Source organism: Bufo gargarizans, chromosome 1 (genome assembly GCF_014858855.1).
Source record: "Bufo gargarizans isolate SCDJY-AF-19 chromosome 1, ASM1485885v1, whole genome shotgun sequence".
In the NCBI taxonomy this organism is placed as follows: domain Eukaryota; kingdom Metazoa; phylum Chordata; class Amphibia; order Anura; family Bufonidae; genus Bufo; species Bufo gargarizans.
In genome coordinates, this window is record NC_058080.1 from 574718589 (window position 1) to 574790677 (window position 72089).

At 44.2% G+C, this 72089-nt stretch overlaps 1 protein-coding gene across 6 annotated transcripts; it reads right to left on the reverse strand.

Annotated features, from left to right (window-relative positions):
- Positions 1-18675: 18675 nt before the first annotated feature.
- B3GNT4 (UDP-GlcNAc:betaGal beta-1,3-N-acetylglucosaminyltransferase 4) lies at positions 18676-53436 on the reverse strand. 6 transcript variants are annotated; one of them, XM_044290437.1, is made up of 4 exons: positions 52846-53436; positions 29056-29123; positions 28519-28560; positions 18676-20631 (listed from the first exon to the last, which is right to left on the reverse strand). In XM_044290437.1, exon 4 carries the CDS (start codon positions 20599-20601, stop codon positions 19507-19509), a length of 1095 nt encoding a protein of 364 aa, XP_044146372.1. In that variant the 5' UTR covers positions 20602-20631; positions 28519-28560; positions 29056-29123; positions 52846-53436; the 3' UTR covers positions 18676-19506. The 6 variants fall into 6 exon arrangements, 5 of the variants coding, with proteins under 5 accessions (XP_044146372.1, XP_044146357.1, XP_044146363.1 ...); XM_044290422.1 differs by having other exon boundaries at positions 18676-20628; positions 28517-28560; XM_044290428.1 differs by lacking the exon at positions 29056-29123 and having other exon boundaries at positions 18676-20628; positions 28517-28560.
- Positions 53437-72089: the final 18653 nt, after the last annotated feature.

A 72089-nucleotide genomic window follows, 5' to 3' on the forward strand; every position in this document is an offset into this window, starting at 1 on the left:
AGGTGGCTACTTTGAAGAACCTAGAATATGACATATTTTCAGTTGTTTCACACTTTTTTGATAAGTATATAATTCCACATGTGTTAATTCATAGTTTTGATGCCTTCAGTATGAATCTACAATTTTCATAGTCATGAAAATAAAGAAAACTCTTTGAATGAGAAGGTGTGTCCAAACTTTTGGTCTGTACTGTGTAGATGATGATTTATATTTTATATTTTCCATTAGCTCCAAAAAGGAGTTTATTCTTTTGTTTATGATTCCTACCTTTTGTTACATATGTCCACCTATAGGTATTTTTATATACTGTGAGTTAGAGCGCAATTGTGCAGCATCGCGGCCCGGAATCCACTGGCTTCCGATATTTACATCTAGAAGCGTCCTGCCCTCCTAGCAACAACTGTCTCATGCGCCCGACCGCTCCTACACTATTGGAACGTCTTAGTGACAGCCGTCATGTGATCTGGCTTCTCCCAAAGCAGTAATCAAAGCAAAAAAGGTGGCTACTTTGAAGAACCTAGAATATGACATATGTACAGCTGTTTCACACTTTTTTGATAAGTATATAATTTAATAATATTTTCAATAATATCTATTTCTAGATCTAAAAATTAAATTTTTGGATATTATTTAAAATAGAATTGAAACTCGTACTTTCTTCAAAAAGGTTGATTGTAACAGCTACCTTGAATATTCCAGTTCACATTTCAAAAAGTGGGAAACTAATATCCCTTTTGGACAGTTCAAGAGACTGAGAAGGAACTGTTCCCTAGACAGGGACTTCACCTTACAAAGTGAAATAATCCGCAGGAAAGGCTATCCTCACAGAATTGTTGAAGCGGCCTATAATAATAACAATTATCGGTAACACCAAACAAACAGATGAAGATCAGAAAAGTAAATTGAGTGCCAACTTTATCACCACGTACAGTAATAATCATAAAGATGTTAGAGGTATTCTTTCAAAACATTTGCATATTCTCAAAAAAGATCAGTTTATAGGAAAATCCCTACCTACCATTCCGCCCTTAACCTTCAGAAGAGCGAAAACACTGAACAACTTACTAGCCACCAGTAAACTGCACAATCATGTGGAAATAGGAGAACCAGCTGCTAGTTTACCCCTTCTGTCCAGACCAATGGGCAGCTTCAAATGTAGAAAACCGAAGTGTCTATGCTGCTTCTCTATACGCAATTCCACCTCATTCCAAAGTAATAGAACTGGAGAAATTTTCAGCACATGGACTGCGGGTCAAAGAATATTATTTATTTACTTGAATGCCAATGTGTATTACAGTACGTGGGACGCACCATACAAATATTACGCAACAGGCTGAATAAGCACGGTTCAAACATCAAAAAGAAATTTATACACCAGTGTCTCAAGACATGATGCTGATCATCATCAGGGCCTTTCAGGCATTTTCATTATCCCTATAGCACAGATTCACATAGACTGCCATAATATTATGCAGATGATTAAAAGACATGAGATGTTTTGGATGTATAAACCTAACAGCTTGAACCCTCAGGGCCTAAATGAGGCTTTCAAAATTAGTTTATAACCACTCAATTACTTAAGTTTTTTCTCATGTAGGCATCTCTTCATTTTGGTTTCTAATCACGTACTTTACCATACCCACTTCCTTGTTCACAGCACAACACGAGTCTAATATACGTCTGATGTCCTATATATCCTAAATCACTTATTCGATTCGATCAATTCCCCTACTCATTATTATCAATTCACCAGCCGTTCTTCAATATTTTTAGTGTCTCTCCATCCATCTTTAGGTCTATTAATTTCTTTTGGTTCTTGGATTTATGTATGATGTGTAGATGTATGCACATCTGATACATATAGGTATATGCATATGTATACACGTCCATAAGGACATGTGTATGTAAGATTCTATTTATGCACTTTAAACCGTTTAGGTCTACCCGGGATTCTTTTCATCCATTTTATTAATCTTTACATGTGAACCAATTCTCTTATGAAATATGTTTTATATATTATGTTTTATACATTATCATGCATCTCAACCTTTTTAAATTAATCAATACTTACGTATTCTTAATATATATAATATATTTTCCATTAGCTCCCAAAAGGAGTTTATTCTTTTGTTTATGATTCCTACCTTTTGTTACATATGTCCACCTATATGTATCCTTATATGCTGTGAGTTGGAGCACAATTGTGCAGCATCGCGGCCCGGAATCCACTGGCTTCCGATATTTACATCTAGAAGCGTCCTGCCCTCCTAGCAACAGCAGTCGCATGCGCCCGACCGCTCCTACACTATTGGAGTGTCTCTGTCATATAGCGACGGCCGTCACGTGATCCGGCTTCTCCCATATGATCGGAACCTGGATCACGTGTCACCATGATGTCACCATGTGCTCCCGATCTCTCCGCTTTAGAAAACTTCTGATGATTCCAGTCTCAGTGTTTAACAGTGCTCAACAGTTTATATAGTCACTGTATTTCTTAAAGCGTGACTCATTGGCGATCAGCCCCTATAAAGCAATGTCCCTATATACAGAAATGAGTATTACGGGTGACGCAAGGGGCTCTAGGGATCACTCCCCCTGACCCCCAAATAGGTGGTTCTTACATGTATAAATGTTTGTAGCCATTTTCTTTTGTATGTATATGTGCCATTTGTACCTGATGAAGGGGAGCGATTCCCCGAAACGCGTTGTATTGCGGCACTAAAAACAGTTTATTCCTGATCCTGGTGACCTGTGGATGGTCTTTTGCGCCGTGGAACGTTATACCTCTGCAACTATATACCTTCTTGAGGCTTCCAGGCATCTCCGATAAGAAGATCCCTTCTCTTCCTATAGCTGCAGACCACCACTTTCCAGGTTTTCAGGATCCTTCTAATGAGCATTCATTAGAGTTGTGACTAACATTAGCACAAACCTACAAGGTGAGCCTTGCAATTTATTTCTCATTTTCCTGTATACGCAGAATTACCCTATGGTGCGCACATCTGTTAAAGTACAAACCAAGCCTGTCTACTGAATCCACATCAATAGAGGCCAGAAACCAGCCAGGTTCAACCATGATGTCCTCCAATTTCGTAAGTCTCCAGTGTCTCTAACGTAGGAGCTCTGCACGAATGGTCGCAGGATTTGAACGATATATATCCCGCTATTCTGAGATAAACTACCCATACCCGATATGATAGGGCATCCTCTCCTGACCTAGCGGAGGTGCTTTGCCCTCAACCATCAGTGACGTATAGGAGAGGGTCCAATTTGAGGGATCATTTAGTGCATAGCCACTATAATCTACCTGATAGACCACGCATGTGGCTGGAAAACCCCATCAAGGGTAGTTTTAGATGTGGCAATTGCAGTTTCTGTGACTTCTTAGCCCTGGGAAAATCCTTTGTTTATGACTCTACAGGGTACATCCATCACATACGCAATTTTATCAACTGCCGCACCACGGGTGTGATATCTGTTGACCTGTGAGTGCGACATGCGTTATGTGGGGAAGACCCGTAGGGAATTCTGCAAACGTATGAGGGAACATCTGAGTGACATACGCAACAGGGACTCCCCAGTTGCGACACATGTACAGACCACCCATGACAGACGAGCCTCAGTGATGATATTGAAGGCAATTGAACATGTCAGGAGGCCACAACAGAGGGAATGCTGGTGGATTTTTTTTTATTGAACACCCCCAGCCCTCATGGGCTTAATGAACAACTTCATTTTGGGTGTTTCATATAGAGAACCTATTGCATGAGCCAATTGGCTTGACCTGGCTCTTGTCATCCCTTTTTTCTTTTCTTGCTTTTCCTGCTGTCCTGGCATAACCCTTTGCCCTTTGGGTTTGTCATCTTTGGCTCAACCTTCCCTTTCCCGTAGATATCCTTAATTTCTTTATTTTGTTCGTTCTATAGCTGTGGTTTTAGGACTTTGTCTATAATGTCCTCATAATGCCTCAAAAAGAAGTACCAGTTCACCGGTCTGCTTCTACATTTACATTTGTTCCACTCTCAGTAGGTGGTTGCGGCGGATCCTTTTGTGGACATGGAACAAATTGTGGACATGGAACAAATTGGATACACCTTTCCCCCCCCCTCCCCCCATCATCTGCGAAAATTGATATTTTACTGTGCAAGCCCTCTACAAGATCATTAATAAATATATTGAAGAGAATAGGGCCCAATACCGACACCTGAGATACCCCAGTTTTATTAAATAAAAATTCCTGTACCATTAAAATCCCACCTTCAATCCAAGCAGCGCTGGACATTTGGACCCCATTAATGACTAAACTGAAACTTAAAGTCTCCCGGTGACTGCATTTGTTTCAGAACGCCTCGCCGGACTTGTGATTAAGATTCGCGAACACGGCGAATTGGCCATCACTGCTGTACACCTTGTCAAAAGGCATAATGCATGAATGTGCATTATGCCTTTTGACAAATTAAAAATAAAAAGCAATGCCATTCAATGTATCCTATGCCATTGTGATGCACAGGGACTATTGATCGCAATATTAAATTAAATGATTTAAAGCAATTCAATATACCCTATGCCATTATGATGCACAGGTACTATTGGTCAGAAATGAGTTGGGGGGGGGGGGGGTGTCACACCGCGTTAACGGCAGGAGAACCCCACAAAAATGTGAACCCAAAAAATTAAAATAAAGAAAAATCATATATTGAACCATGCATCATGTGTTCCGCCTAAGTGAAAAAAACATTTTTTATTTTAACTAGAGTATAGATAAAGTGTAAATTGGAAGATCACACATAAGCAATTGAATGAAAGAGTATGAAAAAAATAAAATCACACAACAGAAATATCATGGCCAGAAGGTACTAAATAGAGTTCCCCACAGAACATGGATCCATGCTGGCTGTAATCAGTTTCAAGTCCTCCCAATCGTCATCTAAAAACAAAAATAAAGTAAATAGAGCAACGGAGCACAAAAAATGAGGCAAAACAATAGAAATCCTATATATCCATCAAGTGACAATCCAAGGTCTAAAGTCCACATTGAGTCCTAGGGGCCTCAACGTATCAAGTGTTGTGATCCAATATAATTCCCGTTTCTTTAACATAAGATTTCTATTCCCACCCCTATGTGGAATGGGAATATTGTCAATTAGCAGGCATTTAAGATCACCTTCTCTGTGGCCCAAGTCCACAAAATGTTTGGATACTGGAAGATCCATACGTTTTTTTTTTCGAATTGTGTATCAGTGTTGGTTACACCGCGTTTTAAAATCCAGAGAAGTTTCCCCCACATATAATTTGTTACATGGACACCAAAGAACATATCACAAAAGGAAGAATCACATGTTAAAAAAATGTTTGATATAGTATTCCTTAGCCGTAATGGCATGGATAAAACTGCCACCTTTTTGTATGTATCGGCAATTGATGCAATTAAGACATGGGAAACATCCCTTTTTTTGAGTGCGTAAAAATGTTTCTCCTTTCTTTTTCTGTGGGCTAATGTCAGTATGTACAAGTCTATCCCTCAAGTTCTGTGGTCTTTTATAAGATAACAAGGGGGGGGGGGGGTGACTTTAAATTCCTCAATGTTATTATGGCTGCTTCTCAAAATAGGCCAATGTTTATTTACAATTGCTTTTAGAGAGTGACTATCTTCCGTATAAGTTGTAACTAAGGGAATCCTTTTAAAGTTTTTTTTTTTTTTGCCCGTTTTATCTTTAATAAATCAGCTCTGTTACATGTATGAACAGTGGCTAAATGTGTATTAAACAGTCTTAGGAAAAAAGCTGTCATCTTTTTTAATGTTTCGGCCAATTGACAATCACTGACAATACGTTTAGCCTGGAGAAATTGACTCAATGGGAGGGACTTTATAGTAGTACGAGGATGAGCACTGTCAAATCTCAAGAGCGTATTCCTATCGGTGGGTTTAACATACACATCAGTGATGAATTGTCCCTTCCGTAATGTTACCTTAGTGTCCAAAAAACGTATTTCATCCGCCGAATAGGTCAAAGTAAATGTAATGTCCTCATCTATAGTGTTGAGCTAGGAAAAAAAAAAAAAAAAAAAAAAAAAAAAAAAAAAGGGAAAGCAGTTGTTCAGTACCTATCCATATGAGGAAGACATCATCTATGTATCGCCACCACCTCAAAACATGCTCTAAGTGGTGCGACACAGACAAACGTCTCCTCCAAGAAGGAGACTGCCATGTTTGCATAACTGGGTGCCACATTCGACCCCATGGCAGTCCCCTTCCACTGTAAATGGTCGCCAAACAAAAAATAGTTTGAGTGTAAGAGATACCAAGTGTAAGAGAGTTAGGATAAAGTCCTGACAACCTAATGACAAATATGATGTTGTTAAGGCCCCTTTGACAATATTAAATGCCAAAGTCACGTCTGATAGAAGTATAAAGGCTGACAATGTCAAAAGAAGCCAATATTACATTATGAAATCTGGGTGTCCGAGAGTTTAAGGAAATCCGTAGTGTCCTGTATATATGACTTTGCTGAAGTAGCAAAGCCACATAACACCTTGTCAAGGAAAATAGAAATGTTACTCATTACTGACCCTTTTCCTGATACTATCGGTCTCCCTGGAGGAATTTTTAAATCCTTATGAATTTTAGGGAGCAGATATAGTATTGGCGTAACCGGATGTTGAACAGCAAGAAAACCCTTCAATTTATGGTCAATATGACCCGATTGGAAACCTTCACATAAAATACGGTCTATTTTTTTCTCAATTTCCTATTTGGGATCCCCATTAAGTTGTTGGTATACTGAACTATCACTTAGTTGACGTAGAGCTTCCCTAATGTATTGTTGTGTGTCCATGACCACAACCGCACCACCCTTTTCTGCGGGCTTGATGGTGATGCTGTGGTCATGGACCAATTCATCCAGTGCACGCCACATCAACACAGACATGTTGGGATGGCGAAACTGTGTCCTAGTAGTGGTCTTCAAAGAGTGTACATCGCGTAATGCACATTCAATAAATAAATCAATTGCTGGAAAAGAGACAGGGGTAACAAAATCACTTTTGTTAAACAAATCAAAATCAGACAAACATAGTTCAGATGACTGCAAATTATCCCCAACCATGAGGTGAGTGGCAAACCAGGCCTTGAGTTTCAGTCTCCTAAAAAACTGATGTAAATAAACATCTATCTGTAGCCAATTTGTGTGCACATTAGGACAAAAACTCAAGCCCTTAGCCAATACATTCAATTGTGCTTGCGACAAGACATGTGAAGAAATGTTTACTACCGTGTCAGTCTCTATTGGTTCTTCTTTTTTTGCCTCTGTTTTTTCTGACATCTATGTCACCTTCATCGGCCCTGTCTTTGTTGTTGTTGTTGATTGGAAGAATTCCCTAAAAAAAAAGTTCAGTAGTTACCTGAGACGGCTCCCATTGTGGAGATTTCTTAAGGGACATTTTCTTATTTTTGAACGAAAGAAATTGTTGATTATTGGTCTTCCAATTATATACTGAACCATTGTTGTAATCCAAGGCATCACGTTGACATTTACTGCATTTGGTATCCTGGATTTCTTTCTTTAATTTCTCTAGAAAAGGTTGAGATTTAGCTGACAGATCTTGGGAAATTAAAGTAGCTTCCAAGGTGTTTTTATTTTCTATAGTTGACGTCAAATCCTTCTGCAAAAACTCCATATTGAGCAAAATAAGATCAAGTGAAAACTTGTTGGCAATAAGTTCATATTTAGAATGAAAGTTATTATGCATGTACTGTACATAGTAGGTTGTGAATGGGTACGGATACGCCTCGGTATGCGTCGGAGTTTATAATATTCACTCAAGGTGGTCAGATGTAATTCCAAAGCATTGATACGTTTGGTAACGTATTAAAAAAATTTCTTGGTATCCAAAACAGTAGGGGTGCACAGAAAACCAGCATCACCCTTGACATCTCCCAAAACTCTATCAGCCTCATTTTGTGAAAACACGTCCCCGTTGGGGCAAAAATTACCTACAGTGTTCATGTTACAAATAGCGTGCTTGCTTCCCAATGATCCAATAAACAAAAAAAGCAAAAAGGCAGGCAGCACAGCAGTAAGAGGAATTCTGACAGGCTCAGTTTGCAACCCTGGATGCTACAGACACCATGCTGGTTAGTACACAGGTCCTTCCCTCTCAGTCTTGTTTTAATACACACACCTGACACTGGGTAATTCACCCATGGTTTTATTTATGCAATCATGATTCTGGTATTTGCACATATGTTTTTAATAATGTAATCATGAGGTTATATTTCAAAACTCTAGGATTCACTTTGATTTTGTGAATTTTGTATATTTATGGATGCACTTTTATCTTTTTATAATAGATGGCTATACACTATGAATTGTATTGATGTTTTTTGGATAGACACTTTGTGCACAATTATTGATTAATTGGTCTTTATTACTTATGATCATGTGGACATGTACAGGTCCTTCTCAAAAAATTTGCATATTGTGATAAAGTTCATTATTTTCTGTAATGTACTGATAAACATTAGACTTTCATATATTTTAGATTCATTACACACCAACTGAAGTAGTTCAAGCCTTTTATTGTTTTAATATTGATGATTTTGGCATACAGCTCATGAAAACCCAAAATTCCTATCTAAAAAAATTAGCATATCATGAAAAGGTTCTCTAAACGAGCTATTAACCTAATCATCTGAATCAACTAATTACTCTAAACACCTGCAAAAGATTCCTGAGGCTTTTAAAAACTCCCAGCCTGGTTCATTACTCAAAACCGCAATCATGGGTAAGACTGCCGACCTGACTGCTGTCCAGAAGGCCATCATTGACACCCTCAAGCAAGAGGGTAAGACACAGAAAGAAATTTCTGAACGAATAGGCTGTTCCCAGAGTGCTGTATCAAGGCACCTCAGTGGGAAGTCTGTGGGCAGGAAAAAGTGTAGCAGAAAACGCTGCACAACGAGAAGAGGTGACCGGACCCTGAGGAAGATTGTGGAGAAGGACCGATTCCAGACCTTGGGGGACCTGCGGAAGCAGTGGACTGAGTCTGGAGTAGAAAGATCCAGAGCCACCGTGTACAGGCGTGTGCAGGAAATGGGCTACAGGTGCCGCATTCCCCAGGTCAAGCCACTTTTGAACCAGAAACAGCGGCAGAAGCGCCTGACCTGGGCTACAGAGAAGCAGCACTGGACTGTTGCTCAGTGGTCCAAAGTACTTTTTTCGGATGAAAGCAGTGATGGTCTGGGGTGCCATGTCAGCTGCTGGTGTTGGTCCACTGTGTTTTATCAAGGGCAGGGTCAATGCAGCTAGCTATCAGGAGATTTTGGAGCACTTCATGCTTCCATCTGCTGAAAAGCATTTTTCAGCACGACCTGGCACCTGCTCACAGTGCCAAAACCACTGGTAAATGATTTACTGACCATGGTATTACTGTGCTCAATTAGCCTGCCAACTCTCCTGACCTGAACCCCATAGAGAATCTGTGGGATATTGGGAAGAGAAAGTTGAGAGACGCAAGACCCAACACTCTGGATGAGCTTAAGGCCGCTATCGAAGCATCCTGGGCCTCCATAACACCTCAGCAGTGCCACAGGCTGATTGCCTCCATGCCACGCCGCATTGAAGCAGTCATTTCTGCAAAAGGATTCCCGACCAAGTATTGAGTGCATAACTGAACATAATTATTTGAAGGTTGACTTTTTTTGTATTAAAAACACTTTTCTTTTATTGGTCGGATTAAATATGCTAATTTTTTGAGATAGGAAATTTGGGTTTTCATGAGCTGTATGCCAAAATCATCAATATTAAAACAATAAAAGGCTTGAACTACTTCAGTTGGTGTGTAATGAATCTAAAATATATGAAAGTCTAATGTTTATCAGTACATTACAGAAAATAATGAAATTTATCACAATATGCTAATTTTTTTAGAAGGACCTGTATTTATACCTGCACTGAGCAGTAGTTAATTGTCATCACTGCTTGAGAAAGGTTCCATTGAGCAGACCGAAACGTCGCTTTTACTTGGTTAATAAACACCCGTTTGATTTTGGAAGTGCCTTTGAGTTCAGTCAAATTATATTTATGGTTGGTGGATCGCCTCTACAGCTGCTGGCACTCTGTTTTTACTCTTGTTACTGCTGTGCTGCCTGCCTTTTTACTTTTTTTGTTTATTGGTCAAACAAGCTTTTAAATCCTACAGCTATCCAATATGTATGGCCACCTTTAGAATCCTGCCATACCTAGGCCTCCAGAAGTACAATCTAATAAGAAGATTAGACTGGGAGAGGATGAGCAGAACAAACAGCAAAGCTGACAAGTAAACTACAGGGAAAAACAAAAACAAAAAAAAGAACGACATCTAATCACACTCTGCTGCTGGAAAACAATGATTCTGTGTGGGGACGAGCGATGGCATTAGCAAATCGCTCCTGCCAATACTGTGGAGGAGATCTCTGCATGTAATAGCAGCGGTCTTCTCCACTGACGAGCAGGTGATTGCTGGGAAGGGAGCTCCAGTGGTCAGTGTGAAAACTGGAATTTGTATGGATTAAGAAATAAAATAAAATACCCAATTTAAATAATTTGCCATTTCTGATGATACGCTGCGATTACACCATAGAATGTTTTACATATCTTGTGTGACTGGAGTCTTTAAGAAATGCCCTAGTTGAATGTGCAGCTATACATGGACAGTTTTATCAAGGTCGTCGATGCAAGTTTCAGCGCAAAAAAATACTGGTTTAGTTTACCGGTAAATCCTTTTCCAGGAGTCCGACATGACAGCACCCATGGAGGTTGTCCTATTGGTCTCTGTAGGGACAGGAAGCGAGAGAGATTAAAAGGCCCCCTCCCCTCCCACTCTCCAGTGTTCTTTCAAATTACTACACCGGATAGGATCCAACACCTTTATTAATACAATGTTATATTCACACTGCTTACAAGGCTGGAACCAGCATAACAGGGAGGGTAGTACAGGGTGCTGTCATGTCGGACTCCTGGAAAAGGATTTACCGGTAAACTAAACCAGTATTTCCAGGACGTCCCTCCATGACAGCACCCATGGAGAACTAACAACTGAATCTCCTAGGGGGGGGGACTACTGCCTGAAGGACTTTTCGCCCAAAGGCCAAGTCCTGTCCGGCCAATACATCAAGCCTATAATGCTTGGCGAAAGTCAGGAAGTTAGACCAGGTTGCAGCCTTGCAAATCTGGTCAACTGTAGCGTCGGCCCTTTCAGCCCAGGAAGTTGCCATCGCTCTCGTGGAATGTGCCTTCAGATTTAAGGGGCAGGCCATTTCCTGCAGTCTGTATGTTTCTCTGATGGTGTCCTTAATCCACCGTGCCAGCGTCTGTTTTGATGCTTTCAAGCCTCTATTTTTCCCACCGAACTGGATGAACAGATTACTTGATCTCCTCCAGGAACTGGTTCTGTCCAGATAGGCTAGGATTGTTCTTCTAACGTCCAGCCTCTGGAATCTTTCCTCCTGTATATTTTTGGGAAAGGAACAAAATGAAGGGAGTGTTAGCTCCTGTTCTCTATGGAAAGTAGAGACTACCTTGGGAAGAAAAGCTGGATCCGGCCTCAAGATTATGCGGTCATCCAGAATCCTTAGATAAGGTTGTTTAATTGATAAGGCCTGGATTTCCCCTATCCTGCGGGCTGTGGTTATAGCCAGAAGGAACACCGCTTTTAGAGACAGAAATTTTTCGGATGTCTGCCCAATCGGCTCAAAAGGAGGATCACATAACCCTTCTAAAACTATGTTTAGACTCCAGGGGGGGACCGACTGTCTCAAGGTGGGTCTCAATCTAGAAGCTGCTTTTAGAAAGCTTTTAATCCACCTATGGTCTGCAAGGGGACTATCGAGACAACAGCTGAGAGCCGAAACCTGTACCTTGAGTGTGCTGGGTTTCAGACCTGCATCGAACCCCTCCTGAAGGAACTCTAAAATACAACCCACTGTGGGGGATGCGGAATCTGTATGGTTCTGTGACAACCAGGATGAGAACTTCTTCCAGACCTTGTTGTATATTGCTCTTGTGACAGGTTTGCGGCAGCTCTGTAAAGTTGAAATTACCTTGTCCGAGAGTCCTTTATTCCTTAAGGTCTGCCTCTCAGGATCCATGCTGTAAGGTTCAGTTTGTCCAGGTTGGGGTGCAACAGAGGACCTTGTGATAGAAGATCCTGTCTTTTTGGAAGGGATATTGGATCCCTGATGGACATAGTCTTTAGAACCGAAAACCAGGCTCTCTTGGGCCAAGCTGGGGCTATCAAAATCAGCGTGGATGAGCACCCTCAATTTTTTCAGGATCTGCGGTATGAGGAGAAGTGGGGGAAAAGCGTAGGCTAGACTCATGTCCCACGGTTGGGAAAGAGCATCCACCGCCAGTGGTCCTCCTCTTGGGTCTAGCGAGAAGAAACAGTCCAGCTGAGTATTTCTGCTGGACGCGAATAAATCCACCTGAGGTCTCCCCCACTGCTGGCAAATCAACTGGAATACCTCCTGGTTCAATTTCCATTCCCCTGGCCTGACTAACTGTCGGCTGAGAAAGTCCGCTGTGCGATTGAGAGACCCTTTCAGGTGTGTGGCTGAAATGGATAAGATCTTTTCCTCTGACCAGCTGAAGATGAGATCCGCTAGCCGCTGGAGATGAGGATTCTTCGTCCCCCCTTGTCTCTTTATGTAGCAGACAGTTGTTATGTTGTCTGATAGAACTCGGACATGATGACCTATGAGGAGATGTTCTGCCGCCCTCAGGGACTCCCAGACCGCTTTTAGCTCCCGGTAGTTTGAGGATCGTAGGGCGTCTGTATTTGACCAGCTGCCCTGAAAGAACTGATCCTCTATGTGAGCCCCCCAACCCTGGCTGCTTGCGTCCGTGGTTAACGTTCTGAGTGGTAACGTGTTCCAGGAAATCCCCCGGGACAGGTTTCTTGCTAACAACCACCAGGAGAGGGAGCTTACTGCTCTGTCCGAAAGAGATATCCTGGCGTTCAGAGATCTGTGGTCCTTGTCCCAAGAAGAGAGGACTTCCGCTTGGAGAGTTCTTGAATGGAATTGGGCCCAAGGAACGGTTGTGATGCATGAGGTCATCAGACCCAGGACTTGCATGGCTTCCCGTAGAGTCCGTTTTTTCTTTAGTTTGAAGGCTCTTATTCTTTCCCTTATACTGACCTGCTTGTCCTGGGGAAGAAGAGAATATTGGGTCACGGAGTTTAGGAGGGTTCCTAGGAACTTCTTTTGTGTTGCTGGATGTAGGTCTGATTTCTCCAGGTTTATTTTCCATCCTAGACGTGTGAGCAAAGATAGAGTCCATTCTTTGTGAAGCTCTAACTCCTCCTGTGAGTCTGCCACAAGCAGAAAATCGTCTAGGTAGGGAATTATAGTTACCTGTCTCTGTCTTAGACAGGCAACTATCTCCGCCACTACCTTTGTAAAGATCCGTGGGGCTGATGAGATCCCAAACGGGAGACATTGGAACTGGAAATGCATAATCCTGCCATCCTTCTTGATTGCGAACCTCAAGTATTGTTGGTACTGAGGGTGAATGGGGACGTGGTAATAAGCGTCCTTTAGATCCAGGGTGCATAGGAACGCCCCTGGGCTTATCAACGGAATTGCGGATTTTATTGATTCCATCTTGAAGTGGTGATGTGTTATCCATTTGTTTAGGAATTTCAGGTTGATTATGGTTCTCTTGGAGCCATCCGGTTTGGTTATGAGGAAGAGCTTTGAATAGTGACCCTTGAATTCTTCTGAAGGAGGGACTTGTACTATTGCGCCCAAACTCAGAAGTTTTTGGATGTCCGCCAGAAGTTGATTCTGCAGGGAGGTCGACTGAAATATTGTGGCCTGAAAAAGATGAGGAGGGGGAAGGCGAAACTCTATCTTGAACCCTTTCTGGATGGATTCCAGGATGTATTGGTTCTTGGTTATCCGGGTCCATTCTTCCCAAAAGAACTGAAGTCTGCCCCCTACTGGTCTGGCGTCATTGTTTCTCAGGCTTGGAGTTGGGATTAAAAAGGAAACCCCGACCTTTTCCTCCTTTGGGGTAGCTCCACCTTCCTGTCTTCCCTTTACCTCTGGGAGTGCCCTGGAAGCTGCTGGTCGTCTTACGAAAGGGCAAGGGTTTCTTGCCTTTTTCCTCCGGAAACCCTTTCTTTCTGTCCGCTGTTTTCTCCAGGATCTCGTCCAGTACCGGACCAAAGAGGTGAGAACCTTTAAGAGGTAAGGCGCATAATTTATTCTTGGAGGCTATATCCCCAGACCAGGATTTTAGCCACAGGGCTCTCCTTGCCGTATTTGTTAGGGAGTCTGTTTTTGCTGCGAACCTTATGGACTCTGCCGAGGCGTCTGCTACAAAGGATGCGGCCATCTTAAAGAGAGGCAGGGATGCCAGAATTTCTTCCTTAGGGGTGTCCCGCTTGAGATGTTCCTCCAGCTGGTTCACCCATAAACACAGAGATCTGGCCACGGAGGTAGCAGCAATGTTGGTATTTATGCTGTTGGCCGACACTTCCCATGCTCTTTTGAGCAAACCGTCGATCTTCCGATCCATTGGTTCCTTTAGCTGGGCTGAGTCTTCAAAGGGGAGAGTGGTTCTCTTTACCACCTTTGCCACTTGAATGTCAACTTTAGGAACTATATCCCACAGTTTTGTGTCCTCTGAGTTGAACAATAGTCTGTTCTTAAACTCCCGTGGGATGTACAATTTTCTATCGGCATCTGCCCACTCGTCTATGACTAGGTCCTTTAAGGTCTCGTTTACCGGGAACAACTTTTTCTTCTTAGCTTTTAAGCCGCCGAACATCTCGTCCTGTATCGAGCGAGTCTGTTCTTCCTCCTCTATATCCATTGTCTGCCTTACAGCCGACAGGAGGGGATCTAGATCTTCTTGCGAGAAGAGATATCTTCTCTGGTCGTCGGCCATATAAGACGAGCCCTGATCATCATCCCCCTTTGAGGTTTCCCCTTCTGACAGATATAAACCTTCTTCCTCAGAATCTGACTCCCTAAGAACACGGGGTCTCTTGGGGGGAGGGGAGACGGCACAGGGTCTCTGTGCTATACTAGAGCTGGCCGCTTGGATCTCCTCCTTCACAATCACCCTCAGATCAGCCAAAAGGGAGGATTGTTCGTCTCTGAGGATCTTTGCCAGGCAGTCGCTACACAGGGCTTTTACATGTGCGTCCCCCAGTCTCTTTGAGCACAGAGCACATCTTCTGGGTTTCTTTTTGGGTTCTCCCAGCGTTTTAACCGTGGTGTCTTTCTCTCCCTGGTATGGAAGAGAGAGAGACCATTAGTCCAGTGCCAAGAAGAGAGAGAGGGACCGGAATACAAGCCTCACTACTTACATGACTCGGGTTAGGGATGTCTGCGCTAGAATCCATAGCTGACATCTGGACCTCCATACCACGCTTGGACAATCAAACTGACACACAATTTATGTCCTACCTGGTCCACCCGTTGCCGCGCGGCTCCGCCTCCTTAAATCCAGGTGGGGGGGGGACTCATTCAAACGAAGAGTCGACCCCCCCTTGCGTGCATTCCGCCGGGCTCAGCGTTCCCTGGGCGCCGCCATCTTGCTTCCGCCCATGTGACCTCACTTCCGGTCACATGGGCCTGCACGTCAACGGGAGGAGCGCCGAGCGCAGGAGCCGCAGCCGATCCCAGAGCTCCCGAACCCGGAAGAAGCGGCTTCGGCTCCCCGATACCGCGGCCACCCACAGCTTGATGCGGAAAGGAAAAACAGGTATCGGGGGAAGCTAGGGGACCCCTACCCAGAGAGGTGCTAGCCCCAGGGCCCTCCAGAGCCTGAAGAGGAGAGGGAGACCCCCCCGACCAGGCTCGGCCCTGAAATAGATTCCCAGAGTCGGGAAAGATTCTCTCTGCTCCGATCCCTGTAGGGACAGGAAGAACACTGGAGAGTGGGAGGGGAGGGGGCCTTTTAATCTCTCTCGCTTCCTGTCCCTACAGAGACCAATAGGACAACCTCCATGGGTGCTGTCATGGAGGGACGTCCTGGAAAAAAGGGACTGTTAAAACTGCATGAAGCTACTCATTTTAATCATTAAAGGGAACCTGTCACCATGAAAATGTGAAGTAATCTGCAGGCAGTATGTTATAGCTGAGAGGAGCTGGGCAGATTGAGATACAGTTTTGTGGGAAAGGATTCAGTAAAACGTGTAATTTATTCATTTATATCGGTGCTCATTCTGGGCAGGTCCTGCCCTCCATGACTGTGCATCAGGAGACGGTCCTATCACTGATACACAGTCATGGAGGTAAGGCTGTCAATCACCGATAGGACCACCTCCTTGACTTCAAAGCTCAGATATAAATGAATAAATTACAGGTAAACTAAATCTTTTACTGTAAGACTCAGCTCCTTCTATTCTATAACATGCTGCCTCCTGCTTAGACACCAAATTCAACGTGACTGGTTCCCTTTAAGCATCACATTGCAACCACACACCATATTTTACGTGCATGCATTTCTTGCCCAGATCTTAAACTGCATTTTTGGTAGGTACAGGATCTCAGCACATCAGAACAAAACAGGAAAACCTTTCCTTAACAATGCCTCTGGGAACAGAGTCCACACTTTGCTTGGAAAGGAACAGATTCTATTCTCGTTACAAAGCATAAGGCTCCCTGGGCACAAAACATGCCCGTGTTACCTGAAGCTGCCTTAGACCAGTTTCAAGTGACTGAATGTTATGGTGTGTATTAGAGTGTTACCTCTTTGCAGTTCTACAGAATTAAACCTAGATCACTATAGAATCCTATACTGGACCGCAAAAAACAGCACGGTCGTGTGCATGAGCCCTTAGGGTGCATTCACATGGCTGTATATAGTTTGCAGTGTGCAAAAAAAAAAAAAAAAAAAAATACACAGATTGAGGTCCATGTTGTTGTTTTTTTGGACCCATTGTAACAATGCCCATTCGTGTCTGCAAAATGCATTTTTTACGGCTCCATTGAAATGCCCTGATGTGAAGCAAAAATATGGTTGTGTGAATAGGGCCTTAGGTTGTCAGATGTGTTAATCCAAGTCTTCATTTGTTAGCTATGAATTTATGAGATCCATAGAGATCCTCATTTTTCCACGCTGCCTAGGACTGCAGCTATCGACTATTTTTGTAATAGAGTATTCTATAGGTTAATCCAACGATGAATAGAGTACTCTAATACTAATTAAAATAACTTTTCTTCATAAAAACTCATCAGCCCTCCCTGTGCCATCAGGTCCGCCCCGCCCCCCCCAGTGCCACCATCTCCCCCCTCCTAGCCATGTCCCCAGCACCAGTGAAATTAAATACTTACCTCTCCTGTAGGGGCGCCGCTCCACAGCTCGTCCATCTTCTCTGTGCGCTGCCCTGTCGTCCTGACATCACACAGTGTCAGGTCATAGTGCACGTAAGCGTGCACTATGTCCTGACGAGGTGTCAGGAGGAAAGTGCAGCGTGGTGGCAGGTGACCACGGAGCAGTGAGTAATAGTAAGCTCTTCACTCCCGCTCCGTGGTCACATGACACAAACGAATCCTTAATGCAAAAAATTTGCAGAGGATTTTTTGGTATCGAATTACTCAATTCAATTGAGTAATCGTTTCAGCCCCAACACTGCCCATTTTATACTTCTAGTACAAGATGAAACAGATATGATGTTTGTGTAAAGGCAAACTTTATTTCCTTATTGACCCCTGAGTCGGTTGCTCATTGTTTAGTATGGTGGAGATTGTGTTCTGTTCCCTTGATCCCTGCATTTGTTCATGATTGTATGCTTACTGTTTACTTCCAGATTTTCTGGATTCTTGTAAGTTTCAAGTAAAACAAGAGAAGCGCACATCAAGAGGATTGCTGGAGGAAAGGGTTTGGCAGATGGATTGCTCACCTCAAAAGGTTGTGCAGAAGGCACATCACTCTGCCGCACGTCTCAGTTTAAACCACAACGAGCTACTGCTCACTTGATCACAGCTTGACCAGACATGGCAAGACAAGAGATCCAGAAACACAGTAAAAATGAAGAAGTGGCACTGCTCATTTTGGTGGATCCGAAAACCACAGATGAATAGGCAAGTACAGTTTTTTATTGACAGGAATAATGTGTTTCTGGGACAAACTGGCCCCTTTGTCATATTCAAACCAACATTACAGATGACAGTTTTTTTTACAATTTAAAAAGTTAAAAAACACGCCCCGGGAGAGGCTGGGACATGGTGTCAATCATGTGACATTATTGGTTCCTTGAATGGAATCCATAGACATCATGTCATAGAAAGATTTAAAGGTGACATATATACATAGATTATTAAATGAGTACATCAATAAGATTAATCAGATAATATATAACAATAAAAGGGCTTCCAGTGCCCGAGATTCTGTCCCCACACAAAGGTATGAGCGCCGGGCTCCCTCACTCCTCCCCGCTGCTGCTGATTATGTGGAATCAGAGTACAATATGTTAACTAAATTCAGCTTTATAGGAAACTGTAATCTGATTACGTTCGGCCCAGAAACGTGTTATTCCTGTCAATAAAGACACTATACTTACCTATTTATACATGTTTTTTTGATCCACAGACAAGCAGCACAACTTTTCCTGGATTTCTTGTAAGTTTCAAAAATCTATAAAAATACACAATGAAAAAAGGGGAACACTTCCACAACAGAATTTCTAAGACATTTTATTAAACTTTCCAAAACAATTTATAAAAGGCAAATTAGTTGTAACTATGGGATTTCCAAGTGTTACATATGAGAAACGATGTTCTGGCTAGCAGGTTCTAGTTTCCTCTTAGTAATTCCGCAGCTGATGCAAGGATCACCACTGAAGACTGACAGAAGCTGTGAACTCAATTCAGATTAACTACCCCTAAAAGAAACTTCTTGCTTTCACAGTACCGTCTTTCAAGTGAATTATGTTGCACATATAACTGTTTTTATATCATGGTTTAATGTGAAATTCTTAAAGTGGCTTTCTGCAAAGTAACTGACAGACATTAATATTTGTTGGTTCTAACCAGGATTTGACAGATAGTAAGGGCTTTAGACATGTGCTCCAATTCTGGGTCACTATGCCAACACAGTGATGTCCATGCCAGCACAGTGGTAATGCAGCTCAACCTTCAAGCATGTGAGGGTGACTACAGTCCCATTGACAGGAGTTCCAGATGAAGCCCTTCCTTTCTGGAGTCTGACGACCTTCTCCTTATCCCACTGGTTGGATCCTCAGCAATCATAAATTAAGGGCCTATCCTAAGAAAAGGTTTACAGTAGTCATTTTTAAAGTGCCATATCCTGAACCACAGTGAGAACTAGTTACCTTCTACTGGATAAGCTACACTTGGTGTGCCGTACAGATCTGAACCACATCTGCTATAAATGCTTTTGTCCTAGAACTGAGGATAAAAGCACTTAAGGTGGGAAGATTGGTAGAACTACACAAATAGTCTTTTGCCTTCTTTAAGAAGGGAAACATCATACTAGAAATGTTCATATTTCACAAAGACTTTTTTGACTTTGCACAGTGCATCCCTTCATCGCTCACTAAAGTCCACATAATCCACATTTCTGTAGGAGTTAATTTGTGAACAACCATTAGCCCTTTATACAAACATGGATCAAACGGATTAACCGGTTTGCGGATACCAAATGTTTTGAAGCCTGCATGAAACTGTGGAGTCACAGTCATCTTTTCAAGGCACATGCCAACAAAAACGTCATCGATTGGAAAGAGTTCTGTGCTTTCAGCTGTGCTAAGGAGACGTTGGGTAGTCCTTCTGGACATTAGGTAGCCACCTCCTCCAGCATATAAAGGATAGTGACTCTCATTGTACATTTCATGTGGAATGAAGTATTTTATTTTAGTGTTCCTAATGGGAATTGCTTTGCTGATTACATCACCAACAAGAAGGTCATGTTCTGGATCCATCTCTTGAAGAAACTCTATAATATTGTACGTATTAATGAATACATCATCATCACCTTTGAGGACAAAACTGGTGTGGGCACATTCTTCTGTGAACCACCTCAAAAAATGAAGCTCCTTGAGTGTGAGGTTAAAAAAATTGTCTATAAAATTCCACTGGATGATATCATTGAATTCTTTGTTTTCATACGACAGGAGCTGGTCCAGTGATTGGGCTGGTACCCTGGCCTCAGTCTTGCCAAGCAAAAACACAAGTTTAATTTTCTTGCCTTCAATTTCCTGCCTTTTCCCCCAGGTATTTCTTATAGCAATCCTCCTATCGATATTAATAGGAAGAGACTTTATGGCCAGTAATAAAAAGGTATCTTTGCCACATTCCTTAGGCATGAGGAGAGTCGAAAAGTTCCTGCAATGTCTGTACATCAAGAATAAGCGATGCAGTTCAGGAAAGGTTGAGGAAGCATTAAGCACAGATACGTTGGGATAACATTGGATGACCTTTTTTGATGTGGGAGCCCAGAAGACAAATTCTTGTTTTGGTGTGTCTGTTTTTCTAGGGACAACAGGGTCAACTACTGTTTTAGTGTCTTTGTAAAAGTAGATAAAAATCCCAAAAACTGACATAAACAATGTATAGAGCACAAAACATCTCAGTCGTAGAACCATCTCTGTGTAGAGATTCAGTTTTTTTTCCTATAAAATGAAAACATAAATAAGTAAAAAAAAAACCTTTATATAAACTTACAGAATGAAATGTCTATGGCTCTATTCACATCTGTGCCGTGGCTTCCGTTTATAAAATGGCATCCGATACTTTAATAAGCAATGCATGCAGTGAACAAAAACAGCAGTGCACAATATCTTTATATTTTAATAATGCAAACATTATTGGTCATGGCAATGCCAATTATATTTTTATATCTAAAAGTGGGATGGGGTGATTAGAATTTTTCATATTTTTGTATTTTTTTTCAACATTAAGATTTAAGATTTATTTTTACTGTAATAAAGTCTTTTAGGTCTTGTGCACAAGACTGCTGTAGCCAATCAATGGCCTCAACGGTCATGTATGCAAAAATGGCACATCACTGCCAGTGAATAGCCTAGCTGGGAACCACTGTGCTTGGAAGGAGGGCATTAACATATTACTGCCTGCCACCAGTGTTTTAGCTATAATGGACAACAACTTTGAGGGTGGATAAGGGCTTTGTTTTAAACTACAGCATACCATATACAGTTAAAGGGGTTCTCCGGGAATTAAGAAAATGAAAATACTTAAAGTATAACTGTCATCTTTTTTTTTGGGAGTATTGGATTGTGGTGATTAATATCTCCTTGGTGGCCCTATTTCAACTTTTCACTGTGTATTCAATTATCCCTTAATTCCACAGTTCAGTTCCCTGTACTGCCCATTTTTACCTGTGCTTAAAATAGGGTTGCTAGGCATGTTCCGTCTATCTGTTGAAGGACGGAGGACGCAGAAGCAGGCAGCGTGCAAGGTCACATTACTGACAGCCAGGGACTGTAAGTAAATGATTAAAGCCAGGTCCTCCCCAGCAGCTGATAACAGTGCCTGGGCTGTGTGCACTTCTCCCTGTCCCTGCGCTTGGCAGACGCTCCCTCACTCAGCAGAGCTGGAGAATGCAGAGTTGGAGCAGCGCAGACCAGGGAAGGGAAGGGAGATCTGCCGTCTGCTCAGTGTATAAATGAAAGCAACATGTGGTAAGAGGACCCCTTTGCGCTGCAGGAGATTAACCCTTTAGGGGGGAGGGCTCTGGTTACTGACACTTTTGGGGGGCTATTGTTACTGGCTAGTGAGGGCAGGCGGGATTAGCCTCAGCGGGAGGGCAGTGGCGGCCATCTTAACTGAATAGTGAAATTGCAGTTTTATGCAGACTGGTTGCTAAGGGCTGAATCTTATTAAATATGGGGTAAGTCAGTCTAACAGTAACTGATTCTGGAATATCATGCTATTAGTAACTACATATATGAAAATTGAAATTAGGGTCCAAGTGTGACAGTTATCCTTTAAACATTACTTTACTATGCATATATTCCCAAATACCTTTCATTAGTTATAATGGTTCATTTTGTCTAGGAAGCAATCATCAGGGGGAAAAAAATGGCGGCCGTCCTATTAGTGCACACAAAACATGTCCTAATAACCCAGCAGGACATGCTACTTCACAACACTGAGCTAAAGATCTGCCTCTCTGCTCTGCAACTTTAAAACTGGGATCTGAAGTCAGCTTCGGTACCTAGGTACTAAAGCAGACTTTGGATCCCAGTTTTAAAATTGTTTTCAACTTGAATAATTGAAGTTATTCAATAAAGTCTTGTGCGACTTCAGGGATAATGAATTTCACCTTGGCGGAGCCCATACATTTGAATACTGCACGGAGACCGATTTCCTTACAGCATTCAAAGTTTTGACCGAAGTGACTTCACGCAACACTAATCTCTGACAAGCAGAGAGGAGGATGAGGCAGCTCTTTAGCTCAGTGTTCTGAAGTAACTTGTCCTGCTGCATGATTAGGAGAGGTACTAATAGGACAGCGGCCATTTTATTTCTCCCAATGATTACTCCCTAGACAAAACATGCCACTATAACTAATGAAATGTATTTTGGAATACATTTATAATTACAGTAACATTTCAGTATTTTCACTTTCTTAATTCCTGGAGAACCCCTTTAACCACCTCAGGACCGCCGTACGCAGGATTGCGTCCTGGCGGCGGTCCTGCTCTTCTGGGTGGACGCATATACGCGTCCTCCCGCGAGAGCCGAGATTTCCTGTGAACGCGCGCGCACGCTCACAGGAACGGAAGGTAAGCGAGTGGATCTCCAGCATGCCAGCGGCGATCGTTCGCTGGCAGGCTGGAGATCCGAATTTTTTAACCCCTAACAGGTATATTAGACGCTGTTTTCATAACAGCGTCTAATATACCTCCTACCTGGTCCTCTGGTGGTCCCTTTTGTTAGGATCGACCACCAGAGGACTCAGGTAGGTCAGTACAGTCGCACCCAACACCACACTACACTACACCCCCCCCCCCCGTCACTTATTAACCCCTTATAAACCCCCGATCACCCATGATCACCCCATATAAACTCCCTGATCACCCCCCTGTCATTGATCACCGCCCTGTCATTGATCACCCCCCTGTCAGGCTCCGTTCAGACGTCCGTATGATTTTTACGGATCCACGGATACATGGATCGGATCCGCAAAAAGCATACGGACGTCTGAATGGAGCCTTACAGGGGGGTGATCAATGACAGGCGGGTGATCACCCATATACACTCCCTGATCACCCCCTGTCATTGATCACCCCCCTGTCACTGATCACCCCCCCTGTAAGGCTCCATTCAGACATCCGCATGATTTTTACGGATCCATGGATACATGGATCGGATCCGCAAAACACATGCGGACGTCTGAATGGAGGGTGATCAATGACAGGCGGGTGATCACCCATATACACTCCCTGATCACCCCCTGTCATTGATAACCCCCCTGTAAGGCTCCATTCAGACGTCCGCATGCGTTCTGTGGATCCGATCCATGGATCCGTAAAAAATCATGCGGATGTCTGAATGGAGCCTTACAGGGGGGGTGATCAGTGACAGGGGGGTGATCACCCTGATTACCCTGATCACCCCCTGTCATTGATAACCCCCCTGTAAGGCTCCATTCAGACGTCCGCATGCGTTCTGTGGATCCGATCCATGTATCCATGGATCCGTAAAAAATCATGCGGATGTCTGAATGGAGCCTTACAGGGGGGGTGATCAGTGACAGGGGGGTGATCACCCTGATTACCCTGATCACCCCCTGTCATTGATAACCCCCCTGTAAGGCTCCATTCAGACGTCCGCATGCGTTCTGTGGATCCGATCCATGTATCCATGGATCCGTAAAAAATCATGCGGATGTCTGAATGGAGCCTTACAGGGGGGGTGATCAGTGACAGGGGGGTGATCACCCCGATTACCCTGATCACCCCCTGTCATTGATAACCCCCCTGTAAGGCTCCATTCAGACGTCCGCATGCGTTTTGTGGATCCGATCCATGGATCCGTAAAAAATCATGCGGATGTCTGAATGGAGCCTTACAGGGGGGTGATCAGTGACAGGGGGGTGATCACCCCGATTACCCTGATCACCCCCTGTCATTGATAACCCCCCTGTAAGGCTCCATTCAGACGTCCGCATGCGTTCTGTGGATCCGATCCATGTATCCATGGATCCGTAAAAAATCATGCGGATGTCTGAATGGAGCCTTACAGGGGGGGTGATCAGTGACAGGGGGGTGATCACCCTGATTACCCTGATCACCCCCTGTCATTGATAACCCCCCTGTAAGGCTCCATTCAGACGTCCGCATGCGTTTTGTGGATCCGATCCATGGATCCGTAAAAAATCATGCGGATGTCTGAATGGAGCCTTACAGGGGGGTGATCAGTGACAGGGGGGTGATCACCCCGATAACCCTGATCACCCCCTGTCATTGATAACCCCCCTGTAAGGCTCCATTCAGACGTCCGCATGCGTTCTGTGGATCCGATCCATGTATCCATGGATCCGTAAAAAATCATGCGGATGTCTGAATGGAGCCTTACAGGGGGGGGTGATCAGTGACAGGGGGGTGATCACCTTGATTACCCTGATCACCCCCTGTCTTTGATAACCCCCCTGTAAGGCTCCATTCAGACGTCCGCATGCGTTCTGTGGATCCGATCCATGTATCCATGGATCCGTAAAAAATCATGCGGATGTCTGAATGGAGCCTTACAGGGGGGGTGATCAGTGACAGGGGGGTGATCACCCTGATTACCCTGATCACCCCCTGTCACTGATCACCCCCCTGTAAGGCTCCATTCAGACGTCCGCATGCGTTCTGTGGATCCGATCCATGGATCCGTAAAAAATCATGCGGATGTCTGAATGGAGCCTTACAGGGGGGGTGATCAATGACAGGGGGGTGATCCGGGAGTCTATATGGGTGATCACCCCCCTGTCATTGATCACCCCCCCCCCCCCCTGGTAAGGCTCCATTCAGACATTTTTTTTTGGCACAAGTTAGCGGAAATTTTTTGTTTGTTTTTGTTTTTTCTTACAAAGTCTCATATTCTACTAACTTGTGTCAAAAAATAAAATCTCCCATGAACTCGCCATACCCCTCACGGAATCCAAATGCGTAAACATTTTTAGACATTTATATTCCAGACTTCTTCTCACGCTTTAGGGCCCCTAAAAAGCCAGGGCAGTATAAATACCCCACATGTGACCCCATTTCGGAAAGAAGACACCCCAAGGTATTCCGTGAGGGGCATATTGAGTCCATGAAAGATTGAAATTTTTGTCCTAAGTTAGCGGAAAGTGAGACTTTGTGAGAAAAAAACAACAAAAAAAATCAATATCCGCTAACTTATGCAAAAAAAAAAAAATTCTAGGAACTCGCCATGCCCCTCATTGAATACCTTGGGGTGTCTTCTTTCCAAAGTGGGGTCACATGTGGGGTATTTATACTGCCCTGGCTTTTTAGGGGCCCGAAAGTGTGAGAAGAAGTCTGGGATCCAAATGTCTAAAAATGCCCTCCTAAAAGGAATTTGGGCCCCTTTGCCCACCTTGGCTGCAAAAAAGTGTCACACATGTGGTATCGCCGTACTCAGGAGAAGTTGGGGAATGTGTTTTGGGGTGTCATTTTACATATACCCATGCTGGGTGAGAAAAATATCTTGGTCAAATGCCAACTTTGTATAAAAAAATGGGAAAAGTTGTCTTTTGCCAAGATATTTCTCTCACCCAGCATGGGTATATGTAAAATGACCCCCCAAAACACATTACCCAACTTCTCCTGAGTACGGCGATACCACATGTGTGACACTTTTTTGCAGCCAAGGTGGGCAAAGGGGCACCTTTCGGATTTCGCAGGCCATTTTTTACACATTTTGATTGCAAAGTTCTTCTCACACATTTGGGCCCCTAAATTGCCAGGGCAGTATAACTACGCCACAAGTGACCCCATTTTGGAAAGAAGACACCCCAAGGTATTCCGTGAGGGGCACGGCGAGTTCCTAGAATTTTTTATTTTTTGTCACAAGTTAGCGGAAAATGATGATTTTTCTTTTTTTTTCTTTTTTCCTTACAAAGTCTCATATTCCACTAACTTGCGACAAAAAATAAAAAATTCTAGGAACTCGCCATGCCCCTCACGGAATACCTTGGGGTGTCTTCTTTCCAAAATGGGGTCACTTGTGGCGTAGTTATACTGCCCTGGCAATTTAGGGGCCCAAATGTGTGAGAAGAACTTTGCAATCAAAATGTGTAAAAAATGACCGGTGAAATCCAAAAGGTGCACTTTGGAATATGTGCCCCTTTGCCCACCTTGGCAGCAAAAAAGTGTGACACATCTGGTATCGCCGTACTCAGGAGAAGTTGGGCAATGTGTTTTGGGGTGTCATTTTACATATACCCATGCTGGGTGAGAAAAATATCTTGGTCAAATGCCAACTTTGTATAAAAAAATGGGAAAAGTTGTCTTTTGCCAAGATATTTCTCTCACCCAGCATGGGTATATGTAAAATGACACCCCAAAACACATTCCCCAACTTCTCCTGAGTACGGCGATACCAGATGTGTGACACTTTTATGCTGCCAAGGTGGGCAAAGGGGCACATATTCCAAAGTGCACCTTTCGGATTTCACCGGTAATTTTTTACAGATTTTGATTGCAAAGTACTTCTCACACATATGGGCCCCTAAATTGCCAGGGCAGTATAGCTACGCCACAAGTGACCCCATTTTGGAAAGAAGACACCCCAAGGTATTCCGTGAGGGGCATGGCGAGTTCCTCGAATTTTTTATTTTTTGTCGCAAGTTAGTGGAATATGAGACTTTGTAAGGAAAAAAGAGAAAAAAAGAAAAATCATCATTTTCCGCTAACTTGTGACAAAAAATAAAAAATTCTAGGAACTCGCCGTGCCCCTCACGGAATACCTTGGGGTGTCTTCTTTCCAAAATGGGGTCACTTGTGGCGTAGTTATACTGCCCTGGCAATTTAGGGGACCATATGTGTGAGAAGTACCTTGCAATCAAAATGTGTAAAAAATGGCCTGCAAAATCTGAAAGGTGCACTTTGGAATATGTGCCCCTTTGCCCACCTTGGCAGCAAAAAAGTGTGACACATCTGGTATCGCCGTACTCGGGAGAAGTTGGGGAATGTGTTTTGGGGTGTCATTTTACATATACCCATGCTGGGTGAGAGAAATATCTTGGCAAAAGACAACTTTTCCCATTTTTTTATACAAAGTTGGCATTTGACCAAGATATTTTTCTCACCCAGCATGGGTATATGTAAAATGACACCCCAAAACACATTCCCCAACTTCTCCTGAGTACGGCGATACCAGATGTGTCACACTTTTTTGCTGCCAAGGTGGGCAAAGGGGCACATATTCCAAAGTGCACCTTTTGGATTTCACCGGTCATTTTTTACACATTTTGATTGCAAAGTTCTTCTCACACATTTGGGCCCCTAAATTGCCAGGGCAGTATAACTACCCCACAAGTGACCCCATTTTGGAAAGAAGACACCCCAAGGTATTCTGTGAGGGGCATGGTGAGTTCCTAGAATTTTTTATTTTTTGTCGCAAGTTAGTGGAATATGAGACTTTGTAAGAAAAAATAAAAAAATAAAAAATCATCATTTTCCGCTAACTTGTGACAAAAAATAAAAAGTTCTATGAACTCACTATGCCCATCAGCGAATACCTTAGGGTGTCTACTTTCCGAAATGGGGTCATTTGTGGGGGTTTTCTACTGTTTGGGCATTGTAGAACCTCAGGAATCATGACAGGTGCTCAGAAAGTCAGAGCTGTTTCAAAAAGCGGAAATTCACATTTTTGTACCATAGTTTGTAAATGCTATAACTTTTACCCAAACCATTTTTTTTTTGCCCAAACATTTTTTTTTTATCAAAGACATGTAGAACAATAAATTTGGCGAAAAATTTATATATGGATGTCGTTTTTTTTGCAAAATTTTTCAGCTGAAAGTGAAAAATGTCATTTTTTTGCAAAAAAATCGTTACATTTTGATTAATAACAAAAAAAGTAAAAATGCCAGCAGCAATAAAATACCACCCAATGAAAGCTCTATTAGTGAGAAGAAAAGGAGGTAAAATTCATTTGGGTGGTAAGTTGCATGACCGAGCAATAAACGGTGAAAGTAGTGTAGTGCCGAAGTGTAAAAAGTGGCCTGGTCATGAAGGGGGTTTCACCTAGCGGGGCTGAAGTGGTTAAAGACACAATTTAATAAAGCAGGAGAACAAAAAAACCTTTTCTTAATACTTCTTTGTAGCAAACATCTTTTTTTCTGACTCCAAAGAGCTCCAAAAACCCTGAATACATATTGTTCATAGGAACAAAAATTTCAGTGTTGGTTTGGGGGGGGGGGGGGGGGGGGACCAGACAAAACAGGCGATTTTACAGTGGTTGTAGTGCAGCTTTAAAAGGGAATCTGTCAGCACCTTTACATGTCTCAAAACTGCTCACACCACACTATGAAACACACACCTAAAAAAAAGGGTTCTTTCTTAGGCTTTTCTTCATCTGTAAAGCTGCAACAAAAAAAAAATATATATAACTTTAATGGTATATACAAAATTAGGATCGCAAGTGCTCAGGGATGGTTGCCATCGTTGCAAGTGCTCAGGCCCCGGCGTTACTGGTTGATAACGCCTCCCCCTATTTAGCTGTTGGCCAGTGTAGTATTGCGCCATACAAAACCTACTGTAAACAACGACTTTGATGAACAGACTACACATGCACCACTTTTCGCACCAGTAAGAGGTGTCAGCTGTTTGAGACATGTAAAGTTCCTGACCGATTCCTTTTAAGATGCACCAAAACGTCTAGACCCATCCAAAACATACGGCCAACTGGTTCTGGTTTTCTAACAGTTTTGGAAGCCAAAATCAGGAATGGATCATAAAATGAGAGAAAGTATTACAGATAGATGCAACGTCAGTGTTTTGAATTCTCTGATTTTGGCTACCAGAAACCTGACTGTGTGGCTGTATCCTTAGAATGATCCCATTTGGTTGCATACATACCTCTTGCTCTAATATCAGTTTCTCATTGCTTTTCCCTTGTCCTGACTAGAAGGGGCAAATGTGCTAATCTGCAACAGAGCACACAGTGAAGTTTAGTGACTAATAATAATGGTTTTCAAGGCTTTAGCAGTAGTACTAGTACGCAACATTTAGTAGCACATTTGTCTAATCAATTAGATTATGATTTGGACAACCAAACCAGTTATGTATAGCTGACACTGTCATAAATTCAGTCTTAACAAAATGATCTGATATAGCTAGTTCTGTGAATAAAATCGATAGGTCTGCCTTGAGTTGTCAGTCTAAAGCAACATCACAGTTTTAAAAGAGGTAATATGTTTTACAAAAAGAAACACTTTACACAACAAATTTCCCACAGCCCCGTAGAGAATAACTGGAGCAGCACATGCTCGACCTGCAGCTTCATCAGGACAAGGGGTTCAAGGCCCCACTCTTAGGATCAATGGGAGTTCTAGTGTTTGGCTTCTCACTATTACTGAAATATTGCATTTTATAAATACAGTCCTGAGCAAAAGTTTAAGATCACTTGAAAAATGGCAAAAAAAATCATATTTAGCATGGCTGGATCTTAACAAGGTTCCAAGTAGAGCTTTAACATGCAACAAGAAGAAATGGGAGTGAGAGAACATTTTTTGAGCAGTCAATTTAATGAAAACCATAAATAAACTGAAACAGGCAGTTTTTCAGCTGATCAAAAGTTTAGGACCACACCTCCAACCCCCCCCCCCCCCCAAAAAAAAAAAAAAAAAGAAATCCAACTTCCAAACATGAACTCAGTAATGAGTAGCTCCGCCATTATTGTTTATCACTTCAAAAATTTGTTTCGGCATGCTTGATGCAAGCGTTTCCATGAGGTGAGTGGGAACATTTCTCCAAGTGGTGAAGACAGCCGCACGAAGGCCATCTACTGTCTGGAACTGTTGTCCATTTTTGTAAACTTCCCTTGCCATCCATCCCCAAAGGTTCTCAATTGGATTTAGATCAGGGGAACATGCAGGATGGGCCAAAAGAGTGATGTTATTCTCCTGGAAGAAGTCCCTTGTCCTGCGGGCATTGTGTACTGTAGCGTTGTCCTGTTGAAAAACCGTCGTTACTAGACAGACAAGGGCCCTCAGTCATCAGGAATGCTCTCTGCAACATCTGGACATAGCCAGCGGCCATTTGATGCCCCTGCACTTCCTGAAGCTCCATTGTTCCACTGAAGGAAAAAGCACCCCAGACCATTATGGCGCCCCCTCCGCTTGTCATGCCAGCAACGTTGGAAACCATTAGGACCATCAAGGTTACATTTTTTTCTCATCAGAGAATAAAACTTTCTTCCACCTTTGAATGTCTCATGTTTGGTGCTCTCTTGCAAAGTCCAAACGAGCAGTTCTGTGGCATTCAAGATGACGAGGTCTTTGAAGACTTTTTTTTTGTTTTTGAAGCCCTTCAGTCTCAGATGCAGTCTGATGGTTATGGGGCTGCAGTCAGCACCAGTAATGGCCTTAATTTGGGTCGAGGATCATCCAGTGTCTTGACGGACAGCCAATTGGATCCTCCGGCTCAGTACTGATGACATTTTTTTGGGTCTTCCACTTGACTTTTTTGTTCCATAAGGCCTCATGCACACGACAGTATTTTTTCACGGTCCGCAAAAACGGGGTCCGTAGGTCTGTGATCCGTGACTGTTTTTTTTGTCCGTGGGTCTTCCTTGATTTTTGGAGGATCCACGGACATGGAAAAAAAAAGTCGTTTTGGTGTCCGCCTGGCCGTGCGGAGCCAAACGGATCCGCCCTGAATTACAATGCAAGTCAATGGGGACGGATCCGTTTGACGTTGACACAATATGGTGCCATTTCAAACTGATCCGTCCCCATTGAATTTCAATGTAAAGTCTGGAGTCCCTTTTATACCATCGGATCGGAGTTTTCTCCAATCCGATGGTATATTTTAACTTGAAGCGTCCCCATCACCATGGGAACGCCTCTATGTTAGAATATACTGTCGGATATGAGTTAGATCGTGAAAACTCATTTCCGACAGTATATTCTAACACAGAGGCGTTCCCATGGTGATGGGGACGCTTCTAGTTAGAATATACTACAAACTGTGTACATGACTGCCCCCTGCTGCCTGGCAGCACCCGATCTCTTACAGGGGGCCGTGATCAGCGCAATTAACCCCTCAGGTGCCGCACCTGAAGGGGTTAATTGTACTATCATATCCCCCTGTAAGAGATCAGGGCTGCCAGGCAGCAGGGGGCAGACCCCCCCTCCCTCCCTCTATTGTAATAGGTTGGTGGCACAGTGTGCGCCCCCCATCAGCCCCCCTCCCTCTATTGTAATAATTCGTTGGTGGCACAGTGTGCGCCCCCCATCGCCCCCCACCCCTTCCTCCCTCTATTGTAATAATTTGTTGGTGGCACAGTGTGCGCCCCCCATCGGCCCCCCACCCCTTCCTCCCTCTATTGTAATAATTTGTTGGTGGCACAGTGTGCACCCCCCATCGGCCCCCCTCCCTCTATAGCATTAACAACATTGGTGGCCAGTGTGCGGCCTCCCATCTCCCCCCACCCCGATCATTGGTGGCAGCGGAGTTCCGATCGGAGTCCCAGTTTAATCGCTGGGGCTCCGATCGGTAACCATGGCAACCAGGACGCTACTGCAGCCCTGGTTGCCATGGTTACTTAGCAATAGTACAATAGTAAAAGATTCATACTTACCTGGGAGCTGCGATGTCTGTGTCCGGCCGGGAGCTCCTCCTACTGGTAAGTGACAGTTCATTTAGCAATGCGCCGCACAGACCTGTCACTTACCAGTAGGTGAAGCTCCCGGCCGGACACGAACATCGCAGCAGCCAGCAGGTAAGTATGAATCTTCTACTATTGTACTATTGCTAAGTAACCATGGCAACCAGGACTGCAATGGTGTCCTGGTTGCCATGGTTACCGATCGGAGCCCCAGCGATTAAACTGGGACTCCGATCGGAACTCCGCTGCCACCAATGATCGGGGGGGGGGGGGGGGGGGGGGAGATGGGAGGACGCACACTGGCCACCAATGTTGTTAATGCTATAGAGGGAGGGGGGGGGGGGGCGCACACTGTGCCACCAACGAATTATTACAATTGAGGGAGGAAGGGGGGGCGGGCGCACACTATGCCACCAACGAATTATTACAATAGGGGGGGGGGCGCACACTGTGCCACCAACGAATTATTACAATAGAGGGGGGAATGGGGGGGGGGGGCGCACACTGTGCCACCAACGAATTATTACAATAGAGGGGGGGGGGCCGCACTGGCCACCAATGATATTCAAACTGGGGAGGGGGGGGGGGGGGTCTGCCCCCTGCTGCCTGGCAGCCCTGATCTCTTACAGGGGGATATGATAGTACAATTAACCCCTTCAGATGCCGCACCTGAAGGGGTTAATTGTGCTGATCACGGCCCCCTGTAAGAGATCGGGTGCTGCCAGGCGGCAGTCATGTACACAGTTTGTAGTGTATTCTAACGAGAAGCGTCCCCATCACTATGGGAACGCCTCTGTGTTAGAATATACTGTCGGATATGAGTTTTCACGAAGTGAAAACTTAGATCTGAAAAAGCTTTTATGCAGACGGATCTTTGGATCGTCTGTATGAAAGTAACCTACGGCCACGGATCACGGATGCCAATCTTGTGTGCATCTGTGTTCTTTCACGGACCCATTGAAAGAACACAGTCGTGTGACAACGGTCGTGTGAGCACGGTCGTGTGACAACGGTCGTGTGCATGAGGCCTAACCTTCAGGATCATTTAAGAAATTCCAAATGACTGTCTTACTGCGTCCCACCTCAGCAGCAATGGCGCACTGTGAGAGACCCTGCTTATACAGTTCAACAACCCGACCACGTTCAAAAAGGGAGAGTTTTTTTGCCTTTGCCATCCCAACGTGTGACTACCTGACAAAAAAAATGACAATGAATCCACATCTTTGCACAGGTTTGGCCTTTTAAAATTTGCATCAGCTGAAAAACAGCCTGTTTTAGTTTAATCGCCATTTTAAATTAATTGAATGCTTAAAAAATGTTTTGTCTCACTCTCATTTCTTCTTGTTGCATGTTGAAGCTCTACTTGGAACCTTGTTTAGGCCTCTTTCACACTTGCGTTGTCCGGATCCGGCGTGTACTCCACTTGCCGGAATTACACACCGGATCCGGAAAAACGCAAGTGTACTGAAAGCATTTGAAGATGGATCCGTCTTCAAAATGCTTTCAGTGTTACTATGGCACCCAGGACGCTATTAAAGTCCTGGTTGCCATAGTAGGAGCGGGGAGCGGGGGAGCAGCATACTTACCATCCGTGCGGCTCCCGGGGCGCTCCAGAATGACGTCAGAGCGCCCTATGCGCATGGATGATGTGTCCATGCGATCACGTGATCCATGCGCTTGGGGCGCCCTGACGTCACTCTGGAGCGCCCCGGGAGCCGCACGGACGGTAAGTATGCTGCTCCCCGCTCCCCACTGCACTTTACCATGGCTGCCAGGACTTTCGCGTCCCGGCAGCCATGGTAACCATTGAGAAAAAGCTAAACGTCGCATCCGGCAATGCGCCGAAACGACGTTTAGCTTAAGGCCGGATCCGGATCAATGCCTTTCAATGGGCATTCATTCCGGATCCGGCCTTGCTGCAAGTGTTCCGGATTTTTGGCCGGAGCAAAAAGCGCAGCATGCTGCGCTATTTGCTGCGGCCAAAAAACGTTCCGTTCCGGAACGGAAGACATCCTGATGCATCCTGAAGGACGGACTGTCCATTCAGAATGCATTAGGAAAATCCTGATCAGTATTCTTCCGGCATAGAGCCCCGACGACGGAACTCTATGCCGGAAGACTATAACGCAGATGTGAAAGAGCCCTAAGATCCAACAATGTATAATATGATTTTTTGCCATTTTTCAAGTGGTCATAAACTTTTGATCAGGACTGTAGTATGGCAATTATAATTACCCTATGCCAGCACACAGATGCCACAAAAATATTAAAAGTTGTACTCACCTCTCCATGATCCCCTAATGTTGCACCTGAGTCCCTGAAATGACATCCCAGTGCGATTTGGTGATGTCATTGCGACAGGACCTTACATTCTCTACCTGGACCTCGCATATTGTAGGACACAAGCCTAAAGCAGCCAGTGGCCTACAAGACAGAGTGGTAGGGCAGGGAACATATACTTCTCTGATCCGATTCAAAAGTATCAGTCCTGTGAACACCAATACAGTTGAAACTGTTGCTCCCCAGGGGATCACTAATCCTCCCCAGGTGTGTAACACTATGTTGGCCACAGGCTGCCAACCCCCTCTCCTGCACCCCTGCTAGCTATGCCTCTGATTAGTCAGTCTTGAGAAAAATATATTTGGTCTGTCATACTTCTTACTCAGGAGCTTACTGAGATTCCTCCTGACGCTTGAAAGGAAAAGATGGCACCGCACCAAGAGTCATTGACAAAAGTATGTGCTAGGTCTAAGGAAACTTCTGTTTTTATCGGAAGACCTATCCGGGATCTCATTAAGTGCAATCAAAGTTTGACCTTCAACCACATATCTCCATTGCAACTATAAGGCACTATGGAGTAAAGAAAAGGAAGATGCTTCTAAAGTATTTTAAAATTATACTTTATTCTCAATAACTATGCTGATCTCTTAAGGTACTGGGGAATACATTTTAGGAACCTTATACTAGAAAAGATTCTTTGTATGCTAACAAAAACCTAATTCTGACAAACCTATCCTTAATATTTTCCAGTGAAGAAGACTCTTCTATTAAGGGTCCATTCACACGTCCACAACTGTTTTGCGGATCCGCAATACACGGACACCGGCCATGTGCGTTCCGCATCTTGCGGACCGCACATGTCCATCACTATGATAGAAATGCCTTTTCTTGTCCATGGCTGTGGACAACAATAGGACATGTTCTATTTTATTGCGGGGCCGTGGAACGAAAGTGCAGATATAGCCCTATGGAAAATGAATAGATATGCACCCGTTCCGCAAAATTGCAGAACGGATGTGGACCCATTTTGCAGACGTGTGTATGGACCTTAACAAATTAACAGTCGAGGAAGCAATTGCCACACTTACTTTTCTGCCTTGAAAATATACTTTTATGTAATCTTATGACTCATTCATCAAGCAGGAAGTTAGAAGATTCCTACTTGCTGAAGAAAGGAGGGGGAAATTCCACAATTTTAATTGATCCCAGAGTAAGGGCTCATGCATACAGCCATAAGTGTTTGCGGGCCGCAAAACGTGGAGCTGCATAACACGGATCCTGGCTGTGTGCATACTGCAATTTTCTTTACTTCAATAGAAAAGTTAATCCTTGTCCACAAAACGGACAAGAATAGGACATATCTTTTATAGGGGGCTGCAGAACGGACATGCGGTTACCACACAGTGTGCAGTTTCCAATCTTTTTTCGGTCCAATTGAAATGAATGGGCCCGCTTGTACCGGATGCGGACCAAACATACTGGTCTGCACAAGTCCTTAGAAAGAGATGGTCTCTCTTGTGATCTTCCAAAGTGCTGTTCCCTATCATGTACCTCCCCAGCTGCTGGGTCACATGCAGATTTTAAAGGACTGGTGACCTCCTGCTTGAGTTGCTCATATTATAGTGTGCCTTTTATTGTGTCTGGGCATTGTTTTTGGTTTATCACCTCACATTATCTGATGTTCTTGTTCAGTTTTGTGCGTCAGCCATGAATTAGAGTTTAACCGTTTATAACGTAGTTAATACTCTCAATAAATGTACATGCATTTTGTCATCATGGGTTGCTCAAAAAACAATCAAACTTCAGCTAACCAGAATTTGAAATAGGAATTTAAAGAAGGAAAGTTGTTTTCCAGGGGAATAATTTATTTAATCTTTAAAAAGAGGGCAAAAATGGGTTAAAAAAAGAAAAAAAATTACTCACCTCCCTGATCGCCCGCCAGTGCTGTTCTGATTCATCTCCAGTTCTTGGGAGCCTGTTCAGCTAATCAATGGTCAGAGCGGTGAACTTCCTCAGTCAGTGACTGGCTGAATGTGCAGTCAAGCCAATTTCTGTGAAATGGAGTGCAGCAGGGAGCGGAGCATTATGGGGATCATGACATATTTTTGACTCCTGGAAAAAGAGTTTTGCAAGATCTGTGTGTAGCCCCAGCCTTAAGTCTCGTTCACATTTCTGTGACCATTTGATGTTCATGAAAGAGCATGTACAGGCCTCTCTTAGTGTTATTCTCATCCTATAAAGTGATGGTCAATTGATAGGATATACAGATATATAAAGTGGCCACAGCAATGGTTCAGCATTGAAGAGAAACTAAAGGCTAAATCACTAGTACACCACCTTTCAATAAAGATTCCCCTTAGGGACTGCTCCTTGCCGTTCAAGTGAATAGGACAGAGCAGTCCCATGGAAGTGAATTTGGATGGATGAGTTGTAATTACACTGCTCACCACTGCAATGTCGACGGTGAGAGGGTAAACTGAAGAGAAGGCAGCGCTTGTACGAGTGCTGCGTTCTCTTCAAACAGCTGATCGTCGGGGATGCCAGAAGTCAATCCCCCGCCAATTTGATATTGATGAAACTATCCTGAAGATAGGTCATCAATATAAAAAAGCGGAGAACCTCTTTAACAATATGCTATGCCTTTACAAAACAGGAATAACCCCTTTAATCCAGTCACAAATGTAACAAAGGTTCTGATGGATTTTGGGTGGGTGGGTGGGTTTTTATAGCCAAATTACAGCTCTACGTCACACAAAAGGTTTTGATCACATAACTTTTCTGAGACTTGCGGCTGCAATGTCACCTCAGCCTAAAAGGGCTCCCGAAAATCAAAACTTATCTGATGACTATTGATACTAAGGGTCCATTCACACGTCCGTATGCGTTTTACGGATCCGCACAGACACCGGCAATGTGCGTTCTGCATTTTGCGGACTGCATATCGCCGGCACTCCCATAGAAAATGATTTTTCTTGTCTGCAATTGCGGACAAGAATAGGACATGTTCTATTTTTTTTTTGCGTAACGGAAGTGGAGATCCACAAATGCGGACTGCCCATTCTGGCCCTATTGAAAATGAATGGGTCCGCACCTGTTCCGCAAAATTGCAGAACAGATGCGGACCCATTTTGCGGACGTGTGAATGGACCCTTAAGGTGGATTTACACTTCCTGATGTAAAAGTCGATTGTTGGGAAGGAAGTGTTCATCTGTGACAATATCTGCAGGTTTAGTGAAGGATACTGATGCATTTACATGCAGCGATCTCCTTCACTGTATGAAGATGAGGAATGGCTATTGCAATCCTTCGTCCTCATACAGCTGCATTGTTTCTGCGCAGCAGATCGTTGTTTAGGCAGCACGCGATCTGCTGTCCACAAACAATAATTTGTGTGCCCGCATGAATGACAGAATCACCTGATGAACTAGCGTTTAGGTCATTCATTAAGTATCAGTGGCCTCTTTACAGAGGCAGATTGTCGGGAAAGAGTGTTTGCAGGTACATTCATTCCCAGTAATCTGCTCGAATATTAGGTAGGGTAAATCCACCTTAAATGGGTTGTCTGTTTTTTACTGTTGATCAGATCGGCAGGGGTCCAATTCCCAGACGATCATTTATTTTAAGATAAGGCAGCGCTAGTATAATTGCTGCCTTCTCTGCTGTGTTTACCTGCTCACCGCATCAATTTCAGCGGTGACCAGGTGAAATTACAAGCATGTCGTCCCCATTCACGTTTATGGCACAGTTCTGTCTGTTTAAGTTAATACTACAGAGCTGTCCCATAGAAGTAAATGGGGATGACATACTTGTAATTACACCTGCTTCTCACTGCAATTGCTGCAGTGAGCAGGTAAATAGTGCAGATAAGGCAGCGCTCCTATGAACGCTGCCTTCTCTTCAAACAACTAATCGTGGGGGTGCTGGGAGTCAGACCCCTGCCGATACGATATTGATGATCTATACTGAGGATAGGTCATCAGTAGTAAAAAGCAGACAACCCCTTTAAGGCTATGGCTACAGTGCAATTTTTTTTTCTTTTGCTACAGATTGATTTACCACCCTGCTGCAGTCCAAGGGAATACATTAGATAATATCAAGAACCACTTTTTTACATTTTCTTTTAGTGCTTCCTATGTAATGTAACTGACACATAGTGCAGGTGATCATATAAAACTATTGCAATTTACACTGGAGCACAACATGTTCCGCTTTGACCATCGTATCTACCACAAGCTCAGGGGGGTGTTGATGGGGAGCCCCTGTGCGCCTACGTACGCCAACCTCTACTTAGGCTGGTGGGACCATGAGGTGGTCTTCTTGGACGATACCCATGTATCAATGTAGACATTAGTCTATGGGTACATTATATCGACGTTTTAATTCTTTGGTCTAGTAGTGTGGAGGACTTCAATATATTCATGGCCTACCTGAATTTTACATCAGAGATCCATACCACACAAATTACGTTCTTGGACCTGACCATATTCAGGGACCAAGATGGTAGGGTGAAGACATGTCTGTTCCGGAAAGACACGGCCACCAATAGTCTGTTACAGTGGGATACTTAAAAAGTGCATTCCCAAGGGACAATAACTAAAATTATGGTGAAATTGCTAAGGTTTCAGATTTCAGGATGGCAGCTAGTGATCTTCAAAAGGAGCTTTTACAACAGGGGGTACCCACAACGTATATTGGCTAGGACATACCAACACCCCGTAGCCATAAACCGTGAAACACTGTTGGATCCCAGGGTCTGTATGCAGGATAACGGATTTATTTGGATAATCGGGAAATGGCATCAGCACCTTGAAGTAATAAATCGGCTAGCTGATTTATTCCTTCAAGGTGCTGATGCCATTTCCTACATTTCAATACCACCAATAGATCCCTGCCATTACATCTGAGTGTATTGACCTACTGGAGAAAACCAATGTAGGATACAGGGTTTGGTTGGTTGGTTTGCGAGTTGGATTGGCACAAGGGGTGGGGGTTCCCTCTATTTAGCAAGCTGAATTTGGCGGCCGCTTCATGGCCACACAAGCCCCAGTGCCACTGCCTCATCACTCAAGGTGGATGGCCATTTATGTTTGTTTGTCTCTCACCTTGTGGTTTCCCCGCTCTTGATGAGCCCTTAACTGGCGAAACATGTAGAAAAGGGGGTCGGGGGTGTTAAACGGTCAGATTAGTGACAAGGCAGCAGCGCTTGTTCTATAATAGGCTCATCCTATTGTTGAAATACACTCACCTAAAGAATTATTAGGAACACCTGTTCTATTTCTCATTAATGCAATAATCTAGTCAACCAATCACATGGCAGTTGCTTCAATGCATGTAGGGTTGTGGTCCTGGTCAAGACAACCTCCTGAACTCCAAACTGAATGTCAGAATGGGCAAGAAAGGTGGGCTACAACAGCAGAAGGCCTCACCGGGTACCACTCATCTCCACTACAAATAGGAAAAAGAGGCTAAAATTTGCACGAGCTCACCAAAATTGGACTGCTGAAGACTGGAAAAATGTTGCCTGGTCTGATGAGTCTCGATTTCTGTTGAGACATTCAAATGGTAGAGTCCAAATTTGGCGTAAACAGAATGAGAACATGTATCCATCATGCCTTGTTACCACTGTGCAGGCTGGTGGTGGTATTGTGTGGGGGATGTTTTCTGGGCACACTTTAGGCCCCTTATTGCCAATTGGCCATCGTTTAAATGCCACGGGCTACATGAGCATTGTTTCTGACCATGTCCATCCCTTCATGACCACTATGTACCTATTCTCTGATGGCTACTTCCAGCAGCATAATGCACCATGTCACAAAGCTCAAATCATTTCAAATTGGTTTCTTGAACATGACAATGAATTCACTGTACTAAAATAGCCCCCACGGTCACGAGATCTCAACCCAATAGAGCATCTTTGGGATGTGGTGGAACGGGAGCTTCGTGCCCTGGATGTGCATCCCTCAAATCTCCATCAACTGCAAGATGCTATCCTATCAATATGGGCCAACATTTCTAAAGAATGCTATCAGCACCTTGTTGAATCAATGCCACGTAGAATTAAGGCAGTTCTGAAGGCAAAAGGGGGTCCAACACCTTATTAGTATGGTGTTCCTAATAATTCTTTAGGCGACTGTATAGGTCCCATACTAATGACGTACACTATGTTAGTGGATTAATAAAGACGAAACAGTCTATCCTCTAGTAAAAGGGTCAAGCGAGTAGCAGCTACTTTGCCCAGTATTTAGTGGTGTCACATAGTACAACTGCTCTAACGTCATATATTTTAGGTTAGCTGGTGCAACTTCACCATACACTTGACATGTTTTATTCTACATCATATACTCCTATGGGTACTGCTGCCCAAAAAGTACACATTGTTTTCAAATAGCCTTATGATTACAAATATTGAAGCAACCAGTTGATACAAAAAAAGCTTTATATTGACACACTGTGTTCAGCTAAGCTTATTGGCAGCAGTATATCACTAGCTTGTTTCAGCTGGGGGTGTATGCATAACAATTTCGATGTGGATACGTCATTCAATTGTGGTAATATAGATATCCCACCGAAACCCTCAGCAATTTTTCTGCCTGATAGACCCGATTATCCGGGCCAAGTTCCCGCCATATTTTTAATAAGTTTAAATTTGGATCGAATAGAATTTTATAGAAATTCGCTCATCTCTAATTATTTCGCGGCGAATCGCTTAAAAAAAAAAACAAACAAAACAAAAAACTTCTGTTTCCTGGCTGCAGAGAGCCTTTATAGTGGTGTGCAGTGCCTTGCAGTAACACGCATAGGAAGTCTGCTGTGGTAGTGAAGCAATACTGTGCGTCAGTATAACAAGCAGATGACAGGCGTCGCTCTTAGAATCACTGCACACTTCACTTATTTGGGCAGTTACGGGGCCAAAACTGACCAAATAACTCAAGTGTGAAGTCAGCCTTACAGGTCAATGTTAGAGTCAAGAAGACACGCACTACTTTTACACAGTCATCAGATGTCTACAGAACCTATTCTATTAAACGCTTATACAAGTAGAGCCTCCCCAACAGAGGGTGTCAGCAGCAAGTTTGTGTTGACGTCACAGATTATTTTGCCTTTCCTCTGATCCGTCAGAACAATAACCCCTAAAAAACTGATCCAGTCTGTGGAGAATCCGCCTTCACTCAGTCAGCATTTGGTCAGTAATCCATCAGTATTGCTAAAACCCCCAAAAAACTGGAGCGGATCCAAAACAGAGATCACACGTGAATGGAATATTTACATGTTTTCTGTGTTTTGTACCCACTCCTGCTTTTAGCTACCAAATCATGAGCCAATTCTGATGCAAAATAGGGACCATGTCGTGCAGGCCTTACTGCTGTTACATAAACAGGATCCGTTGCGAGTCTCATTTTTCCTTCCTCCTTACAGATCAGAAGGGTCAAAAATGATGATGTCAGCCAGGCCGACGGGCAAAATAGTGGCCAAGTCATGAAGTGGGAACAGCATGAGAAGTCCACAGAGTGGCCCTATGACGTAGTGGTGAGATGGAAGCAGCATGAGGAGACCACAGTGTGGCCCAATGACAGAGTCTGGAGGTGGCAGCAGCAGCAGCATGAGGAGACCATAGAGTGCCAAAATAACAGCATGGAGGTGGCAGAATCAGCATCAGGAGGCCACAGGTGGAGAACCAGAAGTCATCCCTCTGCTGAATGGCGACAATTCGGCTGTCACTATGCAAGCAAATGAGCATGCATCGGGCAATTTGTGCAAGTAACTCGGAGGGACTCCCTGCCTCCATCTCCACTGCATACTGCCACCGTGTGTCAGGGTCCTCTGCCTAGTCGTCCTCATCACCCTGTAACTCCTCTGGCTGCTCCTGATCTCCTGTCAACCTGTGTAGAAAAGCCACCCATTTCGCTACACATTGCTTGTGCTCCAATGTCCTCCTCCTCCAGTTCAGCCCCCACAAGTCTCATGTGGCCATGAGATCTAGGCGCCACGTCTTCAGTCCCCTGACCAGCATCTATTCCAGGACATGATGCAGTGGAATAACGTTGTTCAAACCCCTAGTCCTGGCGACTGACAAATAACGTGGCCTCCTCAAAGGGCCTGAGCAAACGCCAGGTGTCATGCATGAGCTGCCACTGGCTGACATCGTAGTTACACAGGGGAGTACTCCTGTCCGCTTGGATCATGAAGAAATCGTTTATGGCCTCTCTGTTCATATAGTCTGTCCAACATATGAAGGGTAGAATTCCAACGGGTGGAAACGTTGCATATCAGCCTATGTTGGGGGATGTCGTTCTGCCGCTGCAGCTCAAAGAGAGTGTGTGCTTTGTGGTGTATGAGTGGCTGAAGTACATGCAAAGGTTCCTGGTCATTTTTAGGATGTCTTGCAGATGGGTGGAAGACTTCAGGAACCACTTGACAACCAGATTGAACACGTGTGCCATGCAGAGCGCATGGCTCAGCCCTCCTTGACGCAGCGCCGACACCATGTTCGTCCCGTTGTCTGTCCTCAACGGTCTCTGGGTCAGGACCCTGACCGCTCACAACACCAGCTCCCACGTCACTCTCCTTATCACTACTTGCCCGCCTACCAGAGGATTTGTCCTCCACATCTTGGCTGGCCACTAGCTGCCAACTGTCCTCTAGTAGCTCGTCCTTGCTGTATAGTAGAGCTGAGCCCACAGTATAAAATACTTCTCTGGCTGAGGGAACAGAAAAGGACAGGAGGCAGGTTGAGGACAGGTGAGGGAACAGGGTCTGCTCCTGGGCCATGCCAACTAAGGGTTGTCTGACGAACCCACTGACTCTTGGCTGGGGTTGTCTGATGTCACTTGGGATGAAGTGGATGACCAAGTCAACCATTCAAGAACCGCTGGGTTGCTGGTGAAGACACGACCGCTAGATGACACCGGGAGCTCAGGCCTCTCGCTGCAACTCCTGTTCTGCCTCTCCAATCTAAGCATTAAAAGTGTGATCTCTGTAACTTACAGTTGTGATGAGATAGCAGTAACCATCAAACTTAGTTGAATTGGCTGATAGTGACTCGATCCAAAAGACACCTTGTAGAGCGTGAAGAAGTTTATTCCAAACTATGCATACACTGATGAACAAATGGATAGGTCAAAAAATCATGCTGTGAGCAGCTAACAGAATACATGTGGCTGAGATGAAGAGTGAAGCAAGAATGCAAAGGAGGGAGGGGAGTAGACTATACAGAGGACAGCACTTGCACCCCAATACAAGAACGGTTTGCTGGAATTACAGATCTGTATAATGGCAATTCGGGTCCCCAGTCAGTGCAGCAAGGTGTAATAGGATTGTTCCTATTACCCAGGCTGTAAACTCCCCTACTGAACCCTGTTCTGGTTTAATGCTGTGTAATAATTCCTCCCTATCATTTCCCTACACTTCTAATGCGCTTTCCCTGAACTGCTATTGAGCAAAATATACGTTTTCAAGTCTTTCCTAGAACTGTTCCTAGCGCCTGCTGACATCTCTCCCTGCACTAAGTACACTGAAAAATGGCTGAATCCAAGATGGCTGAGGCTATTTATAGAGCTGTGACACCACAAGGCTGTCTGGCTGCTGATTGGCTGCATGCATGGCATTATGGGTGATCCCTCGTTCCCAGAGTTCTTTGCTCCAAGTCCTAACACATGCAGCAGCCATTTTTTTTTATGCGATTCGTTACCACGAAGCGTGAGGAAATTGGGAGGCGAATCAAATTTTTCCTGAAAATCGGATCGAATTCCACTTTGTCGCTCATCTCTAGTTATAATCAAACTTTAATTGTTTTGCTTTTTAAACATTCCTGTAGACAGTAATTTTTATTTCTAAGGGGTACGTAAATTACGTTATTTTTGTTCATTTATAAGTTTCAGAATCTGAATCCATAAGATTTTTTCCTGATTGTATGTAGGTACACGTTTTAGAAGCCTGTATGTTGTAACCAGGTAGTATTCCTGCATGCGGTTTTCCAAGTCACTTAGGCCTCATGCACACGGCCGTTTTGGTCCACAAAAAAAAAAATTATAGATATGTATATATATATATATATATATATATATATATATATATATATATATATATATATATATATATATATATATATATATATATATATATATATATATATATATATATATATATATATATCTCCATCTCTCTCCATCTCTCCATCTCTATATCTATCTATCTATCTATATATATATCCTGTCCTATTCCTGTCCGTGCTTTGCGGACAAGAATAGTCAGTTATTTTAAAGGCTGTCCGTGCCGTTCCGCAATTTGCGGAATGCACATGGACGCCATCCGTGTTTTGCGCAAAACACACAACGGTCATGTGCATGAGGCCTTAGTGCTACATTTTGTCACAATGTGTTGGTGTTTTTCTGTAGACTATTTTACAACCTTCCGCCAGAACATGTTGCAACGTATTATCTATGAGGAAAGTAGGTAAATATTTATAAACCAAAGTTCGTATTTGAAAAAAAAAAATAGTGGGCTGTATTTTAATATTTTTGGGTTAACAATTGACTCTGTGGTTTTTGATTAACTTGTGCCTCCGCTGTACTTAACATCCATTTAGGGTATGCCCTTTGTGACAATCTTTGGTGAATAATATGAATTTCTTGTTGGTACAGAGCTTCTGTACGGCAATTGCGCTTCATGCGTGTCGTTTCACCCACTGGGATTGCTTTTAATGTGTAATGTGGATGGTTAGTTCTGCCATGTAAAATGGTATTTCCTGGAGTGGGTTTGGTGGTGGCTAGGGATGAGCGAATCGACTTTGGATGAAACATCCAAAATCGATTTGCATAAATCTTTGTTCTAATACTATACGGAGCAGGAGCTCAGTACAGTATTAGAATGTATTGGTTCCGATGAGCCGAAGTTATTGCTACCACTTGGAACTGAACCCGAGTTCAGGAAATGTTTTTTTTACAGTACAAATTAAGTTATTGCGCGAAGTCTCGCAAAGCAATAACTTTGGCTCATCGGAGCCAATACATTCTAATACGTACAGTATTAGAACAAAGTTTTATGCGAATAGACTTAGGATGTTTCATCGGAAGTCGATTCGCTCATCCCTAGTGGGGGTGTAACGTTATACTTCTCTACTTCGTGAGATTTCCCTACCCTCGTCACTTCTGGTCGCACTGAACATGACGAGGTGTGCAGCGCCGCGCAGGCACACAACGATGGGTTAGGGAAATTTTACAGCAAAGTGCGCATGCGCCGGAAGCCTGCAGCGCTGCGCAGGCGCACAACGACAGGTTAGGGAAATTTCACAGCAGAGTGCGCATGTGCAGGGAGCCTCGCTGGCGGTTAGGGTAGGGAAAAATTATAGGCCAGTGCGAAGGGGCGGTGATCGGATGGATGTTCTCAGCTGGACACCGGCCGACACTGCTCATGCGGTTAGGGTAGGGAAAAACCACTGGCCCGTAAGTAATTTTTCCCTTTCCTAACCGCTGGTGAGGCTCCCGGCGCATGCGCAGTGTCGGCCGGTGTCCAGCTGAGAACATCCATCCGATCACCGCGCCTGCGCACTGGCCCATAACCGCCGTTGTGCACCTGCGCGGCGCTGCACGCATCCTCACGTCAAGTCCGGTGCGACCAGAAGTGAGGAGGGTAGGGAAATCTCACGAAGTAGGGAAGTATGACGTTACAGGGGCAATAGTTAGATTATTGATTCCCATCAATTTTTTATTCAAAAATACAATTTCTTCTGTGTGCACTGAATAGCTAAATTTAAGATGGTTTGGCAGATACATCGATAATCTGCTATTTATTTCACAGGGAGATGTGTCTGCCATCCCATCTTTTGTGTCGTATTTAAATGACAATTGTTACAATCTTAAATTTACCCATCCAATTGCAGTACAGAAGCTCTGTACCAACAAACACATTATTCACGATATGGAGTCCTTAGGATTCCTTTTGTATTTCTGGAACATACCGGACTTTTTAGACAGACTCCCTATCCTTGGTCTTCCCTTCCCTCTCCACTCCCCTTTTCTCTTATTATCCACCTTTATTTTTGTTGTTCTTTCTTGTTAGTTCTTTTGCATTGTTTATGCTTCATATGCTCATTGGTTAGTCTCATATTACATCAAGGTTTAGTATCTTGTGTTGAGATACCTTTAAGCATTTGGTCCATTTGATTGTTGTTTATTTACCTTCTGCTGTCAGCTATCATTGCAGAATTTTCTGACACTCACATGGTATTGTACTGTTTATCTCTGGCATTGTCCTCCTTTAGTTTTTTATTATTTTTCTATATTATGTATTAAGTGCGTTTAAAAATGGATAAAATCCAGTTAACTCTCCGAATGAGAAATAAACTCCTATTCACCAAAAATTGCCACAAAGGGCATACCCTAAATGGATGTTAAGTACAGCGGAGGCACAGGTTAATCAAAAGCCACAAAAGTCAATTAGCAACAAAAAAAATATATAAAATTAATAATAAATATATATCTCAAATGAACACTTATGTCAATTTACACATCACAATACAGTACACTATTTTTTCAAATACGAATTTTAGTTTCTAAATATTTGCCTATTCTCTAAGTGGATAATAGTTGCAACATATTCCAGTGGTAGGTTGTAAGATAGACTACAGAAAAGCACCTACATTGGGACAAAAAGTAGCACCACGTGACTTGAAAACCACATGCAGGAATACTATCTGGTTACAACATACAGGCTTCTATGCACCCTTGTAAAACGTGTACCCACATACAATCAGGAAAAAAAAGGTTTATGGATTCAAATCATTCTAAAACTTACCCAATAAAAGAATATATAAAATTGTTACACCGGAGGAGTAGTTTATATGATCACCTGCACTGTGTGTCAGTTACATTACATAGGAAGCACTAACGCTGGGTTCAGACCTGAGCGTACTTGAATGTACGCTCTGTATGCGCGATTGTACGGGCGTTTGCAATCGCGCATACAGAGACAAGCGAACGCCCATTGTCGCGCTTTCCCGCTAAAGTCTATGTACGGGAACGCGCGACAAGACGCCCCAAAGAAGCTCATGTACTTCTTGGGGCGTCGGGCGTTTTACAGCGCGATCGTACAAGCTGTAAAACGCTCAGGTGAGAACCATTCCCATAGGGAATCATTGGTTCTTGCCTGTTGAGCGTTTTATAGCGCGTAGGAACGCGCTGTAAAACGCTCAGGTATGAACCCAGCCTGAAAGACAATTAAAAAAGTTGTTCTTGGAACATGTGAATGATCTAGAAAATTAAAATAAAAACCGCAACATTTCTGGTGCTTCCAAGCATTTTGTGGAAAAACATGATGGAAAAATTAAACTCCATCAACGTAACATAGAAAAAGTTAGGCCAAATAGAAGAGGGGGCGATTTTAGTTAAATTTTATTAGAAAGAGAAACATAATGGATTTTTACACTTAATACCATCATTTTTTTGCTCTGCTCATCTCTTACATTACTAAATAACATGTCCACATTTGCATCAAGTGATCATACATAATATAATTTATATTTACATATTTCTATTTTTACTTTTGTTCCAGAATAAAGTATATACACTATAGAACTAATACCTTGCCGATATATATTGGCAAGGTATTAGTACATAGTTCAGTATATAATATATCATTCTTTTAAAGCATGGTTGAAGTGTTTGGTGTCGGCATATACATGGTTAATCTCTGCTGTGATTTAATTTCATCACATGTGTAGCTCACCTACTCCACAGCCTCTTCCTCCACCTATATACCACAGGTTTAGGCCTCTTGCACACGATCGTTGTGCCTCCATTCCGTGCATTGGAGACCGCAATTTGCGGTCCCCAATGCATGAGCAACATCCTTGCGGCGGCCGGGACGGATCGAGACCCACTCAACTTGAATGGATCCGTCATCCGTCCGCATCTATTTTCTTGCATTGCAGAGCCACGGACAGAAACACCAGGCTTCTGATCCGTGCGTCCGTTCCGCGTCTCTGTGATGTCAGCATCCGTGATGTGGAGTGCACACGGACCGGTGCCAGTGTATTGCCGACCCGCAATACGGGAACACAACGTTCGCATGCAAGAGGCCTTTTAGTCAGTATATTTTATTCTATGACTAAGACCTGAATTGGTCGAAACGTGTCAGTTTATGGAAATCACTCTTTCATCCTTTTCATAGACTGTGTGAGGCCACACCTCCTCCCGCTAATCCCCACCCGACAGCAACCCCAGCGTAAAGGGAATATAAAAGAATAAAAAATAAAATAATGTCTTAATAAATGACCCCCATTCACTTGAGTAAATAGGTCTGCAAGAAAAACAGACTGCATAAGGACGCCATCCATATGCAGTCCACTTATAACTCATCTACCGGCCAGAACACCGACAAGTTTAGCATTGCCCATCTAAAAGTGTCCTAACTTTGGAAAGCGCCTGTGATGCCCTCAGGGCTCTCAGCTGGGCAGTCTGTGAATCGCTGGCATAGACCACTTGCCAGGGCTGACAGGATATCTGCAGCGTTTGGCTTCATTGCGGAAATCCTGACACAAAGATGTCACCTCAGGCCAGAGCTTGTCACCATATATTGAGAGATGGTTCAGTTCTCAGGTATTTGACCACAACAATGAATATTAAAGGAGTTTTCTCACTAAGACACCACTTTTGGCTTTTCTAACCATGGTTGCCCAGTTGTAACCCCTGGAGGAAGCAACATCCGACGATATATCCGTCCTGCAGCAGCCACATCAGGGGAAATGTACCAGTAGAAGTCGGCCATTGAAAACTGACCTAATAATTATCCCCTATCTCGTGGACAGGGAATAACTTCAAACAACCGGAATACCCCTTTAAGGTGCATTTACACCAGGCAAGGTGAAGCCGATTGTCAAGAAGAAAGAGTTCCTTCCCAACACTCAGCTGCTTGTTAAGAGAAGGTGAAGTGCTGCATTAACGTGCAGCGATCACCTCCACAGTATGGGAAGGAGCAAAGGCTGCTGCCGTCTCTCGTCCCCATACAGAATGATTGGCATTGGGACAGCTCAATCTGCTGCCCGGGAACGATGTTTGAGGTGTTCACACCTCCAATCAGTTTACCCGATGATTGAATGTTTCACTCGTTCATCGGGTGATTGGCGACACCTTCAGTCAGGCAGACTATTGGGAATGAACATTCATAGGAAAGTTCGTTACCGATATTGGAGCCGGTTCACACACCGCTTTTGATGCAGTTTTTTTTTGCCAAAAACAGAAGCCGGTTAGAAGGGAATGAGAAATATAGAAGAAGGATTAATACTTCTCCTTCCTGAAGGATCCACCTCTGGCTTTGGAGAAAAAACTGCCATAAAAAGTGGAGTGTGACCCCAAGAAGGACCAAGGATGCAGCCAGCATTTACACTAGGCTTTTCTTTTAAAATGGGCGACTCCCACAGGGGTTTGTCATTCACGTTTCCTGGAAGACGGCATAACAATCCACATCTATAATTCAGTAGTGTGAGAGGACCTAGTGACAACCCCTGAGGGAGCTGTAATAGAAGGCACACTGGTTGTCACCCTATTGTCATACATAGATATTATAGACCACTCAATGTAACATTTCTTATACCTTTTAGATATATCTTATACCTACACACACACGCAGTATGCATAAATGCCCTATACACACACACGCAGTATACATACATGCCCTATACACACATGCCCTATACACACATGCCCTATACACACACACACGCAGTATGCATAAATGCCCTGTACACACACACACACACGCAGTATGCATAAATGCCCTACACGCACACACAGTATACACACACGCCCTATACATACATGCCCTGTACACACACACGCAGTATGCATACATGCCCTGTACACACACACGCAGTATGCATACATGCCCTGTACACACACACGCAGTATGCATACATGCCCTGTACACACACACGCAGCATGCATACATGCCCTGTACACACACACGCAGCATGCATACATGCCCTGTACACACACACGCAGCATGCATACATGCCCTGTACACACACACGCAGCATGCATACATGCCCTGTACACACACACGCAGCATGCATACATGCCCTGTACACACACACGCAGCATGCATACATGCCCTGTACACACACACGCAGCATGCATACATGCCCTGTACACACACACGCAGCATGCATACATGCCCTGTACACACACACGCAGCATGCATACATGCCCTGTACACACACACGCAGCATGCATACATGCCCTGTACACACACACGCAGCATGCATACATGCCCTGTACACACACACGCAGCATGCATACATGCCCTGTACACACACACGCAGCATGCATACATGCCCTGTACACACACACGCAGCATGCATACATGCCCTGTACACACACACGCAGCATGCATACATGCCCTGTACACACACACGCAGCATGCATACATGCCCTGTACACACACACGCAGCATGCATACATGCCCTGTACACACACACGCAGCATGCATACATGCCCTGTACACACACACGCAGCATGCATACATGCCCTGTACACACACACGCAGCATGCATACATGCCCTGTACACACACACGCAGCATGCATACATGCCCTGTACACACACACGCAGCATGCATACATGCCCTGTACACACACACGCAGCATGCATACATGCCCTGTACACACACACGCAGCATGCATACATGCCCTGTACACACACACGCAGCATGCATACATGCCCTGTACACACACACGCAGCATGCATACATGCCCTGTACACACACACGCAGCATGCATACATGCCCTGTACACACACACGCAGCATGCATACATGCCCTGTACACACACACGCAGCATGCATACATGCCCTGTACACACACACGCAGCATGCATACATGCCCTGTACACACACACGCAGTATGCATACATGCCCTGTACACACACACGCAGCATGCATACATGCCCTGTACACACACACGCAGTATGCATACATGCCCTGTACACACACACGCAGTATGCATACATGCCCTGTACACACACACGCAGTATGCATACATGCCCTGTACACACACACGCAGTATGCATACATGCCCTGTACACACACACGCAGTATGCATACATGCCCTGTACACACACACGCAGTATGCATACATGCCCTGTACACACACACGCAGTATGCATACATGCCCTGTACACACACGCAGTATGCATACATGCCCTGTACACACACACGCAGTATGCATACATGCCCTGTACACACACACGCAGTATGCATACATGCCCTGTACACACACACGCAGTATGCATACATGCCCTGTACACACACACGCAGTATGCATACATGCCCTGTACACACACACGCAGTATGCATACATGCCCTGTACACACACACGCAGTATGCATACATGCCCTGTACACACACACACGCAGTATGCATACATGCCCTGTACACACACACACGCAGTATGCATACATGCCCTGTACACACACACACGCAGTATGCATACATGCCCTGTACACACACACAGTATACATACATGCCCTATACACACACACACACACACACACACCCTATACACACACACACACACACACACACACACCCTATACACACACACACACACACACACATACATGCCCTGTACACACACACAGTATACATACATGCCCTATACACACACACACACATACATGCCCTATACACACACATGCAGTATGCCATATACACACACACACGCAGTATGCATAAATGCCCTATACACACACACAGTATGCATACATGCCCTATACGCACACACACACAGTATACATACATGCCCTACACACACATGCAGTATACATACATGCCCTATACACACACACAGTATACATACATGCCCTATACACACACACACAGTATACATACATGCCCTATACACACACACACAGTATACATACATGCCCTATACACACACACAGTATACATACATGCCCTATACACACACACAGTATACATACATGCCCTATACACACACACACACACACACACACACATGCCCTGTACACACACACACACAGTATACATACATGCCCTATACACACACACACACACACACATACATGCCCTATACACACACATGCAGTATGCCATATACACACACACATGCAGTATGCATACATGCCCTATACACACACAGTATACATACATGCCCTATACACACACAGTATACATACATGCCCTATACACACACACACACACACACACATACATACATGCCCTATACACACACATGCAGTATGCCATATACACACACACATGCAGTATGCATACATGCCCTATACACACACACAGTATACATACATGCCCTATACACACACACACACACACATGCAGTATGCCATATACACACACACATGCAGTATGCATACATGCCCTATACACACACAGTATACATACATGCCCTATACACACACACACACACACACACACACACATACATACATGCCCTATACACACACATGCAGTATGCCATATACACACACACATGCAGTATGCATACATGCCCTATACACACACACAGTATACATACATGCCCTATACACACACACACACATACATGCCCTATACACACACACACACATACATGCCCTATACACACACACATGCAGTATGCCATATACACACACACATGCAGTATGCATACATGCCCTATACACACACACAGTATGCATACATGCCCTATACACACACACAGTGCTATATCCGGCACTCGCCCGGTTCACACTGCACGGCTCTGTACCGTTACCTGTAGTCCCGGGCAGGCCGCCAGCTCCTGCTGCTCTCACTCCCGTGCCCAGCCGCTGTATGAGCCTGGCTCAGGCGGTGCCCGTCGTCCCAGTAACGCAGCTCCCAGAGCGGGCTATGAGCGGAGGCTGCATCCTCTGCGGCTTCCTCGCCTGTCAGTCTCCTGGTGTGTGAGGAGAACTTCCCAGGAGGGGGCTGCCTGGTTCCTAGATAGCAGTCACTATGGAGGGGAGAACGCTGAGCCGGCTGTTAGCTCGGTTTAACCCTGCACTCCCCGGGGCTGGGCCGTCCCTTTGTATCGATAAAAGGACTTGGATAAATAGAGGCTCCTAGCAACCCCCGACCGCCCGGGAATCAGGCGCAGCACAAAGAAGCTGCGGGCTCTTGCTGAGCTGGAGCATCCTGTCTTGCATGTTAAAAAGCAGAGGGCGACCACCTGTCACAGGGCGCGCACTATGGCCTGCTACACCCGGGATCCAGAGCCTTTCTCCCTCACTTTCCTGCCCATTCCAGGGATCTCAACTCTCCCGGAGGTTCAGGGAGTCTCCCGCTATTAGATAGCGGCTCCCTGACACCCGCATGTGAAACAATATCTCCCGGAAAGGTTTATCTCAGTCAGATAGCAGAGCAGAGAGATAAGAGAAGTGACAGGACAGTTTAGATTACAGGTTGAATTAACCCTTTAGGGTCAAATTGGCTTCTCAAGGAGATATATATGTTAAAGGCATCCCTTCTGTCTCATTCAGTAGCTATATAACTATTGAGAGAGATGCTTTTTTTTTTTTTTTAAATACATTTACACATTTAACCCTCCATTTTAATTATATTATTTACCCCAGTGTTAAATTCACACCCCCTGGATGCTTTAATCATATATATATATATATATAAATATGATAATTTGGGGCAGGGTAATGAGCCCGGTCCTCCACACCATAGAGCAAAGTGTGCAGATACTTCATATGTTTGGAAAATGTAATAAAAAGTTTGTGAAAAAACCCCCAAAAAAACCTCCCTGAAATGAGTTTTTGCAGGTTGGGATGTCTGCCATTCCACTGGTGTTTGGGTCAGGGGTTCTGGTAACAGAATACTAATTGGACCCCTTGTGGATAGGGAGTAAGTTGTCAGGGGACAACCCCTTTAGGCCACCTGCCAGCACATGAGTGTGAGTGAGATCCACAAATTTCCATGAGGATTAGACCTCATGCACACAGAACGTATTTAGTTTCAGTGTCCGTTCCGTTTTTTTTTGCGGATAGGATGCGGACCCATTCATTTCAATGGTACCGCAAAAACCGCGGACAGCACACCGTGTACTATGCGCATCAGTATGTCTGTTCTGTTGCCCCGCAAAAAAAAATAGTGCATGTCCTATTTTTTTCTAGTTTGCGGACAACGATAGGCATTATTACAATGGATCCGGAAAAAAAACGGATCCGGAAAAAAAAGGATGCCATATGGAACGTCATCAGTTTTTTTTGTGGACCGCAAAACCCATACAGTCGTGTGCATGTAGCCTTAATGTGCAGTTTTTTTGTTTCAAATGTTTTGCGCAGATCTCACACTTCCATTGAAAGGAGTGAAATCTGCAGCTAAAACCGCAAACATTATTGACATGCTGTGGATTTGAAAACCCGCACAGCAGGTCAATTTCCGCACAGAAAAAAATAAAGTGTACATTAAATTATTGCATTCTCATAGACTTTGATACTGTAATACGCACAGGAAACCGCGTGTATTCTGCAACACGTGCAGGCGGGTCTTAAGGTGTCCATAATTTTTCCAGACAAATGAATAGCACAGCATGTTGCGGTATTTTGCCCTGCATTTTTGCCAGATGTGAACCTGGCCTTAGCCACCATACCTTCATTATGAACAGACACCATGGTGCTAGTGCTCTGCTGGATTCATTACACCAGGGATGCTCAACCTGTTTCAAAATTACAACTCACAGCATCTCCTAATAGCTGTAGGCTGTGCAGGCATGCTGGGAGTCGTAGTTTTGCAACAGGTGGAGGGCAGCAGGTTAGGCATCCCTGCATTACACGATGGAGACCAGTGGCGCCCACAGACCCCCATTGCTTTGACGGGACAAATTGTGCTGCAAGCAGCCATGTTTTTTGCAGTCAGAAACATCCAAATCTGCAACAAAGTTTCCAGATGGAGCCTACAACAGAGATATAGACAGGGTAAAGAATATATAATGTAGTACTAGATATACAGTCAACCAATAGGGGAGAAAATGGATTCCAACTGTGGAGTCAGGAGCAAAACCCTGACACTTATTAAAACGTAATGATATACAATGCATAATCTTGTCAACAAACTATACGTAAATGCCAGTTCAAATGCGGTGCCCACACATAAAAAAACCATTGTGTAACCAAGATAAGTGATGTATTGCGTTATTATATCATAGACCTGCACTATAGTGCCAAATCGTTGGCGATATAAAAAATATAAGTCCATATAGTCTTAAAGAGGACTTTTCACCAGAATAAAACTTCTAAAGTAACTATACAGGCATGTAGAGCGGCGCCCAGGGACCCCCCTGCACTTACTGTTATACCTGGGCGCTGCTCCGTTCTCCGGTAATTGCCTCCGGTATCTTTACAGTTAGGCTCCACCCAGGGGAACCTGCCGGCGCCTCCTTCTCCCCTGCTGCAGCGCCGGCCAATCACAGCGCTCAGCTCATAGCCTGAGAGGCTTTTTTCTCTCTCAGGCTATGAGCTGAGGGCTGTGATTGGCCAGCGCTACAGCATGGGAGAATGAGCCGACGGCAGGTTCCCCTGGGTGGAGCCTAACTGTAAAGATACCGGAGGCAATTACGGGAGAACGGAGCGGCGCCCAGGTATAACAGTAAGTGCAGGGGGGTCCCTGGGCGTCGCTCTACATGCCTGTATAGTTACTTTAGAAGTTTTATTCTGGTGAAAGGTCCTCTTTAAAGAAGAACTCCCGCAAAAAATGTTTATTCTCTGACCTGTTAGAAAGGTACCAGATGTAAACTGTAGTAGTGAATGTACTCTTCTTACCAGTGTCTTTATTTGTGAGCTACCCCCTCCCTTCTGATCCTCAGCTGTGTCATGTGACCAGCAATCGGACTCTCCAAACAACACAGCTTCCTATGTGTGGACAGGAAGCCAATTTCTCTATGTATTCCTATGGCAGCCTCAATGGCATTTTTTTCTGACTTCCTGTCCTGTGTCAGTTGCTGGTCACTAGTGATGAGCGGGAGGTGCCTTATTCGATTTTGCGATATTTCGCGAAATATTCGATTGAATATTCGTCTTATATTCGTCGAAATCGAGTATTCGCCATTATTCTATTTATCGCGATTAATAATTAATAATTATTCACGTATTGCGATTTTTTTAACTATAAGGTGATTTTTAATGGTATGTGTATTTTACGAATATTCGCAATATTGCTATATATATTTTTGTTTTAGAATATGATGAATATTCTAAAAAACTAAGTTATAGCAATATAGCGAATATTCGTAAAATACACATATAAATATATCTTTTTTTTATAGTCTAATTTTTTTTGTCTCTTTCTGAACTTCAGATTTTGAAGAAATTCACCCTATTAAAAAAAAATACTATAGCACTATATTAGCTAAATGGCAGTCTATGTGTATTTTACGAATATTCGCTATATTGCTATATATTCTTGTCTTAGAATATGACGACTATTCTAAAAAACAAAGTTATACCAATATAGCGAATATATTCGTTATTTAGAATATTCGTCTTTTTTTTTTTTTTTCCAATGTGTACTGTTATTCCACTTTGGCATACTCATACCCGACAAGCGTCCCCGTCACCATGGGAACGCCTGTGTGTTTGAATATACCATCGGATCTGAGTTTTCACAATCTCAGGGAAAACTCAGATCCGATGGTATTTTCTAACCCACAGGCGTTCCCATGGTGACGGGGACGCTTGTTGGGGAGGAGTATACTGAAGTTGATTAACATTAACAGTACACTTTGAAAAAAATAAAAATAAAAATCTAAATAACGAATATATTCGCTATATAGTTATATATTCGTTTTATCGGATATGGGTGCAATAATCAAAATCGTGATTTAAAAAAAAAAAAGGTTCGAAGGATAGATAAGAGGAACTGTCAAATAATGAAAGATATACCGTATTTATCGGCGTATAACACGCACAGGCGTATAACACGCACCTTCATTTTAAGAGGGAAATTTCAGGAAAAAATATTAAATTTCAAATAAAGCCTCTGATCTGCCCCCTCTGGTAACGCAACCCCCCCTCCCTCCCCAGTATTAATCATTGGTGGCAGTGGCCACAGGGTCTCCCTCCCCCCCCCCCATCATTGGTGGCAGTTTGCAGTTCCGATCGGAGCCCCAGCAGTGTAATGCTGGGGCTCCGATCGGTTGCCATGGCAGCCAGGAGTCACGCTACTGAAGTCCTGGCTGCCATGGTATGTTAGTGAGCAGAGAGCAGCGCATTATACTCACGTGCGCTGTGGCCGCTCCTTCTCATAGGTCTGTGCGGCGCATTGCTAATGCTGTAAGCATTAGCAATCCGCCGCACAGACAGAAGAAGGAGCGACCGGCGGCCACAGCGCACGTGAGTATAATGCGCTGCTCTCTGCTCACTAACATACCATGGCAGCCAGGACTTCAGTAGCGTGACTCCTGGCTGCCATGGTAACCGATCGGAGCCCCAGCATTACACTGCTGGGGCTCCGATCGGAACTGCAAACTGCCACCAATGATGGGGGGGAGGAGGGGGGCCCTGTGGGATATGGCCGACACATTCATTGGTGGCGCAGTGGCCACAGTCCCTCCCCTCCTACTCTGTCCTCGTTGGTCTTCAGCGGCAGCCGCGCACAGTGGGGAGGGAGGGACTCCCTCCTCCTCCCTCCGCTGTGCCGGCCGGCTCAGTCCTGCCTCTCTGGCCTCCGGAGGACACGTTTCAGCCCTAATCGGCGTATAACACGCATACATCATTTGCCCCCTATTTTCAGGGGGAAAAAGTGCGTGTTATACGCCGATAAATACGGTAGTTGCTATTCCAAATAATAAAAAAAAAGCCAGAAAGGACAGTTATTGTTAAAATGTTGTAAATTGTTATTGTTAAAATGGTATTAAAAATATTTATCTGCCAAAGACTCGATGTGCCCGATCTTGCAAGTTCTAGCAGTCAGAGGAAAGTGTGTCGTGTCGAGCTAATTTTGTACTTCTTTTTCTTGTTGTTTAAAAAAATAATTATTTATTTAAACAAAAATTTTAGAAAGTCAAATAGTGTTATCAAACTTAAAAATTGTATTTATAACAAATATAATAACAAAATATGTCTCTAGGGCAACTTTTGGAGCTCAGATAATAGCTTGTCCATTTCTTGAAATCTGACAAGGTACTTTTGCTCCATTTCCCTCTCTTTCTTAATGACTTGCTGACGCAGCATTTTCATTTCCATCATGTCTTTCTTAAACTCTTTTTTAAGTTTTTTAAAGTGCTTTCTGCACTTGTTCACTACTGAAAAAAACTTTTTTTATTTCAATTACAGTTACTTACAAGACATTGTGTGTAGTATGTGTTTAAACACTGCCTATTTACATCTAAATACAATAACTATAAATATTTACGGTAATTATATTTTGGTATTCTTAGTGATAGTTCAGATAGAATATAATGTTATTCATTTGGTTAGATAATAGTTTTTAGGTAGTTTACAGAGTATGTCGCTTTTTTTTTTTTCTGTTACACTAGTTTATGCTGTTGCCACTTTTAACCACTTCACAGCCGGCCATTAAGAGTAGGCCTCAGCGGGACGTGACTTGACGCAGAGGGACAGTCTATTACGGACCAACAGACACCCTGCCTCCAGGCATAAACGTTTGTGAACTGGGGTGCAAATGCAGCTCAGCTAAACAGGCAGCCATGTTAACTAAGGGCTGCTATTTTTCAGATTTATTACACATGTGCATTACAGCCCTGGAGATTCAGGGTGGTGGGGGGATCGTGGGATGCTTGTGAATATGTTATTTATACCAAATTGTAGTAATTTGTGCACATATTTACCCTCCCGGTGGGGGGTGTAGACCACCTCTTCCTCCTCTTTTGGAGCTGGGGGGGCAGAATCTGGTGGCTGGGAAGGTCCGGCCTTCTCCTCAGTCGCCTCTGTCTTCCCAACATCTTGGGGGAAAGTGGCCTCCACATTTCGCCCTCCTCCTACTCCTCACACTCCTCCTCCATGGGCACCTCCTCATTTTTTTTAAAAAAAATTTGTGGTGGCGGACCAAGGGAACGGGTTGACCTGTAATAATGACACAATGTTAAGAATTTACACAAACAACTCATAAATCGTAACAAAGGTAAAGATCAAGAAATTCCCATTTGGAGGAATCTGCATGGAATAATGAATTATACCAATAGGGGATTTGCCTCATTTTAATGGTAAAAAAAAAGTGTTATAGATGGGTAGAACTAGTCTAAGTTACAAGGTAGAATGAGGTAACATGGGATTTGTTAGGAAGGTGCCCTTTAGGGTAGTGTGACTGGGTAATGGCCGTTTAGGGGAACCAAACAACAGTTCGGAAATTAGATAAGGGGTTATTGGATGGTGTTATGTTGGGTATATAATTTTTTGTGGCTGCCAGCAGTAGACTGTCTGCCAAGCCGCATTTTGAAGATCTGCTGCCAACCCGCCCTCCCTCCCTGTTGATTTAGTTGTCACGGTAACTTTATAATTAGAAGGAGGCTTAAAGTCTCCCCTTTAACTGTGACTTTGACGGTGACCACCCCTTTAACAGTGACTTTGATGGTGACCGCCCTTATAACAGTGACTTTCACTGTGACCGGCCCTTCAACAGTGACTTTCACGGTGACCGCCCCTTTAACTGTTAACTTCACAGCGCCCTTCAGTTGGCAGTTAGGATTTAAGTGAAAGGCTGGCAGGCTTGTATTGGATAATACAGGTAATTTTTGGGGAATATCTTGGGAATAGTACGTCGAAGAGAGCCGAGACCCACGCAAGATTTCTTTCCAGGTAGTAAGGGATGTGTATGCCAAGTTTCGTTGAAATCGATGGTTGCGTTTTTGCGGAACATACACACATACGGTACATGCATACATACACACATACATCCTTTTTATATATATATATATATATATATATATATATATATATATGTATATATACAGTTGCAAGAAAAAGTATGTGAACCCTTTGGAATGATATGGATTTCTGCACAAATTGGTCATAAAATGTGATCTGATCTTCATCTAAGTCACAACAATAGACAATCACAGTCTGCTTAAACTAATAACACACAAAGAATTAAATGTTACCATGTTTTTATTGCACACACCATGTAAACATTCACAGTGCAGGTGTCACCGCCAGATCTCTGAGAAGCTCTGACTGACGTTCTTCAGTACCTCTTGCTTGAGGTTCTTTTGTTTTGGTTTCGTTTTGTCATCTCGTTTCCCTCTCTCAGCTGTTATCTAGTTGCACTGATTGCATCCCTTTATATCCCCTCCCATACTGCATCACTTTGCGGTTTATACAACTTCCTGGATTGTGCTCACTGCTAGATGCTGCTATTGCTGGTTCCTAAGATAAGTCTGTTCCTTTATTTGTGTTTTCCTGTTGGCTTGATCCTAGGTGACCCTGACTCCCTCTGTATTAAGTGTAGGGAGCCGTTGGTCGTGTCCCCTCACTATTATAGGGTTTTCAGGTGTCACAGTGTCTAGGTACGAGGGCATGCAATTATCTATCATAAAGATCTTTGCATGGGCTGAGCAGTCAGGGAGAGCTCTAGGGCTCACCCTTATGTTCCTTAGTTTGGGATCAAGTCAGTCAGATCTTTATTTGTGTCTTCTAGTTTTCTGCAACACCATCCGTGACAGCAGGTGGAAAAAGTATGTGAACCCCTAGACTAAAGACATCTCCAAGAGCTAATTGGAGTGTGGTGTCAGCCAACTGGAGTCCAATCAATGAGATGAGATTGGAGGTGTTGGTTACAGCTGCCCTGCCCTATAAAAAACACACACCAGTTCTGGGTTTGCTTTTCACAAGAAGCATTGCCTGATGTGAATGATGCCTCGCACAAAAGAGCTCTCAGAAGACCTATGATTAAGAATTGTTGACTTGCATAAAACTGGAAAGGGTTATAAAAGTATCTCCAAAAGCCTTGCTGTTAATCAGTCCACGGTAAGACAAATTGTCTATAAATTGAGAAAGTTAAGCACTGCTGATGGGGATGCCAGCAGGCCCAGAAGCAATCAGCGCTTCCATCTGCATTGCTGATGGAGGCCTAGGAGGCCTGAAGCCTATGCGGTAGTTAAATCCCGGTGCAGGTGCGCGTGATGATGTCATCGCGTGCACCTGTGCCGGTACTCAGCAGCACAGTGCCGTGACTCTGCAAGCAAGCGCAGGTAAGTATTTAGCTTTTAGGGTTTCCTTCTTTTTATTTTTTTTTATTTTATGTGCCAACTTTGGAGGGACATGAGGGGGCCGGGGTGCACAGAGGACGTGTGGGGGCAAACTTTTATTTTATATTATAATGTGGCAACTTTGGGGGACATGAGGGGGGTGCACACAGGAGGACGTGGGGGGAATATGGTGGGATACTGTGTGGCACAGTGGGGGGGCAATTTATTATGGGAGGGATGGCAATGTGGGGGACACTACTGTGTGGGGGGCAGCGTGGGGGACACTACTGTGTGGGGGGGCAGCGTGGGGGACACTACTGTGGGGGACACTACTGTATGGGGGCAGTGTGGGGGACACTACTGTGTGGGGGCAGCGTGGGGGACACTACTGTGTGGGGGACACTACTGTATGGGGGCAGTGTGGGGGACACTACTGTGTGGGGGCAGTGTGGGGGAAATTACTGTGTGGGGGGCAGCGTGGGGGACACTACTGTGTGGGGGCAGTGTGGGGAACATTACTGTGTGGGGGACACTACTGTATGGGGGGACTACTGTGTGGGGGAAATTACTGTGGGGGGGGGGCAGCGTGGGGGACACTACTGTGTGGGGGGCAGCATGGGGGCCTTGCTATTGGGGAGGCACTGTAGAGGCCAGTCTATTATTTCTGGGGACACTATAGAGGGACTATTACCTGGAGCACAATATAGGGTCTTATTATTACTGGGGGCATTCTAGGGGACATTATAGCTGCTGTGGACACTATAGGAACATTTAGGGTCATTTATCAAACTGGTGTAAAAGTAGAACTGGCTTAGTTGCCCATAGCAACCAATCAGATTCCACCTTTCATTTCTGACAGCTCTTTTGGAAATCCAGTTCTACTTTACACCAGTTTGATAAATGACCCCAATTATGTCTACTGGGGTCATTATTTTTTCAGCAGTATAGTACCTGGGGCATTAGGGGGCACAATGGGCACAGTATTGGGGGTAGCAGCAGGATAACACTGTGGGGACACCAGGATGGGGAGGTTGATGGAAAAACAGAGAAATCTAACGTGTCTGTGTTACAAACTCTGTAGAGACAAGATGCGGCTGAAAGAATTTCTCATGGCGGTCTAACGGAGGAGAAGAGTAAAGAGAAGGTCTACATGACAGGAGATGTCCCTGGATGTAAGAGGTATGTGGTCAAGTATTGGGGGGGGGGGTGCCAGAGAAATGACCCGCCCGGGGTGCCAAACACCCTGGGCACGCCACTGGTCGTGCCATATCCCACTTTTTAATTTTAATTCCGCCCGGACAGACCGTACAATGGCCTTTTTTTCAACCCTTTCTGGGTCCAAGAGTATCCCCGCTCCAGAAAGCGCTGAAGGATAAAGATGAAAGCATATAATCACAATTTTTTTTATTATACAAATATTCAAAAAAATATCCACTACAAAAAAGCAAATAGTAGTTACGTCTTTAAAGGGGAAATATTAGATTTAAAGTTACCGATATAAGATCGGATTGTATTGCGATTATATGTATGTGAGGTCTGAGCAATCAGATATTGGACAGCAAAGGCTTCGTTTACATCAGCGTTCAGCCTTTCCGTTCTCCTACTCCGTTATAGGGGCAGGAAAAACAGAAAGGATGGATTTGGCACATAACTGAGCCGAACGGAGCCTACAGACCCCCATATACTATAATGGGGTCCGTTAGGTTTGCGCTCAGAAGATTATTTCTGAGCGGAGACAAAAGTAGTGCATGCAGGATTTTTATCTCCGCTTCAAAAATCTTCCTCTGGGCCTAAACCTAATGGACCCCATTATAGCCTATGGGGGTCTTTGGGGTCCGAAGGCTCCGTTCGGCTCAGTTATGTGCCGAATCCGTCCTTTCTGTTTTTCCTGCCCCTATAACGGAGTAGGAGAACGGAAAAACTGAACGCTGATATGAACTTAGCCTAAGCTGCGATGTACCTATCTAGTTAAGTGACAGTACGGTATTAGGTGTACTGCTGGTTCGCCTCCCCGTGGTGCACCCTGGATAACGCTAAATACTTTTGGTCCGACAAAATAAGCTTATGGACATAAATTTAAATCTATATATATATATATTGTGTGTATGGTATATAGTGTGTGGTATATATTGCATGGCAAGAAAATGGATGTACTATCTGTTGTACATACATGCATGCTACTGACATAGTGCTGCGAAGTAACAAGAATACTCAGTGCACCAATCAGTAGTATCTACTATTGGGGGGGGGGGCGGGCTGCAGAGGAAAAATATTTTTGGGGTGTATCAATGTAGTTCTTATTCGCATACACGAATATTTAGCAACACTCAATCTACATATAAATAATTTAGACATAGATTGAGTGTTGCTAAATATTGTTTTGCCATGCATGTAATATGAAATAAAATACAGTGCTGTATTACAATATTACTTACAGTGAGAATAATTTCTTCTTTTTTAAATCGAATTTGCCCCATATTCGATCGCTGATTTTTAATACAGAAAGACTGCCAAACTCCTCTGGTAGCAAAACCAAAACTAGGGCACATGACACGTGACACGATTACGTCACTCATAAGATTGCGTCCTCACGCGATCATTAATAACATAATTCGAATAACAAGATCGATTCCACCCTGCTTCTTGCAATATAGCGAATATTCGAAAAAACTAATGTAGAATTGATCAATTTAGCTAATATAGTGATCGCCCCGTGATCAAGTGATGACAATGTTAACACGGAATCGCGTTACCAAGTATCGCGAGTCCGTGTCTCCATCTTTAACTCATTTCTAAATTTGGGCGGCCGCCCTTTTGTCTTCTTTCCTTCTTTATCCTGTTTCTTTTTGTTGTGTTTATATCATTGAGCTCCCATGATGTCATCTGTTAGACCTGACATGCGCAATGGTTCCATGATGGTGGAGACACGGACTCGCGATACTTGGTGACGCGATTCAGTGTTACCATCGTCATCACGTGATCACAGGGCGATCACATGATCACGTGCATTTCCCTGGCGCTGGATGTGCTTTTTTACCTCACTTCCTGAGTCGCAGAGACGACGTAGAATAGGATCTTTATCTCTCATGTGGTGATTGGCTGACTGGTGTATTTAACCTGTGTCCCCTAGTGATGACGCTACCCCCAGACAAAGGTACGCCAAAAGGCGCTTTGGGGTTGGCGCCATCATGGAGGAGACACAGCATGGGAAATTGTTCTATGTCCTTTGATTATATATGACATGTTTGCATTTGCACTTTATCCTTCAATGTATCATATATATGACATGTTTGCATTTGCACTTTATCCTCCAATGTATCATACAGATGGACTGATATATGGACATGTATCCGCTGTGTTTATCCTCCAGTGATGTCGTATTTTCTTATCTCCTGCACCATACTTTCTTTTAATCATGTTTGTCAATTTATGTCATTTTGTAATAAAGTAATAATATATCATAAGAGGTCTGGCAGTCTTTGTAGGTTTCATATAATTTTAAGTTGAACATGTTGGTACCAGTGTGATCCAAGTACCTCCCATGAAGTTAATCAATACATAACTTCCCTAGGGTCCCTTTGAGAGCCTCTATATTATACCATTCTGTATACCGGAAAGACTGCATAATTGTCTTGATCTCATTTTGGGTAAGATGCTTAACTATAAAAGTTTTCCAATATTGGAAAAATCTCCTATTTTTTTTTATCTTTGTTTAATTCGGTGTCTAACTTATCTAGTTACAAGAAATGTGACATCTGAGATATTATTTCCTGGAGTTTTGGTATCTCCGGTTTCAACCATTTTAAGAGTAAGCAGCACAGTGACACTAATAGTGCCACATCTACTAACATTGGGGGCGCAGGTGTATCTTCAAAAATGTGGAACAGTAAACCCTATTGTAAAACCCCAAGTATCAGTGATCCAACTTTTGATCTGTTTCCAAAAATGCTGAATCCGGGGACATAACCAAACACAGTGTGACAAATCTGCTCTCTCTAACCCACATTTTGGACAAGCTGTTGTAATTCATAGTTGGATAGGGATAGTTGGACCAAGAGAGAAACAAAATCACCATCAACACACACAGGGATCACCGAGAGAAAAACACGGAGAGGACAGAGGAAACCCAAGATATTACAACAGACGTTAGACTCAGAATCTACATGGGATGCTATAATTAACCTAAGCAATGTCACATTAACCACTGCACAAACCAACTTATTAAACAAAGGATTAAAATTTGCCCCAACGGCCAAGTTAAACAAATTGGACACCTTTATAGGAATTGAAAAATTCATGAGGAACCTATGTCTAAAAAAATATTTTCTAAATAATCCCATCACATCTAACACTACAACTAATGGAGAATTTGCATACACAGGCCTTAAACCAAGATAAAAAAAACTTTCAGAGATAAGCCAAGAAATAGCTACCTTCAGAAAATGTGTTGAAATGGATTTGAGACGCATCAAACCAAAAACTGTAGAAATAACCTTTCAAAACAAGAGATCAAGGCCATTAACCAACTACAAAAACAGGAAAACATAATAATCAGACCAGCAGATAAAGGGGGGGCCATTGTAATTCTAAACTTGGAAAATTACAACCAAGAATGTAAAAGACTCCTTTCAGACCAAACCACCTATAAAAAACTTCTAAGCGACCCAACTAACATTTTCAGTCAGACACTATGTAAAGGGGGAATATTAATCACCAATATTTATGCAAATATCAATAATTAATATTTATAAATAGGAGGAGCCGTCTATCGCTGACCCCGCCTATTTATACCTTTATATAACAATAATACATTACTTTCACTATACTTTGCCTTACGCTAGTCACTAAACTAACTGCATGCGCCTTACTAAACTAACTATCGCTAATAACCACACATTACACAGATAGTTATATATAAAACATAGTATTTATTAATACCAGCAATACACTAACAATACAGTATTATAAATACAGCACTAAACTACACTACACGGTTCCCAAATTCCGCGCACAGACTAACTATACAATACACTTACACATATATATTAGCAGTCCACGACCTAATTCTACTTACTGTCCCTATGGGGTACGACGAGGGTTAACGGTGGCACTGCAGGGGTGTATGCAGGCCACAGATACAGTACAGTGGGGGGGACAGCAAGGCAAGGGTTAATACCTTGCACGTATACAGTTTATTACCAGGGGTAGTTCAGGGGAGCCGCTGGTTGTGGGTAGGTAGGGGTGGGATAAACCAGGGGTGATGCAAGGGTCAATACCCTGCCGGATAGGGGTTATGGACAAGTGGGGGTATATAGGGCCAGGGGTATAGGGGACTACCGGGGGTGAAAGGGTTAAGTGGTAGGGGTCAGGGGTATATCGTTGGTGGGATAGGGGATATGGGCAAGTAGGGGTTAATAGGAGAATCGTTGGTGGGGTAGCGGTAGGGGTTAATCGATACTTCGCGTTCTTTCTCGTCTAGGGTTACTAGGCCATCTCCAGGAGCATGTGGCCTCTTTTCCTTCAGGGAGCTGTTCCCATGTGAGTCTGGTTCCAAGCGGCCGCACCTTTGTCCTCTTTGGGCTATTATAGCCCAAAAGCAGCCCCCTCCTCCTTCCTCAGGCATGTGACATCATAGTGTGCCTTCCTCAAATCCCAAGAGTCCTCCCTCCTAGTCCCAAAGTGCTGGGAATAGGGGCATGGAGTTTAGCCATGGGGCAGAGGTGTGGAAAACAGGTTTATGATGTCTCTGGTTAGAAAGCCCCCCCTGACAAACGGTGCCAGAGAGTCTGATCATTTGGGGCCTGAACAAAAGAGGACTAGATCCTAATCAGCTGTTATCCTACAAGCTATCAGCGCAAGTTTTTCTCTAAACATGGGGGATGAACTGTTGATAAGAGTTGGGAATTGAATCTAGAGAATATTTATTATACTTCCCGCTACATATATATATATATATATATATATATATATATACCTGTTTGGGGGCACATATTTTCTACAGGGGCCACAATGAGTCCCTGTGGACCACTAGGGGCAGATGTGCGCAGATGCTGGGCACATCTGCACACATCATCCTATAATGAGGCTATTTAAGTATGCATATCTATTATACATGCATGCACGTGTTTGCATGCATATATATATATATATGTATGCACACGTCTCAACCCTTCCTCAACACACTAATAGAACTATGACAAGAAGGAAAAGATAAAAATATTCTCACAGACCAAGAAGCAAAATTCATTTTAAATACACAAAGAAGACTTCCAGTTTTTTTATTGTCTACCTAAAGTACACAAAGACCAAAATAACCCACCTGGCCGCCCAATAATATCAGGGATTGAATCAATTACATCAAATTTATCGCAATACATAGATAACTTTCTCCAACCAGTAGTAAAAAAGGTAAGATCATACATCAAAGACACCACACAAATTATTAAAATCCTTTAAGATCTAAATTATAACCCGAATTGGCTCCTAGGAACATTAGACGTCCACTCTCTGTACACCATCACTGAACACGAACTAGGCAAAGATGCACTAAAATCACAACTCACCAAAGGAAGCCAACTCAAGACATAGTTAAGGGGGTCGACCACATTCTTAAACATAATTACTTCTATTTTGAATCAGAACATTTTCTCCAGATTAACGGCACGGCCATGGGTACCAGGTTCGCCCCCAGTTATGCCAACCTATTCATGGCAGAATGGGAAGATAACCACATCACACCCAGACTGGAGACGGACCTGGTACTATGGCACCGATACATAGTTGACATTATATTCATTTGGAAGGATGATGAGGATGAACTCCTTGTGGAAATCAACAACAATACCTACAATCTACAGTTCAGCTCAAGCATCAGTAAGGACCAAATTGAATTCTTGGACATACTCATCCAAGCCACTGACAATAAACTAACATGCAGCACATATCAAAAACCCACAGCCAGAAACAGTTACATTCTATTTTCCAGCTGCCACTTGCCCCGATGGCTACTTAACATACCAACAGGCCAATTCCAAAGATTAAAACGTAACTGCACCAAGGAAGAGCAATTTGAACGAGAAGCAGAAAAACTTAAAGAAAAATTTATCGCCAAACAATACCCTATAAGAAACATAGAAACTTCCCTCTCCAAAGTGAATAAATTAGATAGAAAATCCTTCTTCAAAACGTCAGATACCATTCAACAATTAAGTGAAAAGCAAAATAACATCAGCCGAATCATTTTACCATTCAGTGCTCATTTCAAGAAAGTAGAACAAATCATCAACAAATACTGGCACCACATCTCTAAAGATAAAACTATAGGCCCATATCTGAGAGATAACCCACAAATCATATACACAAAAGCCCCCAACCTTGGTCTAAAGATAGCCCCCACTATTAAACCACACAAGAAACAGGAACATTCAATCAGCAGTTGGCTAAAATTAAAAGGCTTCTATAGGTGTGACAAATGCTGTAATTGTAAAACCACAACCTTCGCCAAAAAAACTGAAAGCATTCAGTCCACGACCAATACACACTGACATGAAATTAGGGACTTTATGACTTGCACCAGCACGGACGTTGTGTACATTATACAATGCCCGTGCAAAAAACAATACATTGGGAGGACCAAGAGGACCCCATAAAAAAAACGAATATCAGAAGACATCAATAACATAAGAAAAGGTTATGAAAAACACACACTTTCCAAACACTTTAAAACATTTCATAATAAGGACCCAACTAGACTGTCGTTTGCAGCATTAGAAAAGTAGAAAGACACTGGAGAGGAGGGGATCATATTATGAAGATGTCCTGCCTGGAATCCAAACATATTGTCACGACCCCTGGTCATGGTCGTGACTCCTTGGGTGCCGCATGCTGTTGCCCGCGGTTTGGGAGTTCGTCAACCGCAGCTGGGGCACTTAGTTGTTTGCCTCAGGTGCGGTTGCCGCGGACAACAAGTGTGCGTGCGGTTGCCCTTGGCAACGTGTTTTATGTGCACTCCCTTTGTCGTTTTGTGGTGCACGAGGTTATGTGTTGTATGCACGTAGACACCTCCCTTCACCTGTGGTTGTCCGCGGCAACGTCTGTTGTTGTATGCATGTGGTGGCAGGGTTTCGGCCTGCGGGCTGTTCCCCAGAACATGGTGGCCACGCATGCCGTTGCTGGCGGTAACAGGTGAGTGGGTTGGTGTGGGTTATGTATTATGTGCACTTCCCCTTATATGTGTGTTTTCCCTTCTGTGTGCTGGAAGGGTTAACTTCCTTCCCAGTGTGTGTGATGTCACTGGGTGTGGTTGACTGGTGGGTGGGGCCTTTTGGCCTATAAAGCCTGAGTCTCTTGCAGGCTTCAGTAGGTTGCTCTCAGCCATGCTGGCTGGAGCAGCCTCCTGTCTCCTCCATCTGCCTGGTGAGGACCATCCTTCTGGTCATAAAACCTGTGTTGGGAATTTCTATGTTTCTTGGTGTTATCTAGGTGTGTGTGGGGTTATCTTGTTAGTGCAGCTTATGGTTTCCTGGTTTCCCTTGTATGTCTGGTGTGTGCTGTGTCCTTTATGTTGCTGTGGACATCAGCACTTGTTCATGGGTTCCAGGTTTGTGTGTCTGTGGCAGGTAAGTGCAGGACTAGTCTCACTTACCTGTCATTTCCATATGTCTGTTGATGTTTCCCCTGTGTTGCTTGGCCGTTGAGACTCCTGCTCCCCCGTGCCTAGGAGGAGCAGGTCGTCTCACTCTGTCCCCTAGTACAGGGCCGACTTGAGGGCTCGTAGGGACTTTAAGGTTCCGGCGTATGAGTCCTCCTACCACCAAGGTCGGCTCATACAGATAGGAGACAGGGTCAGTGTTAGGGATGCAATAGGAGGTGACCTGCTCCCTAACTCTGTGGTCCCGGCCAAGGGGTAACCCTACCATTTCCTGGCACCGCACGGCTGGGGGTTTTCCCCACCGCCAGCCGTGACAGTATGACCAGAACTGGCACCTCACCTGGTCTCCCTCGAAAGAGGGTGAAGCATGCATCCATTGACCGTTGGGGTGCATGCGCGTTCTCCGGAGGGAGAGCGTTACGGGGTTCACCGTTAACGGCGCGGTTGGTGGCTTTTCCCCGCCACCTTGCTAACCGTGTCCGTGTTGGTGACCCCTCGTCCCTCTCAGGGTTCCTATCTCTGGTCGTCTGCTGGCAGCATTCCTTCGGTGTTCCGGCAGGTGTGCTGGTTGGGGAGTGTCTGCTGGCAGCGACCTGGAGTAGGAACGTCCTCCTGAGTTGGACGCGGTGTCCCGTTTTCCTCCTCCAGACTGCTTTGTTGGCTGGCGACCTGGGGACTGTTGTGTACGGTCCAGGTCTGTTGGCGGCAGTTCTGGGGGGAGATGCGGGCATCGGTCTGGTGTCCTGTGTTCCTCCTCCGGACTGCTTTGTTGGCTGGCGACCTGGGGACTGTTGTGTACGGTCCAGGTCTGTTGGCGGCAGTTCCGGGGGGAGATACGGGCATCTATCTGGCAGTGCCTCCAGTGTTCTCTCTTCCAGTCTGCTCTGTTGGCTGGCGACCTGGGACTGTTGTGTACGGTCCAGGTCCGTTGGCGGCAGCTCTGGAGGGAGACACTGGTGGTTATCAGGCATTGCCCCTCCCCCCCTACCTGTTGTTTTGGTCCCACCAGCTTCCCTTTTCGGTTGGAGGGGGCTTTGAGGGGAGGGAGTGTCACGACCCCTGGTCATGGTCGTGACTCCTTGGGTGCCGCATGCTGTTGCCCGCGGTTTGGGAGTTCGTCAACCGCAGCTGGGGCACTTAGTTGTTTGCCTCAGGTGCGGTTGCCGCGGACAACAAGTGTGCGTGCGGTTGCCCTTGGCAACGTGTTTTATGTGCACTCCCTTTGTCGTTTTGTGGTGCACGAGGTTATGTGTTGTATGCACGTAGACACCTCCCTTCACCTGTGGTTGTCCGCGGCAACGTCTGTTGTTGTATGCATGTGGTGGCAGGGTTTCGGCCTGCGGGCTGTTCCCCAGAACATGGTGGCCACGCATGCCGTTGCTGGCGGTAACAGGTGAGTGGGTTGGTGTGGGTTATGTATTATGTGCACTTCCCCTTATATGTGTGTTTTCCCTTCTGTGTGCTGGAAGGGTTAACTTCCTTCCCAGTGTGTGTGATGTCACTGGGTGTGGTTGACTGGTGGGTGGGGCCTTTTGGCCTATAAAGCCTGAGTCTCTTGCAGGCTTCAGTTGGTTGCTCTCAGCCATGCTGGCTGGAGCAGCCTCCTGTCTCCTCCATCTGCCTGGTGAGGACCATCCTTCTGGTCATAAAACCTGTGTTGGGAATTTCTATGTTTCTTGGTGTTATCTAGGTGTGTGTGGGGTTATCTTGTTAGTGCAGCTTATGGTTTCCTGGTTTCCCTTGTATGTCTGGTGTGTGCTGTGTCCTTTATGTTGCTGTGGACATCAGCACTTGTTCATGGGTTCCAGGTTTGTGTGTCTATGGCAGGTAAGTGCAGGACTAGTCTCACTTACCTGTCATTTCCATATGTCTGTTGATGTTTCCCCTGTGTTGCTTGGCCGTTGAGACTCCTGCTCCCCCGTGCCTAGGAGGAGCAGGTCGTCTCACTCTGTCCCCTAGTACAGGGCCGACTTGAGGGCTCGTAGGGACTTTAAGGTTCCGGCGTATGAGTCCTCCTACCACCAAGGTCGGCTCATACAGATAGGAGACAGGGTCAGCGTTAGGGATGCAATAGGAGGTGACCTGCTCCCTAACTCTGTGGTCCCGGCCAAGGGGTAACCCTACCATTTCCTGGCACCGCACGGCTGGGGGTTTTCCCCACCGCCAGCCGTGACACATATAT

Excerpts from the sequence above, each read along its gene's own strand:
- B3GNT4 (XM_044290428.1), bottom strand. The coding sequence starts at position 20,601 with ATGGTTCTACGACTGAGATGTTTTGTGCTCTATACATTGTTTATGTCA.